At 37.2% G+C, this 72089-nt stretch overlaps 1 protein-coding gene across 1 annotated transcript; it reads left to right on the top strand.

The window, feature by feature from the left end:
• The first annotated feature begins 18858 nt into the window (after positions 1-18858).
• DIO2 (iodothyronine deiodinase 2) lies at positions 18859-43101 on the top strand. Its single transcript, XM_045823418.1, has 3 exons — positions 18859-18915; positions 23468-23742; positions 37485-43101. Exons 2-3 carry the CDS (start codon positions 23521-23523, stop codon positions 38058-38060), a joined length of 798 nt encoding a protein of 265 aa, XP_045679374.1. The 5' UTR covers positions 18859-18915; positions 23468-23520; the 3' UTR covers positions 38061-43101.
• The last annotated feature ends 28988 nt before the right edge of the window (positions 43102-72089 follow it).

The raw sequence follows: 72089 nt of genomic DNA, 5'->3' as shown, positions 1-72089 counted from the left end.
ATCCATTTTTATTTCTTATTCTCTACTTAAACATTTAAACATTTTTTCTCTTTTCAATCCTCACCTGTGGATATGTTTTTCTTTCATTGATTGTAAAGATAGAGGAAGGGGGAAGGAAACAGAGAGAGAGACAGACAGACAGACAGACATTGATGTGAGAGAGAAATGTCAGTCGGTTGCCTCCTATATGTGCCCTGATCAGGGATCAAACTCACAACATTTTGGTGGATGATGCTCCAACCAACTGAACCACCTGACCAGGGCCTTATTTAATACATTTTTATGAAATTGTAATAATGTGGATCCTTGTTTTGTAACTGATAGCAGAGAGAGAGAGCTTTCATATCTCTGTTGTGTAAGGTGTAGAATATAATTACTTTTAGATAACTAAAGAAGTTTACCCTGACTGGTGTGGCTCAGTAGATTGAGTGCCAGCTTATGACCAAAGGGTCGCTGGTTAGATTCCCAGTCAGGGCACATGCCTGGGTTGCAGGCCAGGTCCCCAGGAGGGGGTGTGTGAGAGGTAACCACACATTGATGTTTCTGCCTCTCTTTTTCCTTCCCTTCCCCTCTGTCTAAAAATAAATAAATAAAAAATCTTTAAAAAGTTTACATGAGCTTTTATGGTGAATGAGTGTTGAATTTTATTAAATATTTCCTCTACATATATTGAAATAGTCATATAATTTTGCTCCTTTACTCAACTAATATGGGAAATTAATACCGAAGTTTTGAAATGATAAACCTCCTATTACTGAAATAAGCCCAATTTTCATTGTGATGTATTGTTCTTTAGGTGTGTGTTTGTGAATAATTCATTTAGATTTTTTTTTTGGTTTTGCAATTCTGATGATAAGAGAAGTTGGGCTATAATTTTCCTTATAAATTTATATCAAGTATATGCTGTCTCAAAAAATGTGTTGGAATTTTTTCTTCATTTTCTATTCTCCTGAAGGGACTGTGTAAGATTGGCATTATTGATTTTTTTAATATCTGGGATAATTTATCTATGAAGTCATCTAGGCATAGAGTTTTCCAAATAAAAAAAAATTTAATTGGATTAGATTAGTTTATAATTATAGAAATTTCCACTTTCCTCTAAGATATATGCAAGGTAGTGACAAACCATTAGTCCTTCTGTAACAACTAGAAAAATCCTGGATGAATTTAAAATATATATAATTTATATCTATCTCTATATCTATAACAAATCATTGGGAAATTATGAATATGTGGAGATATAGAGGAATAATTTCCAGAGATTGAAGAGACATTCTAGAGGAGCAGAGTTTGGTAACCATTTTCTTCTCTAGCGAGTTTTACTAAATCTAATCAGAGGCTGACTTGCAGTACAGACAAGCAGATATTGCTGAGGCAAAGAGGGTCAGAGGGGCTTTTACCAGAGGGCTAGCACAGCCACTGGGAATGTGCATGAGTCCTAAATGCATAGCTAATTTTTCCCCACCATATTGTTCCATAGGACTCCTGTCTAGGGTTATGCAGGAGAGAGACTGAACTGAAATACTCAGTAAAACTACTTCTATGTCCCAACACTTAGACACAGAAGTTCTGCAAGATAAAATTTACAGTGAACACAGAACAGCGCACACCTTTGTGACTTCTAACTAAAGAAGCAACCCATCTCTCTCCCAGCTTATTTCCTCATTAGTTCAAGAGGGTCAGCCAGTCACCCTGCCTGGCTGACTAAGGAAAAATCATGCCTTCTCCGAGGGAAAATAACATTGACTCCAGTCTCTATTGTTCTTCCTGGCATACCTAAAACAATTATGTAACATATGAAGAAGGTACAAAATGTGATCCACAACCAAAGAGAAATACAGGGTGGGGCAAAAGTAGGTTCACAGTTGTGAGTATGTGAAACACAGAGTTTATTTGTCCTTTTAAATGACAATTGAAACTTGCTATGAAACATAGAAAAAAATTGATGAACTCAATAAAAAGATGGAGAAATTTTTAAATATACTTGATTGATTATGCTATTACAGTTGTCCCAATTTTTCCTCCTTTGTCCTCCTCCACCTAGTACCCCACTTCTCTCCAGCAATCTGTCTCCTTAGTTAATGTCCATGGGTCATACATGTAAGTTCTTTGGCTTCTCCATTTCCTATACTATTCTTGACACCCTCCTGTCCATTTTGTACCTACCAATTATGCTTCTTAACCTCTGCACTTTGTCCCCCATTCTCCACCTTCTCCCTCCCCAATGATAACCCTCCAGATGATCTCCATCTCTATGATTCTGTTCCAGTTCTGGTTGTTTGCTTAGTTTGTTTTCTTAGATTCAGTTGCTGATAGTTGTGAATTTGTTGCCCTTTTAATGTTCATAGTTTTGATCTTCTTTTTCTTAAATAAGTCCCTTTAACATTTCATGTAATAATGGATTGGTGATGATGAACTCCTTTAGTTTTACCTTATCAGTAAAGCACTTTATCTGCTCTTCCATTCTAAGTGATAACTTTGCTAGATAAAATAATCCAGATTGTAGGTCCTTGCTTTCCATCACTTTGAATCCTTCTTGCCAATCCCTTCTTGCCTGTGAAGTTTCTTTTGAGAAATCAGCTGACAGTTATGGGAACTCCCCTGTAGGTAACTGATGCAGATTCCAGCCAGCATTGTCTGCAGTGTTGTGGATGAGATGAACAAAATCACATGGGCTACAGAAGTCCTGTGGAGAAAAGGGACAGCATGGCTACTCTCTGAGAGCGCCCCGAGCCTTACCTGGACAGTCCTTTATTGCTTTCTGGGAGCATTATATCAATTAAGGTCCTCATTTATCATTGTCAGGCAGTAATGATCAAACAATAGATAACATTCAAAGAACTATGAGGGTTTATTCTGAGTCAGGATCAGATAGCTAAAGCACCATAAAACTTTGGGAAACAAACTCATTTCATGATTGGACCCTTATCAGAAAATTGAATTTGTCTTTAGCAAAGCAGGTTTCACAGGATTTTATGCATTCTTTCTGAGGCCTGATCACCCCTGGGAACTGCCTGTTCCTGCCCAAGAGTGCACCGCCCTCTGGTATTGTTTCAGGTTTAAGTCAGCTGGGGGAAATAAGGCAGCCAAGAGATTAGGAGACTTCTCACAGAATGAGGACTCAGGCTATGTCAAAGCCGAGGGGCGAGAGTCCATCATCCCCTTTTTCTATAGCCCCCCAAGTCCTTCCCTGAGGGCCCCTTTGAGACTGTGCCTGTCTTACGTCATCCCTCCCTTGAGCAATGTCTCCTTAGGAATGTGTCCTTTGTCTCCTTGGTGGCTTATGTTCCCAAGGTCTCTTTACTTAGCTTTAGCAGTGGGGAGTTACAGCTTCTGAAACCAGGCAAGGCGGTTCCCAACAGGTAATTAACTGATTTTCTCTTGCTGCTTTTAAGATTTTCTCTTTATCTTTAAGCTTTGGCATTTTAATTGTTATGTGTCTTGGTGTGGTCCTCTTTGGGTTCAACTTGTTTGGGACTCTCTGTCCTTTCTGGACTTGTATGTCTATTGTCTTCACCAAATTAAGGAAGTTTTCTTTCATTATTTTTTCAAGTAAGTTTTCAATTTCTTGTTCTTCCTCTTCTCTTTCTGGCACCCCTTGATTCAGATGCTGGTACATTTAAAGTTGTCCCAGCACTTCCTAAGCTTATTCTCATTTTTTAGTTCTTTTTTCTTCTTGCTGTTCTGATTGAATGCTTTTCCTTCCTTGTGTTGTTACAAGTCACTGATTTGATTCTCAGCTTCATCTTCTCCACTGTCAGTTCCCTGTAGATTTTTCTTTATTTCACTTAGAGTAACCTTCATTTCTTCCCTTATGTTTTTGCTGTACTTGGTGAGTTCTTTGAGCATACTGATCACCAGTGTTTTGAATGCTGCATCTGATAGGTTGGTTTTCTCCATTTTGTTTAGTTATTTTTCTGGAGTTTTGTTCTATTCTTTTATTTGCACCATATTTCTTTGTCTCCTTAATTTGGCAACCTCTGTGTGTTTGTTTCTGTGTATTAGGTAGAGCTGCTTTGACTCTAAAAATGACCTAAAAAGGACTTGTCTGGGTGAATGTGGCTTCTTTAAACTCTTTGTTGTTAGACTTCCATAGAGCTTGATTTTCTGTCAATTCTGGATGTTATTTGTTTTAAGAAATAGTTGTAATTCTCTCTTTGGTTGCATGACAAGGTGAAGCATGCCTACCTATACCTTGATCTTGACCAGAAGTTCCAAAAAAAATGGAGAATTTTGACAGATAAATATAATCTAATTTTTTTCCAAGTGGATATTATGAATCTGAAAAGATAGACAGTATCTGAAATTAAGAACTTACTGAGAATGGCTTTTCATTAGACTATATACACTAGATAAAATAGTGAATTCAAAGGCAAATCAATAGAAATCAAAGTAAATTAGTAAGAATAATTTAAGGTACTTGGCAGACACTGTGAAACATATATATGCATTATATATACAGATTCATACATATTATGACTTTGACTATGACTTTTTTTGACTGTCCAATGGTATGATAGAGGTATGTAGTCAATAGAAATTATACTTCAAAATTTGTTTCTTTTTCTAGGCTAGCAATATCTGGTACCATACTCAGTGGTGATGCTGGGTAGGAGCAGTGAGCTACAGCTACCAGTCAGCTACTAATCATGAGGGTAAACAACTAATAACTATAAGGTATTCATTGTGTTGAATGATTTTGCCCAATTCTAGGCTAACATAAGTGTTCACAGCACATATAAGGTAGGCTAGGCTAAGTTATGATTTTCAGTAGGTCGGGTGTATTAAATGAATTTTCAACTTACAATCTTTTCAGTGTACATTATGTTTATTGAGATGTAACTCCATTGTAAGCTGAGCAGCCTCTATACCTATTTTGGCAATATCACCACAGACAATTTTAAAATAAGCATTGTGTTAGTTAAGTTAGTTAAGTTTGGATGCTTATAACAACAAACTCAAACCACTGGCTTAACAAGAGAGAGGTATATACCTCTCACACAGTAGAGGAGTCTAGAAATAATTCACTTAGTGCTTATTTGACATTTCCATGGTCATTTGGGAACCAGGACATTTTAATATTTATGTTCTATCAGACTTTGCATGTGGTTTTCATCCTCAAGTTTGTCACTTTGTCTGAGATGGCTGCCAGAACTCTGGCCACCATGTCGTCATTAGAAACATGAGTGGAAGAATGGGGGAAACGTCTTAATGCTCATGTTATCTTCTTTTAACAATTGATATAGTCATTCTAGTATTTGAAATTTCCCTGATGGAAGCTATATAACTCACTTTGTGGCCAATCACTTTGGAGTATAAGGAGTATATAGGGAAAAATATGGGAGGAACAGGGATGTGTGGATCTTTGCAGTTTTCCTCAAAGCAGATATATGGTATGCTAATATATGTTCACGTGGTCATATAAATTTTCACAAAATTTACACAAATGAAGTGTTTTAACCACAATTGGTTAAAACAACTGTCTCCTTAAATCCTGATTTTTATTTTTCCATACTTCTTGTGTTTGGTGATTGGAAAGCAGCAGACATTCTTTTGTAGAAATGCACTTATTTCAGGTTTAACGGGATATATTTATGTTATTTGCAGTCATCTGTGCACAGTTAAGCTAGTGCTAGCTGTCCTGCTGTGAGATTGCTTCTAGGAATACTGCCCTCTGTGACAAATCAACTGATGTTGTGACAGCAAGGCTCAGGACCAGAGGACTAAGAAATGTGGTTGTGGAGGGAAAATAAAGTTGGAAAAGATAAAATCAGAAGTTCATTGCTGAAAAATCCAATCTTTAAACTCTCATATGAGGAAAAATTTGACATCCTTCTTAAAATTTTACATTGACTTAAATGGGTTGTAAAGCTGAAAGAAAGTCTTCTAAATAATCGATAGTCATAGGAATTTTATTCCTATTTGCAGATTTGTAGAAAAGACTATTATCTTTTTATTCTCTCCATAGAAAATTATATGACAGTATCATTGTGTTATGAAGGGGTGATAAAGAATATACCGTCACAAAATGTAAGAAATGTAGCAAGTAGTTAATTTAAAATTAATTTATTATGTAATCTTTTCAACATTCTTAATAGCTGTTCACTTTTGTACTTAGTAGTCTTGTATTTATAACTGTGTATTCTTATTTGTAAAGAGGTTTTAGAAAATTTGAGGTTTTTATGAAACCTGGATTTGCTCCTGTGTTCTTCCTGTTGCTACATCACTCACTAAGGAGAGCCAGTAGGGGACTGTCCCAATTTGCAAGCCCAAGTCCTTGGATCTGCAAAGTCAACAAACTCAAGTCACATGAGACTTCTAGTTTTAGGAACAGTTGTCTTCCTCTCTCTTTGGGGGCTGAGTAGGATTAGGGGGAGGGAGACCAGAATTTGGACAGGTGAAACTGCTTACCTGATCCTGACAATGACAGAGATTGCCAGCCTCTCAGACTTGGACAGTCTCATCAATCAACCAGTGCTTGAACTACTAGCTCTGTTGGCTTCCTCAGAAGAGATGACAATTCAAGGGTAGTTTTCCTCACCCACTGAGACTCCCTCAGTTGGAAGAGCAAAACACTTAATCAGTAGGAGGGGCAGGAATGCATATCTCTGGTAAGAACTGGCCCCAATCCCTTTCCATCTACAGAGCTTCTTGTACTCATTTCTGCATGACTGTGAAAGAGATCCTCAGCAGAAGCCCTTGGCTTGCTGGTACAAGAGTTGGGGCAGGGCTTACAACCTTTGCCTTAAAAGGGAGTGGTTGTGATACCAGGAACAGGAAAGTAAAAACAACTTTGCCCATATACTCTCACAAGTCATGTCTGATTAAAAAGAATAACAATAAACACATGCCAATATTTGTTTGTACATGCATTACCTTTGTGGGATGGGCAGAAGTGAATCACTGGCTGAGGTTATTAGTAATGAGAGCCAGCCATTAAGATTTGCTCTCACTTGGTAACAGGGACAAGACTGTAGTGACCTCTCTTTCTGGGTTGTGAGGATTGTTTAAATCTGAAAACAGTTGAAATTTTTGGGCCTGAAAGCAAATGGGCTAGATGTCTAAGAAGTATCATGTAACCCCTGGTGTTATTAAAAATACTAAGTATTTACATGATTTGAAGAGAAATCATAGTGCATGTATGGTAGAAGCTCCTAAGATACCAGCTAAACAGCTCAGATGGTGTCACTTATACAAACATTCATAAAATCTATTCTATTAAAGAAGTTTTTTTTTAAAGTATCCTTATGGCCGTGGCTGGTGTAGCTCAGTGGATTGAGCGCGGGTTGGGAACCAAAGTGTCCCAGGTTCGATTCCCAGCCAGGGTACATGCTTGGGTTGCAGGCCATAACCCCCAGCAACCGCACATTGATGTTTCTCTCTCTCTCTCTCTCTCTCTCTCCCTCCCTTCCCTCTCTAAAAATAAATAAATAAAATCTTAAAAAAAAGTATCCTTATATATTAATTCTATTATTTTGAAAATAAATGGCTAAAAATTGTTTCACAAGTTTCTAGCTCTCTTAAAAATCATGTCATCACTATTGGGAGCCTCATGATCAATATTACTTAGTTTTATATTTATCTGCTGTTTAGACTGAAACAAGGGAAAGCATCTCAGCTGGCCTTTTCCTAAGTCCTTTGTTCCTTACCTCCACTGCTAAATCTCCCAGGGAATTAAAATTATGCCTGCTGGCCACTTAAATTAATGAAACTGCTAATGTCTAAAGCAGGAACATCACCTCCATGTGCTCTAGATACATATGTGAGTAGAACTGCTGTGAATGCACACCTGCCCTGAGTATCAGTGTAACCCATGCATATGAAGCATTGACTTTAAACTCCTCATCCCCAGAAACCTGAGGTAAGAACTGCTGAAGAGCTGTGGAACATGAACAAGCTGTCCTTTGGCCTGATTAAAAAGGAACTCTCCATATCTCTTTGAAAAAAAGCTTATTTTGAGTGTTAAGAGGAGGGGTCTTCGTTGGACTGCCTTATAGCTTTATAATTTCCTTTAAAGCAAGATCATTGTAAACAAAACAAAACAAAACAAAACATTAGTTCTGCTCTTTGTTTCAAACTTAGCCCAATTCAGCCAATTGGTTATATTAATTAGAATGTATGCTTGCTCTAAAACAGTGGTTTTCATTTGGGGGTGATTTTGTTCCCCAAGGGACATTTGATAACATCTGGAGACATTTTGTTTGGGGAATCAGGTGAGGTGGTACAATTAGCACACAGTGAAAAAAGATCAGGCAACTGCTAAACAAAGAATTATCTGGTCCAAAGTGTCAACAGTGCTGAGTTTGAGAAACCCTGCTCTAAAACAGTGCATGTAAAGTTGAAAGAGTGAAGTTGTTTCAATGAAAATGTATTGAAAAAGTTTTACGGGCAATTGAAAATGCACCCTAGCTCCCAAGTCTCTTATGTCATTGTTAGTTATGGCTACATCAGCGGGCCCGAGTAAAGCAGGTGCTATGGCTGACCCCTATTTTTATTTTCACTGAGAAAGAGAAATGGGTTGGGGTGGACAGTTTCACCTATGTTAGCTATCATTTGATGGAGTAATCTAGTTGCTGTTTCAGAGTAATCAGTCAGGTTGGTATAAAACCTTCCAGAGTTTATGGCAAGTAAGCGTATCTGTAATTTCTATAATTTTTATAAATAGACTAGAGATAATCACGTCCCTTATAATTGTTGTTATGTAAAAATCTTATCTACCATCACTAAGTAAATATTTGTTGTTTCAGTCTGTTATACTATAGAGATTGAATTTTAAGGATAGCCCTAACTGATGTGGCTCAGTTGGTCGGTCTTCGTCCCACAAAGCAAAAGGTTGCTGGTTTGATCTCTGGTCAGAGCACATGCCTGGGTTGAGGGTTGGAGCTCACAAAGGAAGCAACTGATGGATGTTTCTTTCTTAAATCCATGTTTCTCTCCCTCTCTTTCTCCCTTCCTTCCCCTCTCTCTAAAATAAATGAATAAAACCTCTTTTAAAAATCCTAAGTAAAAAGGTCAGAGATTATATTATTTAATTATTGATAGTCTGTTTGGATGACTAAAATCAACTTTGTGGAATTGATAAGAATGTCTATAGAATATATATTCACTGTTAGTGTAGGAGGGGTGGTGACTGAATTAATATGTGTTTTTAAGTTAAAGTTTCATTGTTAATTTTAAAAGTCACATAATTATACCCACCCCATTCCATATACCTCTCCATTGTACTTAGACTTTTAAAAAATCTAGTTTATTTGAACTCTGGAACCATTTCTGAGTTTTGCCACTGTAGTGGGATATCAAAGGAAAACTAGAAAATAATTGTAGCATTTGAAATTGGTCTTCTAATAAACATTGAATAAATGAGCATTGTTCATCCTATGGAATTTAATAGTGATGTGAATTCACTTAGAATAATGGAGAGAATGGGGGAATATGGGGACAACTGTAACTGAACAACAATAAAAATTTTTTTAAAGAACATGGAGAACTATTATAAAGAACAAAAATAAACTAACATCTGTTTCTGTAGAAAGTGGAGCAAAATGAAGTGAATAATTTATAAATTAGGAGGGATTATTTCTTAAAAGGAAGATGGTTGAATATAGTGTTTATGAAAGGAAATTTTAAGTCTCCTCTTTAGTTTTAAAAAACACTTAACTTACATTCAACGGTTTAAATATATTTTTTTAATTGTAGCCTGTATTAGTTTCTATGGCTGCTGTAATGGTTTACCACAAACTGGTTGGCTTTGGCCAGTGGAAATTTTTTTCTTTCCCAGTTCTGAGGTCAGAAGTCTGAAATTCATGTCACTGGGCCACTGTCAAGGTGTAGGTAGGGTCCTGCTCCCTCTGCAGACTCTATGGGGGAACCCTTTCCCTGCCTCTTCCAGCTGATACTTCTTGTCTTGTGGCTACATGACACCAATCTTCAAGGCCAGCATTTTCAAATCTCATTTTGCTCTGTCTTCTTGTGTGTGTGAAATGTTCCTTTACCTACCATTTGAATGTTTTTTTTTTAGCCTTACTCAAAGAGGTTGCTTTCAGACAGAATGAAGGAGAGGGAGAGGAAGAGAGAGAATCTGAGAGTGAGAGAGAGAGAGGGAGAGAGAAATATTGATGTGAAAGAGAAATATCAGTCAGTTGCCTTCTCATACACACCCTGACCAGATACCAAACCTGCAACCTGGGTGTGTGCTCTACCCAGGAATCAAATCTGTGACCTTCCATCTATGGGACAACACTAACCAACTGAGCTACACCAGCCACCTCTATCTCCCTTTTTGGATACATGAAATGGCATTTAGGGCTGACTCAAATAATCCAGGATAATTTTCCCATCTCGATATTATTAACATCATCATATCTGCAAAGACCCTTTTCCCAAATAAGGTAAGATTTACAGGCTCCAGGGATGAAGATCTATTATCTTTTTAGGGGAAGAGGGTTTTTTTTTTTTTAATCCCTCACACAAATTGAGGGATTAACTGAGTTCTTCAGTGGGTACTTCCAGTGTTGGGATTTTGTGATTCAAAAATCATGATCTTTGCAATTTGCTTCACCCTTCCCTAAACCTTTGGTTTCTTCACTTAAAAAATGAGTCTAATGATGGTATTTATGCCATAATGTTGTTATGGAGAAATTGATTTAATGCAATTAAAAATAGAAGAGTGGTTGGTACATATGAAATTCTTAATATGTATCATCTATCGGTACTTGGTGCTATTTGTGTAGATAATATCATTAATATAAAATAAAGATTATGTGAAAAGATAATTGGGTACTTGCTTGGTGGTCTATGATGTAATCCATATTTTTTTACTGTTGCTTTACTTTGTTTTGACAAATTTAATGAAGGGAGGTCACAAAAGTAGTTAAAGTAGTGACTTGACGTCCAAAGAATATATTTGATCTGCTTTGTGGAGTTTATTTAATTTTGTCTACACCAGGGACAGACTAAGCTAACCCCCAAATTGAGGAGGCACCTGAAAAACCCAGTTTGAACAAAAGTTCCCTTTAAGAATAACAGCCTCAGGAATAGCAGATATATACTATTTGCTTTTTTACTCTAAAAATGTCTGCATCCCCTTTTCAGCCTTTTATGAACATAAGTAAAATTGCAAACTTTATATTTAACAGAATCCTTTCCTGCTAAATTAAGTACCATCCTTATATAACATGACTTGTTTAATATGTCTCCTATCCAGATTGACCTTTCTACTTCTTAAACATTCAGTTGTCTTTTCCCCAAATCTTTACTGTAGTATAAACACATTTGTTAGTAACAAATCAACATACTGTGTATAAACCCTTTTCAATCAAATGTTTTACTGAGTTTTATAAATATTTACAGTCTGTGTTTTAACATACATTTCAGGTGTCATTATTTTGAAAAAACAGCTATTGAGGCTATTGTGCACATTAATTGGTAGGGTATGTAATTTCTTCAAGGGGCTACATTAGGCCAATGATAGAATTGTTAACAGATCAGACTAAAAAAATAATATTAATTTGTTTTTTATTATTAATATGATATGATTTCAAAACAATGACATTTCAAGTAATTATGTCATAGGTATCCTTGTGGAAATAGTACTTCCATTTTTCTCTTTACATTTCTCCAAACAATAACCAAATGTAGTTCAAATGCAATGACAATGGATTTGTAGACCTTTTACTATTTGAAATACTATTAGGTTAAACAATTTAAAATTGTTCTTGTAGGTTGGAAAAGGTTGAAAGGTTCATATAGCACAAGGTAAACAGACAGTACCCCTGAGAAAAAGGAGCTCAATTTTCCAGACTTATTAAATAAAGTAGCTAGATGAAACATTGATGTATATAAGGAAAAGTTTGCATTTTTCAAGTTACTTATATTTATGCCAATAAATATACATTGAGTCCTGTTTCATATCCCTTAATGTCAATGATCATGGGAACATAATCTTATTAAAAGAAGGGAAATGAGTGAAAGAAATTTGTAGTGAGAAAAGCTAGGTAAACAGAAAACAATAAAAAATGCAGATTGCTACAAACTTTGTAATCATTTCTGCTTGACAATGTTTATCTCTTTAAATGTTTATCTTCTTACCCATTTTTATGTGACTCATAAAGTTGGATATCACTCAATGTTTAGCTCTTTGGTGTCTGAACACGGAAAGCAGATTGCCCTGGCATTTTTATATACTGTAGAAAAGAAAGTCATTTTCATTTATTGAGATTTGTTATTTGAATATGTTTTCCAATATAGCAAAGCACACCTACAAAATTTAATGTACATGCATTTGCAAGTACACTATTCTGAAGTAGCATCAGGTAAAATTTGATACTTTCTTCTGGAGAAAATGCAGAAAACTAAATAGCTGCATATACTTTTCCCATCTTACTCTCCACCCTCTTTCCCTTAGTGATCAGTGATATTGGTAAAGCTATTATATTTTCCATAAAACTGTCCCAAACATCCATTCATCACTTCTTGGGCTAGGGGCTGTTCTGGAATGCTAAGTGGTTGAGAACATGCCAGATCTCCAGTGGAAGGATTATTACCTTGGGAGAAAAGTTTGATGACTTAAGAAAGGAGAATGACTGTAGGGAATAGGCATAGAGACCCTATTAGTATGGGTTTCACTAGGAAGTTAAGTTTTATATTCATATATTTGTTTTTATGGTACATTTCATGAGTTTCTTATATCCATGAAGTCTCCCTATGAGAAATTTTACATACAGAAACACATTAGCTTGTCATTGATCACCTCCATGAATTCTTATCAGGTTTTATTCTATCAGAACTGTCAGATTCTTATGACCTAGTTGCCTATTTCATGTCATATTTTGTAGAACATTGCATTTGGGGATGGATGGGAATGAGTAAACTGAGACCACCTCATAATTTAAAAAGCAATCTGATTCTAAGTCAGCGTGTGCACTATATACCAGTAAAAACAAATGAAAGTAAGGAAATGACTGTGGCTCAGTAATTTATGGAAAATGTTACAGTTTTATTATCTATCCATACATTTTTTTTTAAAACACCTTTGCCATAGCACGAGGTACTTAGATGAAAGATTGGATTCAAGCTCAGAAATGATGGGGAAAAATGTTAATTTTCTATTTCTTCCTATGTCACTTGACAAATAAATAAAAAAGTGAGTAAAAACAGAGATATATAAGAATAAATCAATTAGCTAACTAATTTATACTATAACTTCTGTAGATAAAAAAACATTGTAGATAGTTTGGAGAATCAAAAAACTTGACCAGAACTTCCTTCAAAATTACATGGGAAGCAGGCGAGGGTGGTAGAGATAAACCAAGACTGGACATGAGTTTATATTTGTTGAAGCTGACTGATGGGTACGTGGGCTTTTATATTCATCACTCTACTTTGGCATATGCTTGAATTTTTCCATAGTGAACAGTTTTTCTTAAACCCTATAATTTAACTATTTCCCAGCAAGAATTTATACTCTAAATATGGAGACAAGAATGTTCATTGTGCACTTTACAACAGGCTCTATATTTCATAAATATATCTCATTTCCACAAAATCTTGGTTTCCACCTTTTTCCTGAGCTAGCTCAGAAGATTCCCTAACAAGTAACATCCTCAACATCTCTAACCATGCTTCATTTTACTGTCAGGTGATTGTCATGAGAGGACCAAGGTAACAAAAGTCACAAATAAAGAAGCAGGAGTGATGTCCTAAAGTATAGACTGAAGAGAACTGGAAGAATGCAAATTTGGATAAAAGTCATGCTGAGTTAGTAGACCTGTGCTTTCTCCTGTAACAACATAAAGATTCCAGAGGCTACAGTATAGAGGGGGGCAAAAGTATGTTTACAGGTGTGTGTACGTGAAACAGAGTTGATTCTTGTAATATTATTTATTAATTATTATATTATTTTCTATGCGAACAACTCTAAACCTAATTTTGCCCCACCTTGTAATAGTGACTCAATGTGTAATCTCAATGTACTTTATAAGCTTACCCTGGTGAGGTGCCCGGAGAACCCCGAAATGGAATGCATGGCTCAAAATCATACAAGTGTGATCCTGAAGAACTAGAATTAATCTGATCCCTGCTATCCCTGCCATTGATGTATTCTTTAACTAGAAGTGAAGAGCATTTCCAAGAATTACTTCCTTGCTTCCGCTGTATATTTATAACATGAAAATGTTAAGGTGGAACTTGTACCTTTCTGTCAATTGAAAAGGAGACAAAGGAAGTATATATAGCCAGGTCTCTGTGCCTTGCTGTTACTGACAGCATCTGTCAAAACAAAGCTTTAAGCAATGTATTTTTCATTTTGCATAACTATTACAACTTTGTTTATTGAGAGAAGGTTATATGTTCCCAAATAATTTCTTTTCCAAGGTCAAAAAATACTATTTATCCACTAGTGGAGATGAATGATAAAATATTACAAACAGACATAAACAGATGTATACAAAACCATTGTTTTAAACTTATTCCACTGTTAAGTACCACATTTCTGAATTTGATTTTGCAGCACTATAATTAATGGGACCTGTGTATTTTCTCCATTAACTCTTTCTTGACTCTTATTACACATAGAATTGGCTAATGCTTCCTTTATACTATGCTGTACACTGCAATTCTATTACAGCAGCAATAACACTTTCTTTTGTTTACAGGTCTGTCTCCCTCTGTTGGATTCTACATTTTCTAGACCAGAGATCCTTTTCAATGCTCAGCACAATGACTGTCTCTTTGTAGGTTTCAATAAATGTTTGTAGTAAGCAGATGGCCAACTGATTAAATGTCTTACAGTGGCTAATCTTTTGAGTTATTTCTAGCTAATTTTATAATGTAAGCAAATGTCTTTGCCTTTTACCTTCCCCTTTTCTTACCTCTCCCATATCCTTTCACTGGGGCTACATATAGAGAACGAAAGTGTTTTACCTACTGACTTCCCATTTCATGTCCTTTCACTGAACTAATCTCTACATTCTTTACATTTCTTGATGCTCCCATTATTTAGCGTCTATCATGATCAAGGCAGTCAAGACAGGGCATTGATTGTGTACTGTCCCACCACAAATCCCTATCATATTCATTCTTCTAAACCTGGTCCTGTCTTCTACCTTTCTGCTTTTCTTTTTGCTTTTCTTTTTCTTTTCCCCCCATTGTCTGCTAGGTTCTTCTGTCATACAAGAAAATAAATAGCTTTGATAGCTCTTTTGAGACCCGTAGCTCTGAGATCCCATGGTAGTAGGAAAGTACTTCTGTGTAGGACAAATAAAACAATCTCTTAAACAAGAGGCAAAATAGTATCACAAATACTGGGAGGCATTGAATTTTTTTGAGGCTTAAATTTGTCAAGCACATTGTTCATTTAAATGTCAGTGTTTTTCTCCTTGGTTATTGAATGTTTTTCTACCCAACTATGGCCCAGAATAATCAGGAGAACAATTTGTTTTGCAGGATCAGGATACTTACGTAGCTTTTCTTTACATTCTCCCTGGAATCATGGAAGATGAAGAAGTGTTACATGGTGAATAATTTAGAATTAAGAAACATGCCTTTTGAGAGGGTTCTCAAACAGGTTCAGTTCCAGGTTGAGTTTGGGCAAAGATTCAGATTGATTATTTTAATCTTTAGGCACAATTTGGCCGTTCTTACTATCCCTAATTACTGGTAATCTTTCCTGTTCTCCACTAAGTAGCCAAAGTTTTCTTAAAGTTAGTTGAAACAGGTTGGTAATTCACGCTATATTATCAGATCTGGCCTGCCAGGAACATCTTTTTCCCAAAGATGTTTTAAAAGAGGAAATTTATTGACTTGGGCAGGTACAAATAAACTCATTAGCCAAGATTGCTTTTTACTTTGTGCAGTTTTTGATCAAGACCACATTTCTTCAAAATGTGAATACATTAGCCACCAACATGAGATAAATATGGGAAGACATTTTTAGCTCTATTTTATAGGTAGAAATATCAGGTCAGAGGGTTGCTTCTGGTTATATGGGCCTGAATGATCCCAGAAATAGATTCTGTGTCTCGTAACTGAAGTCTGTCAGAACAAGACAATTCTTGATAAGAGATAAATGCCAATTGCTGAGTGAGCTATATTATTTAATATTTATCAGGAAGCAATGGAGATTTTTTGCTCTGAGGAGCTTGAAGTCTTAGATTTGTATGTAATTTAGCTCATTACTGATACAAAAATCAGTATTTTGGAAAGGTAGATTTTAAGTTTTTAAATCATGATAGAAAAATTCCCGGCCCTGGCTGGCATAGCTCAGTGGATTGAGAGCGGGCTGTGAACCAAAGCATCGCAGGTTCGATTCCCAGTTAGGGCACATGCCTGGGTTGCAGGCCACAGCCCCCAGCAACCGCACATTGAGGTTTCCCTCTCTCTCTCTTTCTCCCTCCCTTCCCTCTCTAAAAATAAATAAATAAAAAGAAAAATTCCCCTGAGAAAACAAAATGAGACTATTCAGAAATTTATGTTTTTCTTTTCTTTTTTCTTTCTTTTCTCTTTCCTCCCTCCCTCCCTCCCTCCCTCCCTTCCTCCCTTCCTTCCTTCCTTCCTTCTTCTCCTGTTTTATTTTTAAATTTTATTAAATTTATTGTGATAACATTGGCTAATAAGTTTGCATATATCTTAAGTGTACAATTCTACAATGCATTATTATATATTGCATGGTGGGGACCAAAGTTAGGTCTTCTTCTGTTACTGTGTATTTCACCCCCTTTACCCTCTTTTACCGCCCCCCCCCAAGTCCCCTTTCCCCTCTGGTAACCAACATACTTTTTTCTGTATCTATGAGTGTTTGTTTGTGTGGTTTATTCATTTTTGCTTTCTGCTTTATATTCCACATATGAGTGATATTATATGGTTCTTTAGTTTTCCATCTTATTTTGCTTAACATGATATTCTCAAGATCCATCCATGTTGTTGCAAAAGACGGTATTTCATCTTTTCTTATGGCTGAGTAGTATTTCATTATATACACTACTGGTGGGAATATAAACTGATACAGCCACTATGGAAAGCAGTATAGAGCTTCCTTGAAAAATTAAGAATAGAGTTACCACATGACTCAGCAACACCTCTTATGGGTATCTACCTGAAAAAATTGAAAAAATTTATTCATAAAAATATATGTGCCCTTATGTTCATTGCAGCATTATTCATGGTGGCCAAGACATGGAAATAATTGATGTACCCTTCCATAGATGACTGGATACAAAATATGTTACACACACACACACACACACACACACACACCTACTTTAAAAATAATCATTTAGTTAAGTGGTTGTGTGTTGATAGAAGACTACCAGTATCCATCTAATGGATGAGGCTTGACTTTAAACATAGATATGAATTTCATGCATTATATTTTGTCCTTGGAAGACACGCTAATCCTTTTCTATCTACTGCCTGTTAAGAAAGCATAAGGATTTACTTAATCATACAAAAAAAATTCGTGTTTGGAATTGAAATGAAAACAGAGCAATAATTTGTGATTATGGTATTCTGCCATTAGCTCAGTTGGATGTTTTTATGTATGTGTTATATATTAACTTATTCTAAACTATTACTTTAATAGCACCACAGGCTTTAAAAGGTTTTGAGAGATTATCTTATTAGACTCCCTCCCTACCTTGAAAGCAGTTCCACTAATAACATTTTCATAACCTCCCTTGGTAACATATCTCTTTGCACAATCATCCTCCTTGCAGGCATTTTATCCCCATATCAAATGTGGATTTTTTTCCCTACAGTTAATTCTATTAGCTCCACCAACCATCTCCACTGAGGTTGGAAGAGAATATCTGGCTTACTTTCTCTGTGTGTTAGTATCTACCGATTCCTGAGAGAGGAGGTGTGGCATCCCTTGCTCTCAGTGGGAACAAATTACACCATTACCTCTGGATGGCAAGAATCAGCATGCGTCTTAATATATTTTGTCATGTCCTATGTTCATGTACTCAGTGTATGAGTGAGATGATATATAAGTGATTTTTTTAAAGTCCTGTAAAACAATTTATAAAGAATGACCTATTTTATTTTTAAGACATCATCATCTGGTGCTTCCCTTTGAGCTCCAGAATGAAATAGAGGAAAAGTTATTCCAAAGATGATGGCTGTTTTTGACTAGTTGTTTTGTTTGTTTGTTTCTTTTGGTCTATTTCATTGGGCCAAATATTTAGGGGGAAGGAAGACACTGAGTCAAATTTTAGGAAACAAAGAGGTTGAGTTCAATTTGTTTTTTCTGAGGAGGGGCGTCTTCATCCTGAAGGACTTGCCCACATATAACTTGATAGTGTTTTTCTCCTGTATTCGCCTTCCCTCCCCCGAAACCTTGGGTGTCTCTAGAGGCTAATAAACTATTCTCAAAACTGAATAACACTCAGAGAGTCTCATGGCACCTGAAGAGCTATGGGCAGATGGATGTGGGGACTGGCCATCAATTTAGATCTAGACCAGGTCAATAGCATATGAAGGCTGTTGTCTCCTAACAGCTGTTCAGTGGCCTCTGTGAAATGAGGTGATGGCTTCCATCCAGGTTCTGGACAGCTGTCTTCCTCACAAAAATCATTGCCACAATTGGCATTCATCGGCTCTCCTGCTGGCAGCCTCTGCAGGCAATTCAGTGAATTTCTTTTCTTCCTTCTTCTTCACCCTCCTCATTTTCCTTCTCTTCCTGTCTGCTTTCTTCCTCCTGTTTTCCCTTTTTCTTTCCTCCTCTGTCTTACCAGTAGGTGGCCCGAGGAAAGAAAGAGCAGCAGCAGCTCCTGAGAGAAGAATGTGTCAACACCTCAGACTGTGCTCTCTGCCAGGGCTTGCAAAGGGACCTCAGACCGAGGCTGTTGGGACAGAAGGCTCGTACCTCCCACAGCGTCTGCCTTCGCCTTCACTGCCCCAGCCCCAACTGCTTTGCTCAGGGTGTGTCAGAGTTTACTCTGGGGTTGTCTATTTTATCTATCAAGTTTCTCCTTTCATTGCATGGCAGGGAACATCGACTGTGTTTGTAGAATGGATGGGCCCAAGGGGAATTACGAGTGATTCAGTAGTTATGGTATAAGCCCTACATTATAATTCCTTCTCAGGCACAACCAGGAGTTACTAGGGACAGAAAGTTGTACTGTTTGAGATTCCCTTTTCTGATAATAGCTGCATATTCTGGGGGGATTATGTATGATGGTCATCTTCCAAAACCCCAAATCAACACATCTATCTCTTGACCAGACATTATTTTGGGTATAAAATCTATTTGACAGGTTTTTAATACAGTAAACATGAAACTCCCTTTTTAATAATATTGAACAGATCACTTGAATTAGAAGGAACAAAATTCTACAAAACTAACACTCTTGAAAATCTGTGGCATGGATTATCAACTTCAAATTTTTTTATTATTGTTCTATTACGGGTTGTCCCAATTTTCCCATTGCTCTCCCTTAACTTCGAATTTTTTTTAATGCTCTTTGGCTCCTTCAGACAGTGATAAGGAAATAGTAGTGGTAGCTTCCATCCTTGAAATGTCCAAGACTGCTCTCAGGTTATCCAGCTTCATTTTCTCAGTCTCAATTTAAGAGTCCAAAAGTGGACTAAAGGAAGACTTACCATTCATATCTGTGTTATTTTTCCAAACAGAAGGAAGCAATGGTAGGACATGATGCTCTTGCACTATGGAAAGCGGAAAAAAAAAATTAAACCATTTTGCACTGGTTCAGCCCTTATTTAGAAGCCCAAAGCATTTTGCCGTAGGCTGCCTCTCTTTGGAATTTAAAACCTGTGTGCAGTGTTGTTGGGGAAATTCAGGCAACATACCACTTGAACTCATTGAAATGCTGATCACTAAGAACACTTAACATGACCAACAAGATATCCAAGACTTTCAAATGATCATATGAAATCTAAATGAGGAGCTTGAATTGGGGCAATATTAAACAGATGTGAAATCCCAGATATCCTTTGCAATTTAGAAGGTAAAATTACTTAGCACAACCACTTTGGCAAAGGGTTTTGAGTCTCAGAGTAATGACCAGGACCCACAAAACACTCATGTAGGGAAAAAGTGAGGTTTAGTGTTGGAAAAAATATCCTAACACCAGCTCTAACTCTACAGTACTAATGATCCATTTTCTCTCATTTATATAATGGGACAAATCATTCTCTGTTACCTTATGGGTTATTTTTGTTGTTTAATAAGTATAAAGTTACTTGGAGATCAAAGTGCTAAATAGTATTAGTAATTAAAACAAGCAACTGTGAACTAAATGTAAAAAGAGAAACAGCTTTGGAGAAATGTAATTTCTAAAATCGACAGATTGTTTAACAGGTAAAAGAATGAAACAGTTTTGTGATTCACTTATTCATTAATTTAGAAAAGATGATAGAAAAAATCAGAAATGACACAATCAGGTTGGCTAAGTGACTATTTGTTCTTCTATTAAAAAAATCTTCAAAACACTTCTAACTTCAAAACAATGTAAAAAAGAAGTAAAAAAGAAAAAAAAATATGCCATTCTGATTTATAACCGTTTGCAGTCTGGATGTGCCTTGAACTTTGTATTTAAAAAGAAAGCATTTTTCTGATTTTCTACCAATCCCTTTTCTTAGCTTACAATTTCCAAAACTACCTCTGTCCTTGAAAATAACAAGTGAGGAAGAATTGGTTTATAGATGCCGAGCTCTCTACCTCAAGGAAGCACTGGTTTAATGCAAACAGGGCAAAATGAGTGTGTGAGAAAGGGTGAGATTTTAAGGCTTGGGCAGTAAGTGGAAGTATCATTTCCTGAGTCCACACCTTCTTTTGTCATTGTTGGCCGGGACTTTGTCTAGCACTGTAGCTTTCCCATCCACACTGGTTAAAATACCATGTTGTCACCTCCCTCTCTTCATCCTATGTTTTCTTACATAAGGACATCAGAAGATTAGAGGGGGAATTGTGTATACGTATATTATGTATATGAACAATATTCTTTTGCTAACATTGTATGCTTGTCATAGGAACAATATTTTTGTATGTGGTTTATATTCATTTTTCTAAGCTCAGGAAGTGTTCTTTAAACATTTACTCCATGGGCTACAAATCCAAAATGCATCATGGACTAAAGTGATAACAATATAAGAATCAAGCTTTTCAGACCATGGGGAATGGTGAGGGTTGTGTCACTGGGGAGGGCCACACCCAAGCACACGAGGGTACATACAATTCTGGGGCACCCCAGTCATATTGTATTGTATGCGAATGGTGCCCCCTAGTGTGGAGCAATGCATACCCTGCCCAATTGTCCATTCATTCCATCCTCCTTGAACTTGCTATGTGCCAGGCATGATTTTAACTGCTGGGAGAGCAATGGACAAAGCAGACAAGAATACCTGGTCTCGTGGGACCCAAGGGCATTCTCATTCAATTATTTTTTAAAAAGCAAAATGCACCATGTCATCCAAATAAAATGCATCTGCATGCAGAATTTGCCCCATGAGCCCACCAGTTAATGACCCTGTTCTAGTCTTTTAAATTATTTCTGTGATCTTGCAGGTTTTAGCCACAGGGACAAAACACAGAAGTGTCTTGACCAAAGGTTAGCACCCACTGTTCAGTGCATGCTTAATGACAGCTATGCATACATAGCCAAGTCAGCTAATTAATTTTCAATTAAAATTCTCTATCCCTACTCCAGTGTCTATACTTGTCACTCCTTCTTCCAAGAAAACATAATTCCTAGAGGTTATCTGTTAGGTAAGTGAGGAAGGAAAACTAGACAGAGATGGGGGCCATGGCATTCTGCCAAAGCATTGTCTGCTGTAAATACCTGTCGGTCCTGGAGACTGATGGGAGAGGAGGCCGCAGAACAGTGGTCAGTGTGGTTCCCTAGCCTATTCAAAATCTGCTCCTAACTGCCTACAAATTTAATAATTTTTTTTCCAAGCAAAAAGGAAGATTCCCTAATGTGTCAGGTCTCTTAGGAGTTGTGCTCACAGAAGCAGGAGAACTGCAGAATGCAAAGAGCTCTCTTATAAAGAATTTATTTTTCTGCCTTATGGCATCTTAATGCCATTTGATGGAAAGGTTTAATTTAATCTGCATATAGGCAAAGTGGAACTTAATGGGGGGTCTGGTCACCTAGCTTGCTTTCATGCCTGGAAGATTTTCTTTTTTCCTTCCTTTCTTTTTTTCCTCATTGGAAACTTAGGTCAAACTGAAAAGAATGCTTATAGTAATTTTCAGCAAGAAGCTTTAGAGAAATGTGGCAATGGTACTCAAAGAGGTGAAAAGTTTTCCACCTCACAACTCACTTTAAATTTTGTGAAACAAAATCTCGATTCAAAAATATTTAAGGAACCTAAGTCAGAAACCTGACGAGAGACAATCATAATATATAGGTTTAAAAATCAAATTTAAACATTCACATCTTCCAAGAAACAGAGCAAGGATGATCTATTCTTCCTTTACCTGTCTCCCAGGATCCCTGGTTTCTAACCCCTCTCATAAATGAAGAATAATAACAATAATAACAATCAGAAGAGAGAGTGTTAACTTATCAAGTCTACATCTTAGAGTAGTAAATTACTTTTCTCAAAGTTTGAAAGCATTTTCTGAAAACTGTCAGAGGTATTAATTTTTTTCCCTCTCTCTCTCTTTAAATCACAAAGCAAAATTCCACTGTCCCTCCCCGCCTCCCCCCACACACACTCCTAAAAAAAAAAAAAAGTTGTCGAGTTTTGCTTTTCTATTCACTGCAGTCCTGGCCAAAGTAAAGCCCTCTTTCTCAATGACGTCAAGATCTTTACCAAGATTAGGCTTTCATTTCTCTATTGCAGCAATTAGCCAGGGGATGTATAAAAGGCTTCAGGGAGACTCACTGGGCTGCAGAGAGAGCACTTTGCACCACAGATAGCACCGAAGCAAAGCCAGAGGGAGTGAGGAGAGGAGAGGAGTCAGTCGCTCCAGGGGAAGGGAGTGAGACAGGCTGGAGAGGAGGAGAACAGAAAGTGTGTGTGAAACGGAGTAAAGGAGAAGGAAAAAAAAAAACTGCCCTTAAGCACATTTTAAAAACTGGCAATTCAAGAAAGAAACAGGCTACGTATCTGAACATAGAGACAATGAAAAGCTAAAGAAAATTTTGCAGTCTCTGCCACAGTCTCATAGGTGCTTGGAAATGAAAGTGGAACTGCCTCTCTTTAACCGACTCTGAGAGGGGTTACTGGATTAGGGACGAGTACGCCAGGTTTTTTTTTTTTTTTTTTTTTTAACATCTTAAATCCTGAAAAAAAAAAAAAAGCAGCAGCTCCGAATTGAATGAATTGATGGGCACACTCCAACTGCTGGGCTGGACAGACTGGACTTGGTCTTGCCATTTCTGCTTCTTTGAAAGAGGAGAGAGCCTGGGCTTCCTTTTAATTTGTTTTTTTTTCCTTCTCCCCCACCCCCAACCTTCCCCTTTACCTCCCCCACCCCGTCTATTACCACCCCCTTTTAAATAAGAGGGTGAAGGGGAACCACAGTGCACACGGGAACTGACTCAGGAGGCAGAGAAGATGGGCATCCTCAGCGTAGACTTGCTGATCACACTGCAGATTCTGCCAGTTTTTTTCTCCAACTGCCTCTTCCTGGCGCTCTATGACTCGGTCATTCTCCTCAAGCACGTGGTGCTGCTCTTGAGCCGCTCCAAGTCCACTCGCGGGGAGTGGAGGCGCATGCTGACCTCAGAGGGAATGCGCTGCATCTGGAAGAGCTTCCTCCTCGATGCCTACAAACAGGTGAGCTCACCCAGAGGGGCCTCTTAGGTCAGCCTGGGCAGGGGCTGCAGTGTTGGGGACTGGAGGCCCCTGGGAGCACTAGGGTGAGATAGTGGAGCCCTATTTGGGGGCCCCGAGTTGTTCAAGTGAACTCCTGCCTTGACTTCTTACACCTGTCACACTAGTTAAATTTGGGGGGAACAGGTAGTAAGCCATACTGACTCTGTGTGACCTAATAAGGAGTCTTTCTAATAAGGGGCATTTAATGGCTTGCTGTGACTTCGATGTAGAGGATGTTTGTGTTGGCAGGGTGACTTCTGGAAAAGTCTGAAAATGTTGGGGGAGGGGAGACTGCTTAATTTCATCTGCTCTTGTTATCAACTGGGATGTTGACTTTTTTTTTGCTTGACGAGATGCTAAGTGAACTGTGTCAGGAAAGGCAGTTCAATGAGTGGACATTGAAAAGCAAGGGGAAGAAAAGAAAATGCTATTCAAACTCTTAGGGAGATGACAAGACTTCACAAAATGGTGACACTGTAGGTGTGATTTGGCATAATATCTGCTTCATTTCTGGTAGAGGCAAGAGTTAACTAACATAAGCAAGCCGGTGTGTGGTGCCATCCTCTCCACCGATTCCAACTGGAAGGAACCCTTTGGACAGGGTCATCAGGCCCTGCGTCCTGAGTTACTAGATATCAGTTTGCAAAAAGAAGATCTGAGCACTGGCTGTCAGAAATCCAGACTTTGTAAGGGAAACCATGTTTGCTTTGCTTCTCAAAAGTAAAATAAGTTGTCTTAGAAAGAGCAGATAGGTCTACGGTTCGTTAAATTTCAAAGTTGCTGTAGCACCCGCCTTACGCATGGAGCAGGGGCCTCACTTACTTGCAGAAGTTGTATCCCAGGGGCTGCTCTCTCAAAGCCGGGAGCTGGGGTCTTGGTTTCTAAGCAAAGAATGCTGGCATTTTTGCCTTTTCACTGCTTGGAGCATGCTCAACTCAGATCTTAAGGAGTGAAGTATAACATTGTGTCATTAGTCCTTAGTCAATTTGTCCCTATACTCCTGTAACTCCTGAAGGTCCCTGGGGAAGAAGAATCGACTCCTTTGGCAAAAGTTGCTGTCAAAGCAGACAATCTCGGTTTTCCCTGTCAGTATTGGGGGACCTTGTCCAAGATGCCAGGCAAAGCAGTTTTAGAGGAATATAAAAACCAATGAAGTGGTACCCTACAGGCAGGCAGCACTGCAGAAACAGATGAAACTCAGAATAAGAGAGGGAGAAGGAAATGAGTTCTCTATAACTAAACACTAGAAAACTAAATCTATGCACCAGAAAAGGAAAGTAAGTCACTTCTAGTCACAAAGAATCCAAAGTAGGTTTGTTCCATTAAAAATCAAACAACTGTTCAGAAGAAAAATATCCGCTGTGAATTAGGGAAGTTTTACTATAATCCATGTATTTTGTATTGAGAGGAACCTACAGAAGTTTTGCATTTTTTTCTAACCACTAGAGAATAGTTAGAGCTCTTGTCTGTAAGTGAAAATTCTTTTACAATAATATAAAATGATGCTCAAAGTTCTCACAGTAAAACTCATTTATATCAGTTACGGGAGGCCAGTGAGAGATGTGTGGTAGGAAGATTGAGGTGATCATTTCGTTTCCACAAGTGTATACACTGAATGGGACATTTTTATGTTTTTGTTGTATTTGTAGGTCTTAGGAGATGACATGGCAATATCACTGGCTTGGTCTCAGAATATTAAACTCTTACTTTTATGAAAGAGAATTGACTTTTGCCTATAAAAGAAAAGTCACTGCTAGGGAGAATTTTACTTATACGCATGCATACTTAAATAAATATCTCTCACATAAAATGTAGGGGTTACCCACATATATTAAGTGATGTTATTTCTCCTATTAAGCAGCTCATTGAAGTTAAAAGGGAAAAACAAACACTGTCTCTTTAATAGAATTTATTATTTATTTTTTTCACTAATGTATAATGTTCCATTGTGTTGCAATATTTTGTTGTTCCTAGTCCAGGAAACTAAGGAGAATGAGTGATTTGTTTTCTTTTTCTTATATGGTTTGTGTACCTCCCCTGTATTGTTTCTGTCTACTGATTTGATTAGTGACCAAGTTCATGCCTGGTGTTATTAAGTTTGTTTGTAATGATTTATGTAATAGCTTCCACCGTGCGAAGAAGCAACCCAAGAACCCACATGTCCAGCGACAAGACTGGACGGGGTGCATCACGAATGGAAACATGGCAAACACAACTTGCATTGAATTTAGCTCTCCTTCTATCTCCAAGTAGGACAAGGGAGGTGGTGGCCGTGGTGGCCTGTGAGGGTCACTCAGAATCTATAAAACAGGTTGAATCCCTTTCCTGATTGTTGTTGTTGTCTATGCCACACAGTCTCTGGGCGTAGCCATGTCTAGAGACACACTGGGGGAGGTTCTCTTTGAGGTGGCATCACGGTATTTCACAATCCTGACTTGCATTACTGTGAGGCTGCCATCCCAGAAGCAGAGTTTTCCAGCATGAGTGTACGTATATGTGATATGATTAGGCATGTCATTTCTAATTCTCCTTGTTGTTGAATGTCAAACACTTGGGAAGATTTTAAGAGAAAGTGCAGTAAAGTGTTATCCCTGGGATGGGCTGCTATAAGAAGCAACACAGAAATGAAAACAGAACAGAGGAAACCAACGAAAAAAAAACCCTTCTTCATTAACATATTGAATGGGATTTAAAATTAACTTTGTAGGGAAGCTTTTAAAGATAATTTGGGTTTGGTTAGAGGGAGTTCCAAGCACTATTTTGATTAAAAAATAAGTCTACAGAGACTTGCAAGAGATTGAGGTAATAGGTATTTGTTATTTAAGTGTCCCTAGTTAGTGTCATTGCATCAAGCACTGCATCCTTCTGCTGGTGCTCAAAGACTAAAAATACAGCCAGTGAGCAAACTGCCCTATCTGGGAGCCTACCTCCCACCTAAGTGAAGTGTAAGAGTAAACACACATTATGGACGCTGACAAGCAGTTTAGCTTCCTCACGGTTCAGATGGCAGCAGCATAGAAAACATATTCATTTGAACATATAATTTTGGTTTTGAAAGGGTCTCTTTAACATTCTCCTCCTCCTCTTCATTCACCTCAAGCCTTTTGACACTAGTTTGTACAATGGAAAATGGCTTTTTAAGAAGAGAAACATTCTCAAAAGAACACCAAGAGGGCCACAGCCAGAGCTTGTCTATCACTTGGATAAAACAGTGGGAAATGAGAGAGCTCAGAGCTATGTTTTCAAGGTAGGAATCAAAAAGAGAATGGCTAGAAGGGAATTGAATTCAGAGGAAAGAGTAGGTAGCTCATTCTTCAACTCTGATTTATTTGGCCAATTTGAATGTTAATAGTTAAACCACTGCTTAAAAATTGTTTGGCTACATTTGTAAGGACATTGAGGTAGCCTGGTCATTATGTCAAAGAATTTGAAATTTCCTGATAGCGAATAAAGCCATTCCAGGGCTTTGAATAGCAAGAAGGATGTGTAAAAACTATTCTGCCATATATCTACCTCTGATTTTTGTCACTTGCTATATTTTGTACCATGAGATTAGGTGATACTTGGTCCAGAAGCCTGTCTCAGGCTATAGAAAAGGAGGGGGGGGGCGGAGAAAAGGTTAGTAGTATATGCTGTATTTCCAGCTTCTACTTGATGAATGGTCTTTTCTTTGTTCCTCTCGCCCTGCATTTCACAGTCCACATGCTAAAGTAGCATTACCCTTTTCCCAATGCACTTAATACTGTCAGTAAAAGGAATCTGATTATCAAAGGAATCAAATGTATAAATATGCCATGTATTTACCCTCGTGTTCATATTTATAAATATGGTTCTCACAACATTTGAGCTTGGCCTAGAGATGCTCCCTGTTGTAAAAATGCAAACCCTTTATTTACCTCTCCTGTTGGTGTTCTGTTGGTGTTGATTACAAAAACATAAGAAAGGACAATTGTAATAGTTTAGATGAGAAAGACAAAAGTCAGTGATGACGATATTGCATTTTACGTATGTCCTTTCTGATCGCTGCAAAATAAAGGGACCCTTTGGGAACATCGGAACTTCAAGACCAATTAGTGGAAATGATGCTCCTTGTGTTTGGGCATTAAATATTGGGCAGCGTTCTCTTTAGAGCAGCTAATGCTGGCAGGGAAAGAGGTACCGACCTAATTACTCTTCCGCAAGAGTAAAAAATGCCTTTTGAATGCCTCTTTGGCAAATATGTCTCATTAAGGACAAAAACCAAACACAAACCCTCTAAGAAGGAGAAATTAAGATGATACGTAACTTGTGGCCAGGAGACTTTCTGTGCCACTGTGGGAAATTAAAACAAAGTTCGGGAGTATCAGGGGATAACTTGTTTTTGTTGAGCTTCTTTCCTGCAGCCTAAATGTTATTATTATGGGACCAACTTTATTTGCTTCATCATTTTGGCTCTTTGTCAAGGAATGGTTTGCTCCTGGGGAAAGCAAAGAATCTTCCATCGTTGAGGACAATGGTGGTTCTCCCATTCCATCTCAGCAGGGTACATAACCAAGCAAACCAAGAAATTCTTCATTTGCAACTCAAGTTGTAATAGGAATTTAATTTTCATGGTGACCAAATAGGAAAATGAGAAATGAGCACAAGTGTCCTTTTAAGAGGTTTTCTTTGTAGTTTAAGGCAAACTTTATTTTTTTAAATTTCTAAACTTTTTTCTTTATTATTGCTATATTATGCTCTACTAGCAGGTTTTTAGAAAGATGGACTAATTTTATGATTGGTACATGATGCTTATAAAAGGAGATTACTGGTCTACTCACATTGGAACTCACAAAGCACGCATGTTCCCCCCTCCCCGCATAGTATAATTAATAGCATGCATTTCTCTTAGTTGGTCATTCTCATGAACAGGGTATCTGTTTATGACATTCTAATCTGTAGTAGGGTCCCATAGAGGCTCAACTAAATAAAGAGAATGCTCAACAAAATCAAGAACAGATCAACAGCATTAGGTGTTGTTGATTATAGCAATACTCTACAGTAGGGCTCTAGGAATTACATGTCTAAATTATCTGTCTCAGAGAGCTCATTAATTGCCCAAATATGACTATGTTCATTGCAGGTCAAGGTTATTATTAAGTGTAAAAATTTTCACTGATTTTTACCTAGGATTGTAACAACTATCATTCATTCAATAAATAATTCAATATATGTCTCCCAGCTTAACAAAATGCCAATTTCCCACACACAAAGAATATTATGTATTTGGTAACTTTCTTAATTCTTTCTTTTAAGATTTTATTTATTTAATTTTAGAGAGAGGGAAGGGAAGGAGAAAGAGAGGGAGAGAAACATCAGTGTGTGGTTGCCTCTCACACGCCCCAAACTGAAAACCTGGCCCACTGCTCAGGCATGTGCCCTGACTGGGAATTGAACCGGCTGCCCTTTGATTCCCAGGCCCCACTCAATCCACTGAGCTACATCAGCCAGGGCTAACTTTCTTAATTCTTAATGTTAGAGTGAAGGTGTTGTACTTGTATTAAGGTAAACTAGTATGTCTATATTTTGGAAAGAATTATGTGACTAAATTTTACTTTGTCAATAAGAAGAAAGGGAAAGCACTTTAACTTTCCAAGAAAATTAACTACAGGTAATAAGAGTCACCTGTGACTGAAGCATCAGATTAGATTACTCAATAGAATAATCAGGAATAATGCAAGGATCAACAGTTCTGCTTGGGTGACAGCCAAGGGTGTCAGGGTTCCTTAACAAGACCACGCAATTGTTGGTTGGTCTTAAAGATTACTCCAAAGAGCAGATGGATGTTTTCACCTACCAAGAACCTACAGGTCTATAGTCCAGAGATAATTTTTTTCCTGTGTATGGATTACTTACTTAACATGAAGTAGAACAGCTGTAGACACAGACTAATCTGAATGCATTCAGATCTTTATTGCATAGCATGTTAAGGAACACAGCACAAAAATATGGTTAAAAACAGCCGTACTAGAATGGTTACTGGGATTTTAAGTGGAAAAGATCTAATGGTCAGATGATGGTAATGCTACCCATCACATAAATCTACAAAGAAGTACAAAAAGAACCCATGTATTGTAGGTTATACTATATTTAAAATGTATATCTTTACATGTTAAGTATATTTTAATATCTCAGAGACAAGCATGGCTTATATAAAATAACAAGACTGTCAGAGAAAGACAGGTACCATACAGTTTCACTCATATGTGGAATCTAATGAATAAAATAAACTAACAAGGAAAATGGAGACAGACTCACAGGGAACAGACTGATAGCTGTCATAGGGGAGGGAGCATGGCAGGGCTGAGTGGAAATGGTGAAGGGATTAAGCAAAAACAAATAAAGAAACAAAAACCTCCTGGACACAGACAAGAGCATGGTGATTACCAGAGGGAATGGAGTGGGGGGAGGAGGAAAGTAGAAGAGCATATAGGGAAGATTAATAATGATAGAACGAGACTTGACTTGGGGTGGTGAACACACAATACAATATAGAGATAAGTTATAGTATTGTATACCTGAATCCTATATAATTTTATTAACCAATGTCACCCCCCCAAAAAATTCAATAAAAATGAAAAAAAAAGAAAAGGAAAGAATCCATCTAAAGGGATTATGTTTCTTTATCTAGTGTCCCTTATAGATTAACCAAGAAAATTAATACAAATAAAATAACCCCCTCCCTGATAGCGACTGAAAACAAGTGTACCTATTTAAATCCCACCAACAGCTTACTTTTCTAAGAAATGTTATTCTAAGATTTCTTTTAAAAAAACCAATAGTACTTGTTTTAAACTTTCCCTGCTAAGATTTTTCAGAAGGGAGAAACAGGACTTCTTTATTTTTTTTCTCTACAGTTAAAATGAGTTTATGCATTAACATTAGATAGAAGCTTCTGTAAAAGCCCTTGAGTGTTTTATATCAGCTTAGATTGTTCAATCTTTAGCAATTCACTTCTAAGTGACTTCAATTAACAGCAGTGTTATATGTGGTTGTATTTATATGAGGAAAATAAGCTGATCCAGTTGGAAGTGTTTTGTAATATTAAGGACATTGCATAAAAATCAATTGTACTTCCATAAGTTGTCCCTGATGTTATTGGCTTTGATTAAACCACTCTAGGGGAAGATCCAGTTGTGTTCATTCACACTGAAGTAATTGGCTCTTTTATGTTGCCTGTTTTTTATTATCAATTTACAGATCCAAAGGCAAGCAAACTTCAGTCTGTGTTCAACTATTTAAACCATGTGAAAAGGGGACTCATGGAACAATTTTCTTTTCTGTTTTGATTTAATCTTTATTATATTTTTTTCCATTACCATTTAGTCCCCTTACACTCCCCTCCCCCCAGCAATTACCACACTGTTGTCTGTATCCATGAGTCCTTTTTCCTTTTTGCTTAATCCTTCCACCCCTTAACCACCCCCACACTAGCTGTCATCTGTTCTTCATCTATGAGTCTGTCTCTGTTTTGCTTGTTAGTTCAGTTTGCTCATTAGATTCCACATATGAGTGAAATCATATGGTATTTGTCTTTCTCTGACTGGCTTATTTCACTTAGCATAATGTTCTCCATGTCCATTCATACTGTTGCAAAGGGTAAAATTTTCTCCTTTTAATGGCTGAGTAGAGTTCCATTGTGCAATATCCCATTGTTGTTTTATCCACTCGCCTATGGATGGACACTTCAGCTGATTCCATATTTGAAGGTTGTAAATAATGCTACAATGAACAGAGGGGTGCTTATGTTCTTTAAAATTAGTGTTTTGGGTTCCTTTGGATATATTCCCAGAAGTGGGATCGCTGCGTCAAAAAGCATACCCATTTTTAATTTTTTGAGATGTCTCCATACTGCTTTCCACAGTGGCTGTACCAGTCTATATTCACATCAGCAATGAAATAGGGTTCCCTTTTCTCTACATCCTCACCAAAATTTGTTGTTTGTTGATTTATTGATGATAGTCATTCTGGCAGGTGTGAGATGACATTTCATCGTGGTTTTAATTTGCACTTCTCTGATGATTAGTGATATTGAGCATCTTTCCACATGTCTATTGGCCACCTGTGTGTCCTCTTTGGAGAAGTGTCTATTAAGGTCCTTTACCCATTTTTTAATTGGGTTGTTTGTTTTTTGGTTTTGAGTTTTGTAAGTTCTTTATACATTTTGGACATTAACATCTTATCGGATGTATTAGTGAATATGTTCCCCTATTCTGTGGATTGTCTTTTTATTTTGTTGATGATTTCCTTTGCTGTGCAAAACCTTTTTAGTTTGATGTAGTTCCATTTGTTTTTTTTTTCTTTTTTCTTCTGTTTCCCTTGCCTGGGGAGACATCTGATAAAAAAATTTCTGTGAGTAATGTCCAAGTTTTGCTGCCTATGTTTTTTTTTCTAGGATTTTTATGGTTTTGGGTCTAAGATTTAAGTGTTTGATCCACTTTGAATTTGTTCCTGTAGTTCTGTGAATAATGTCATTGGAATCTTGACAGGAATTGTGTTAAATCTATAGATTGGTTTGGGTAGCATGGACATTTTAATGATGTTCTTTCTATCCATGAACACGGTATATGTTTCCACTTATTTGTGTCTTCCTCAATTTCTTTCTTCAGTGTCATGCTTTTCTGAGTACAGGTCTTTTACATTCTTGGTTAGGTTTATTCCTAGGTATATTATTCTTGGAGCAATTGTGAATGAGGTTGTTTTCTTAATTTCCCTTTCTGTTAGTTCATTATTGACATATAAAAATTCAGGTGATTTCTGAATATTTATTTTGTATCTTGTTACTCTGCTGAGTGCATTTCTCAGTTCTAGTAATTTCTTGGTGGAATGTTTGGGGTTCTCTATGTACAGTGTCATGTCATCTGTAAATAAAAACAGTTTTACTTCTTCCTTCCCAACTTGGATACCTTTTATTTATTCTTTTTGTCTGATTGCTAGGACTTCCAGTACTATGTTGAATAAGAGAAGTGAAACCAGACATCCCTGTCTTGTTCCTGATCTTAAGGGGAATGCCTGTTAAGTATGATGCTGGCATTGGGTTTGTCATATATGGCCTTTATTATGTTTAGGTATGTTCCCTCTACTCCCACTTTGCTGAGAGTTTTGATCATAAATGAGTGCTGGATTTTATCGAAAGGTGTTCCTGCATCTCTTGATATGATCATGTGGTTTTTATCCTTTGTTGATTTGCAAATGTTGTACCAACCTTGCATTTCTGGAATAAATCCCACTTGATCAAAGTGTATGATCTTTTTGAGGCATTGCTGTATTCAGTTTTCTAAAATTTTGTTGAGGATTTTAGCATCTGTCTCATCAAGGATATTGGCCTATAAATTTCTTTCTTTGTAGTGTCTTTATTGGGTTTTGGAATTAGGATAATGCTGACCTTGTAAAATGAATTTGGGAGTCTTCCCTCCTCCTGAATTTTATGAAATAGTTTGAGAAGAAGAGGTGTTAGTTCTTCTCAGAATGTTTGGCAAAATTCACCTGTGAAGCCATTTGGTCCAGGGCATTTGTTTGTTGGAAGTTTTTTGATTACTGCTTCAATTTCACTAGGTATAATCTGTCTATTCAGATTCTCTTATTCTTCCTGATTTAATTTTGGAAGATTGTATGTTTCTAGGAATTTATCCATGTCATCCAGATTGTCCAGTTGGTTGCCATATAGTTGTTCATCATATTTTTTTACAATCCTTTGTATTTCCTTGGTGGCAGTTGTTATTTCTTCTCTTTCATTTCTGATTTTATTTATATCTGTCTTTTCTCTTTTTTTCTTGATGAGTATAGATAAAGGTTTGTCAATCTTGTTTATCATTTCAAAGAACTAACTCATTGATTTTTGTATCCTTTTTTAGACTCTATTTCATTTATTCTATTCTATTTCTGCTCTGATTTTTATTATTTCCTTCCTTCTACTCACTTTGGACTTTGGTTGTTGTTCTTTTTCAAGTTGCTTTAAGTGTGAAATTAGATTGTTTATTTAAGATTTTTCTTCCTTTCTTTTTTTTTTCTTAAAATAAGCCTGTAACGCTATGAATTTCCCTCTTAGGATTGCTATCCCAGTATCCCACAGATTTTGGATTGTTGTGTCCTCATGTTCATTTGTTTCAAGGTATCTTTTGATTTCTTCCTTGATCTTGTTGTTGACCCAGTCGTTGTTTAATAACATGTGATTTAGCTTCCATGTCTTTGTGTGTTTTTTGGTGTTCTTCTTCTGATTGATTTCTAGTTTCATAACATTGTGGTCTGAGATGATGCTTGATAGGATTTCAACCTTAAATTTATTGAGACTTGTTTTGTTTCCCAACATGTGGTTTGTCCTAGAAAACATTCCATGTGCACTTGAAAAGTATGTATATTCTGCAGCTTTGGGGTGAAATGTTCTGAAGATATCAATTAAATCCATTTGATATAGTGTATTGTTTAGGGTCACTGTCTCCTTGTTGATTTTCTGCCTGTAAGATCTACACACTGAAGTCTATGGGGTGTTAAAATCCCCAACTATGACGGTATTTCTGTCAATGTCTCCTTTTATGTCCATTAAAATTTGCTTTACATATTTAGGTGCTCCTATGTTGGATGCTTAAATGTTTACTGGGGTCATATCCTCTTGTTGGATAGTTCCCTTTATCATTATGTAGTATCCTTCTTTGTCTCTTACTATATAGCCTTGGTTTTAAGGTCTGTTTGGTTGGATATAAGTACTGCTACCCCAGCTTTTGTTTTTCTTTCATTTTCATGAGGTATCATTTTCCTACCCTTTACTTTTAGACTGGGTGTATCTTTAAATCTGAGATGGGTCTCTTGGAGGCAGCATATATATGGATCTTTATTTCTTATCCATTCAGCTACCCTCTGTCTTTTGGATAGAGCATTTAAGTCATTTACATTTAAGGTGGTTATCGATAGATACATATGTAATGTCATTTTATTGTTAAACTGTTTTCCTCTTTTTTTTTTCTTCTTCTTCTTAAAGCAAGCCCTTTAATGTTTGTTGCAGTACTGGTTTGGTGTTAAACTCCTTTAGCTTTTTCTGGTCTGGGTAGCTCCTTATTTCTCCTTCATTTTTAAATGATAGCCTTGCTGGGTAAAGTAGCCTTGGTTGTAGGTCCTTGCTTTTCATCACTTTGAATATTTCTTGCCACTCCCTTCTGGCCTGAAATGTTTCTGTTGAGTAATCATATGCCAGTCTAATTGGTGCTCCCTTATAGGTAACTACCTGCTTTTCTCTTGCAGCTTTTAGGATTCTTTCCTTGTCTTTAAACCTTGTCACTTTAATTATGATGTGTCTTAGTGCAGGCCTCTTTGGATCCAACTTGTTTTGCATTCTCTGAGCTTTCTGGACTTGTGTAACTTTTTCCTTCACCAGATTAGGGAAGTTTTTGGTCATTATTTCTTCAAATAGGTTTTCAATCCCTTGCTGACTCTCTTCTTCTTCTGATATTACCATGATGTGGATGGTATTCTACTTCATGTTGTCCAAAATGTTTCTTAAGCTCTCTTCATTTTTAATTTTTTTTTTCTTTTTGGTGCTTTGCCTGGGTGTTTTTTTTTTCTACCTTGTCTTTCAAAACACTAATTTGATCCTCTGCTTCATCTAGCCTTCTGTTTATTCCTTCCAGTGTATTATTTATCTCAGAAATGACATTCTTTATTTTTGACTGATCCTTTTTATGGTTTCTATGTCTTTTTTCATGCTGTTGAGTATCCTTATAATCATTACTCTAAACTCTCTATCTGATAAATTGCTCGCCTCCATTTTATCTAGCTCTTTTGGAGAATTCTCTTGTTCTTTCATTTGGGTTCTGTTTCTTTATCTTTCCATTTTGGCCACTTCTTTGTATTTTCTTTCTTGGATGCTAAACTAATTGGCTGCTAAGCCTCAGTCTTTATAATCTAATCAGATTGTGATCAGCAATCTGCCTTAAGTACCACAGGAAGGGGCAGAGTAATTCCTGTGGGCAGGGCTATTGCTTCCCCTCAAGCTGATGCTACTCAGAGGGGAGCAGTCTTCCTGAGAGAGATGGTTCCTGCATTATGGGGAATGACTGAGCATAAGGATCTTGGTTGCTATTCCTTCAGTTCTCTCCCCAAAGCCATCAGCCCCAGCCTCTCCTCAAGCATCCCTAATCTACCCTCCCTGTCCTCCCTCTGCCAGAGCCCAGTGTAAGTGGCTGCAAACAAAATTTTGTGCATTGACCCTTTAAGAGGCTCTCCAGCCATCTCTCCCTGGAACACAGAACTCCTGCTGCTTTTCACAGCAGGATGTTATCTGGGTTCTTTTCTGGCTCTAGTGCTATAGACTGGGGAGCCTAGCTTAGAGTTTAGACCCCACACTTCTCAGGGGGAACCCTCCAGCTGCTGAAATATCTCTCTGAAACTTCAGCTGCTGCCCATGGTAGCACAGCCAGCCCTCTGGTGCCTCCTCTGCCAGTCACATTGTACTGGAGTGATTTCTTCTGTCTGGTTATGAGGCTTCTCTCCAGCTAGTGTTCAGTTGGTTATTTTGAATGATTTCTCTACAATTCACTTGTAATTCCAGATTGGCCCCTAGGAGGAGGTTAGTGTAGCTTCCACTTACTCCTCTGCCATCTTGGATTTCTTCCAGAATTTTCTTTTGCATGTTATGCCTGAGTATTTTATAATTCAGAGAAGCTTTTTAATAAAATGGATGATAGGAAAGTAAATGTTTTGTGGCTTCCCAAATAAAAAGATGAAATAAACAGACAAAAAATATGAAAACTAAAAGTATAAATCTGAAATAGTTTTATGTTTTTAGTTGTTCACTTGTTTGTGTAATGGAATGATGAGGTTCTAGTCATAAAAACCCAAAGCAGGCAGTAGCTATAGGAGCATCCAGGGATGGTGTCCTACTGACAAGAGCTCAAATCACTTCTAAGGATAATTAAAAAAAATATATATATATATAGAATTGCCCAGGAAAGGTGGCATTTTGTTTTACATGTTTGGGAGGCATCTGATAATAGCAACCTATATCTACACAGTGAGTTTTCATATACAAGAAGCTATTTCCCTCATGATATCCTTCTATAACCGTATGAGGAAGACAAGTGTTATTACCGTCATTTCCAGATGGGAAAGTTGAAGTTATGAAGAGGTTAGGTGGGATGCACTCTTTTTTTAAATGGTGGACCCCAAGTTTTCTAGCTCTGGCCAGGAATAGAACCCATTGGCATCACTGTTCACTGAGTGAAATTAAATGACTTTGCATCATGCAAGAAAGTAAAGGTCTTCCCTGAATACTTTATAATTTAGGAGTGGGAATTCAGAAAGAGGTACTTTGTTCAATGACTCTGATAATTTGTCTTAAAGTAGACCATTTAACTTTTTAAATGAAGTCAATTAATCATTTGTTATATAATGTGTGCTAAGCATTGACAGCAAAGTAAGGATAGTGAAGAATACCAGCCTCAACTTAATTATGAAGAGAGTTGACTGCAGTACCGTCAATGATAAAAATAATTACCTTCAGTGACTACACAAAATGAAAAAGGCTCTTATTTTCTTTAGGGCCATTCTTTACATTACCTGCCATGATGTGTCTTTGCTCAAATCAGCATATGTTTACCACATTTTATTAGAGTAATTGTTTTTATACAGAGTGAATTGAAGTGACTATGTGTTTAATGTGATATTCTCTCCCTCTTCCTTTTATTCACAATCAGGTGAAATTGGGTGAAAATGCTCCCAATTCCAGTGTGGTGCAACTCTCCAGTCCTGAAGGAGGTGACAACAGTGAAAATGGTGCCCAGGAGAAGACAATTGTTGGAGCCGAGTGCCACCTTCTTGACTTTGCCAGCCCTGAGCGTCCACTTGTGGTCAACTTCGGCTCAGCCACTTGACCTCCTTTTACTAACCAGCTGCCAGCCTTCAGCAAACTGGTAGAGGAGTTCTCATCTGTAGCTGACTTCCTGTTGGTCTACATTGATGAGGCTCATCCTTCAGATGGTTGGGCGGTGCCCGGGGAATCTTCTTTGTCCTTTGAGGTGAAGAAGCATCGGAACCAGGAAGACCGATGTGCCGCAGCCCACCAGCTTCTGGAGCGTTTCTCCTTGCCGCCCCAGTGCCGAGTTGTGGCTGACCGCATGGACAATAATGCCAATGTAGCTTATGGGGTAGCCTTCGAACGTGTGTGTATTGTGCAGAGACAGAAAATTGCTTACCTGGGAGGAAAGGGTCCCTTCTACTACAACCTTCAAGAAGTCCGGTGTTGGCTGGAAAAGAATTTCAACAAGAGATGAATTCTAGATTAACTGGTTAAAGATATGATTGTAATAGAGCTTTTTGAAAAAAGAAATATATATATGTAAAGGAAAAGAAACTAAGAACTGAATCCACTATTTCAACTGAATCTCATTGCCTCGCTGAAAGACAGGAAGTTACATGTGAGAAGAATGTAAACCTCTAATATCTTAATACTTCTTTCACCACTCAAATGGCATTTGGCTAAATAGTAGTCCCATCAATTTTCTTTTAAAAAAAGAAACTTACAAAAATTTCTGATTGAAAATATCCCAAGATGGAGAGGAAAAAATCCTGTTTGCTGCAGCTGATGCTTTGGGACCTGAAGGAAAGACTTACCTGACTAACTACCATGTCAGGCAAACTACTGTTCTTATCAGTATAAGGGGTATTGCCTAGGCTTTATTCAGCATGGATAGAGCTCAACAAAAAAATTCTTAAATGTTTACTTATAAGGAGGCCTTGAACCCAGGCCATGTGGTTAGGACCTTGACGTTTAACATGTTAGTTTCTGATGTTCTAGTTTCTAGCTGTGTTGTGCTCAATGTCAGTCTGATCATCCCAGAACTCACAGGTGTATTTGTAAATATTAAGAATGATTCCTAGCTGGAGGGTAAGCATGATCATCTGAAATCTGAGGGTTACTTTTGAGACAGGTGAGGAAAGCGCTAAAAGAAAATCAAGTTAACTAGCTAGAAAAAAAGGAGGCAGAAAGATTAGAAGGCTTCACAGAGTTTCACCTTGAAAATGGCACCAATTTCCTACCCACAGAAATATACACAAGACCAGAAAAAGAAGAAGTTCTTCTAAAAGTAGCAGAGAGAATATACATAGGAAATCAATGTATTTATCATATACTCCCAGATTTAGGGAGAAAGGGGGATGAAAAGAAAAAACACACTCTAATATTTGTATTTCTGAGGGTTTTTTTGGGGAAGTAATTACTTTTTGAAATCTGTTTGTGGTGTGTATATTACTAGCGAGTGAATTGTACCCCATAATACTGACTAAAAGTAAAACCAGTGGGTCCAGTAGTGCTGATCTGTCCCTTTCCATCTCTACAATTTTGATGTGGCCCTACTCATTCTTGATCTGAGTCTCTATAGAAGTGTTTTCTGAATGCTGAGCTCTTCAGTTCAAGATATGTATCCATTTCACTCTCAGATATTGTGGGAGGTGCATGCCCTAAACTTTCAGCTGCAGCACTGTTTGCCTTTCGAAGTAGGTGAACTAGAATGAATGATTGGTATAGGCAAACATGGTTTCTTCAGTTGCAAAGTAAAAGGAAGAGAAAGTTAGTTTGAGATAATTCCCATCAGTAATTGTGGAGAATCTGATACAAGACAATCTTCACAAGCATGGAATTTTGTAAAATGAAATTCCCATTGACATTTGAATTTTGACTTGGCTCTTCCTTTGTTTCTATTAGCTGAGGTCTATAATCTAAGGCCTCTATAGTACATTAATATAAAGTTATTTTAATATATAGATACCATATTTCTCTTTAAAATGAAGACACGATAGCTTTACCTATAAGTAATATAGTAATATCTAAATATCATAACTTCGAAAAGATTTTGTATCATGTTATGATACAAAATATGATAAATTTTGTATCATAAAATTTTTATTATAAATTTAAGGATGTTGTCAAATAACAGTATATGATTATATTTATATGTACAGTCAAAGGTTCTTTTGACCATTTCATCAATAATTGAACCATAAAGTAGAAAAAAAATGAAAAAGATATCTTAAATTGAAGATATCTTTCTAAACTAGTTGCCTGGAATGAAAAAAATGTGGGAACTGAGTGTGCAAAAACCGGAAGTCTATTTTTTTTTCAATTTAGAGCAACATAGTAATCATATTATTGATTAGTCACATTATTGTTTAGATATTAAAGGACCATTTTAACTGACTTTTTTATTTCAGCAACACTTAAACCTCTCAATATTTTAAATTCAACAAACACACCCACAAAGAAGCAAAGCAGATTTTGAAAATGTGATGCTATCCAACAAATTCCTGGAAAATCACTTTGAGAACAGATTAGGTCGGAGTTAAACACTTAAGCTCTATAAAACAAGGCTTATCAGTGGGCCCCACTGATTTTTGTCTTTGAAATGGTGTCGAGATTTACGTGGTACATAAAAGAACAGGTGGTTGCAGCACACCTGCACTGTTGTCCGTAAACTTCCCCTTTGTTCTACATGTACAGCAATGGAACAGGATGTTGGAGAAGCTGGTGGGGGGATGCAGTTTGGCGAAGGTAGGCAGTGCTAGTTGTCTGGGGAAAAGGATGATGAAAGGTCACCCAGTTGTGATAAATTTTTAAAGAAAGAGAAAGTTGTGTGTGTGCAATTCCTCTCCCTGAGGATAATCCAATGGAGAAATGAAGCAGTGGAAGTAGACATACAAAGGCACAGGCTGAATATCAGGGAAAAAGATATGTTCCATAGAACATAGAAGAGTCACTGGAAGAAAGACTGCTAGGGGCCAATGAAGAAAGTAAATTGACAAAGCTCAGGAATTCTATAATATATAGAATGGCTCAGTGTTATCAAAATTATGATAAGCCTGTAATTATGTAACCTATTTATCTCAACATGAAATTTTATGATTTCCTGTGATGTATCTTTTATGAAGTTAACAAAAACTCATTATTTGAGATAGAAGGGAATCGATGCTTAGTTGATATGCTCAGAGAAATTATTAGACTGTCAATACCCACCCCCTTGTCCTTTTATAAAGTATGTTCCTTTGAAGAATTGTAGTTCTATTCTCACAAGGTAAAAATTTTATATATGCATATTTATAATTTTATATATAAAACTTTGAGATGTCTTTCTCAGTACCTAAGCATCTTTACCCTCTCTGTTTACATGGAGCTATCAGTTTAGCTTTTTAAACTGAATTAGCTCACCTGTTATTTAAATAGTTTCCAAGCAATTTTAGATATCATCAGAGCATCTAGATTCTCTCAAACATGTAGTCTTTGAAAGACTTCTGTCTTGGAACTATTAAAAACTTACCTTATTTTATTTTATTTGAAAATAGTAGTGGAATCAACAATGACTCTCTTAAATGGGCATGAATGAAATGCCTACAGAGTAATGTAGATGTATTTGATACAGACATTAAAATATAACTGACCTCTTTAGAAGCAGATTGGAACCTCTTTGTTCTTGCTTTGTATAGCTAAAGTGACAGTCATTTAACTTATCTGACTTTTTATATTTATATTTTGGATCTCCAGTCCTGTGTCTTCACCTTGTTTACAGAATGTACCCCTGATTATTGGTAATATCAACTTCTAAATGGCATATTGATTTAGTTAAATTCTGCCATTAACCAGAAAATGCCTATTCTATGATCAAGGAGAAAAGACTGCTGCCTTTCATTTTGCCCGAATGTATTTAACTAGTTGGGCTCTTGAATGAAAATTAGGAAATATAGTGAGGTCATGTGTGGGTACTGCCTGGCCGCCTAAACACTAGAGGGGCAGGTGAAAGACAATATCTAGGCCTTTGGGATAATTCCCAGCTGGATACAGGGTAGCTTCAGCATGTCCTATGGGCTATGTCCATAACAAGAGGAATGCACTGATGTACAGGACTTCCCATTCTGTAAATGCTAAAAGATAAGCCTGGACATTTATTCCACTTGACCTCTGACTGATGGTTTGAAAAATAAGCTCAGTTAGAATCATGTGGCCATTGCAAAGGGAAAAATGTAGACACCTGCTTCTGAAGGATTCATGAAAACCTTTACCTACATTCAAAACTTTTCAGAACATGCCCAGTATCATATCTCTCAGTGGAGATTAACAATGAGCCTTTTAATTCTAGGAGCTTTTTTTTAAAAAAAACGATATTGCCAAAAATCAGAGCTAAAGTGTTTTTCGTCATATTCAAATCTCCTCCCTACTTCCTCCTAAAAAGAGAAGCTAAACCCAGTCTTCATACTGAATCTCAGAATGGGGCATAAGTACCAACCTCTGCTTGGTGACCAGTACTCTCTTGGTGGTGTCCTGAAGTCCTTGAGGAAAGAAGGAGGCAGGGCATAGGAGAGTCAGGAAGTTGCTGACTGGGAAGACCTGGGCTCTTCTTGCTTGGTCTACAAATTTGGGAAGATTCTAAAAGAAACTTCACACCCCTGGAGGAGGGCTGAGTGTCACTGAGTGACTTTAGGATGAGTCAAATATTAAGCCACTTCCTAATGCCTTACTTACATTCTGGATAACACCAGAAGCAAAGCATAAGACTTAAGAGACCCAGCTCTGTTCCACAGTGAGTCTGAACCAACAGAAAGCAAACATGTACAGATACCCAAACAAGACTGGTCATGCAAGTTGGGGCTTGCTGCCTGTCTTGGGTAGCAGCACCAGAGCTCCAGGGAGGTTATTTAATATTTACTGAGGAGACTTTGAAGACCCAGGAGATGTTTAATGAAGTCATTATTTTGGCTCAAAATTCCCCTCCCCCCACCACCCCAAAACGAACAGGTAAACACACAAATGAAAGAAGCCCACAGAAAGGGTTGGGAATAAATAAAATTCTCTCAAAACTTCTCCATATCACATGTTTGGTGGGTGTGGTTTCTACCTGTGTTAGAATTGAAGGACGTGGAAACACAAGTGTCTAGTATTTTATAACCAAAGCAATGGGAAGATATTGGGAAGGGAATGTTGGCCAGTTTTGTTTAGTTTTGCATCACATTATCACCAGACTCCATCACTAGCCCAAGCAATCGGGCCCCCGAAGAGGGAGACTGAGATGTGTGGAGGCCACCAGTGTGCGAATGATAACTACTGACGAAAGAGTCATCGACTCAGTTAGTGGTTGGATGTAGTCACATTAGTTTGCCTCTGCCCATCTTTGCCTTCCTAGCAAGGAGAATATTCGGGGCATGATGCTATGAGTACTGGGCAAATGTGGTGAGGATGCATGTGTGTATCTCTGCTTCTTGGTTGCAGAAACAGAAATGCTTTGGAGACTATCAGTAGAAAGAGTGCTATTATATTGGTGCTGAGTGGTATGTGTGCTTTTACAATTTGTTCTTGTATTTTAATAAATTTTGAGTAAAAGAATAAAGTTACTCTTTGCTTCTATTTGTTTATTTTTGAATTACTCTCTAGACCTTGCCCTTGGCTGGAACACATTCATGGTTGACAAGGGAAAGAGAATCCATCATTCTAATATTTATTCCTTGGTATTTGTGGGCAAAGTTGCCAGCAAGGCCAGGTTATTTTAATCTCATGCTGTGTGCCAGTCTTCAAGGAAATCAAGACAAGTTAAAAGAAAATCTTCAGATACTTTCCATATTCATGAACAAGTTGCACACAGAATTCATGGAAAGGGGTCTGTTAAAGAAACTGTGGAGCAAACTTCTACTTGGTTATATTTACACCCAGTTTTCTAAGTGCAATAAGTAAACTTTCCAGGAAGGTAGTTAAAGCAACACACACACCTGTATGTATTTGTGTGTGTTAAGTATATATAAAATACACACACACATATATATAGTTATATACATATAAATATAATTTGTTGTACAATTGCCAGTACATTAACATGGGAAGAAAAATTATCAATATCTGAACACATTTATATTAAGCACTTTCCACTCTAAGAAGGTATAAAGCATATGATGAATGGTTTACAGGGGCAATGGCCTGTTAATGACAAGGATATATTTGCAACATGATTAAATATGTGCATTTTGTTCCTGAAAAATGGGTGACTCAAGCAAACACTATCTCTTGAGACTCTTGCTCATGATTGCCTACACAGAATAATTTCATTAGTGTTTGCAGTGTCTTATATAATATTCCTGAATGTTAATGGAAATTTAAAAAATCATTACTCTGACAACTGTTGATTGAATTCCTATTCTTTGCAGGGTTCACCCTGTGCTAGGTGCAATGGGATGAGCAAAAGCAGTAAAACTAAACTCATAAAGACATGACTTCCTCAAGGAACCTGTCATTGATCCATGGAGACTCTGCAAGTGACAAACTCAAATTAGTCTACAACAAAACAAAACAAAACAAAACAAAAGACCTGAATATACTGGTTGATATAAATAACTGAACCCTGGAAATGATTGGGATGAAACTTGCCTCAGGGACCACTGGATCCTGGGACTTAGAAGCCTTCAGTGTTTAATAGGTCTTTTGTCTTGTCTCTTTTTTGGGGTGTCAGCTTTTTTGTTCAGACCGTTTTTTCCATATGTTGGATGGCCTGGCTGGGGAATGCTCCTCACTTGCATTCTTACTATAAGATGGCTCAGACAGAGTTTGACTCAAGTCCTGCAGGGATGGACTGGAACTGGACCAACTTGTGTCCCATGCCTACTCTGTTTCCCTGGGAGTGGGTCTGTTACCAGAAAAAGATCAAGACGTGTTGGGAATACACAAAATATGAGAAGCTGACTTAGTGGCCATAATGGTTTTTTTGTTTGTTTTACTGAAATAGCATTGGTTGATAACATTATATAAATTTTAGGTATACAACATTATAATGCAGTATTTATTACATGCTCACCACGAAAAGTCTAGTTTCCTTTTGTTAGCACGCATTTGACCCCCTTCACCCATTTTCCCTCCCCATCCTCCCTTCCCCTGTGCTAACTATAATTTTGTTTTCTGTAGCTATAAGTTTGTTTTTGTTTTAGGTCATTTGTTACTTTTTAAAAATATTCTTCATATAAGTGAACTCATGTTTTTTATCCTTTTCCATTTGACTTATTTCACTTAGCATAATACCCCCAAGATCCATTCACATAGCACAGTGGTTAGACATTTATAAAACTTACAAAGTTTTGCAATTCCCCTGATAAGTCTAATACCTACTTGATGCCATACTTAGTTATTACATTATTTACTGTATTCTCTAATTATTCTTTTTATTGCTGAGTACTATTTTCCTCTCTCTTTCTCTTTCTCTCTCTATCCCTGTACCACATTTTATTTTCTGTTGATGGGCACTTAGGTCATTTCCATGTCTTGGCTGTTGTTAATAATGCTGCAATAAACATAAGGGTACATATGTCTTTTTGAATTAGTGTCTTCATAGTCTTTGAATAAATAACTGGAAGAGGAATTGCTAGATCATATGGTAGCTTTATTCTTATTTTTTAAATGAACTTTTATACTCTTTCCCGTAGTGGCTGTACCAATTTATAATTCAACCACTAGTGTATGAGGGTTCACCTTTTTCCACATCCTCTCCAACACTTGTTATTTTTCATCTTTTTGATAATAGCCATCCTGACAGATATGAGATGATATTTTATTGTGGTTTTGATTTGCATTTTCCTCATAATTAGTGGTATTTAACATCTTTTAATATGCCTGTTGGCCATTTGTATGTCTTCCTTAGAAATATGTCTATTCAGATCCTCTGAATGGCCAGTTTTTTTAACTTCCTTGATAATAAAGTTTAAATTAAAATGCAAGGGCACCTCAATAAGTTGTGTGACAATAAATAATAACAATTTCAGAGAAAGGAAGGTCCCTATGGATAGAGCTATCAGAAGAGACCTCATAGAGTTTTAAAAAACATAAATTGAAGTAGGAAGAAGGGCAAGATTTAGACAGGGAAGAAGATGGTCTGTTTTTCACTTAGTAAGTTAATATGTTTATTAAGTGACTATGAGTTGTAAATAAAGAGGCTAAATCAGTCAAAAAATAAGACACTAAATATGTCCATCATCCTTAAAAAGGAGAATTCAATTCAATTCAGTAAAAGTTGAGAGAACTGAGGATAGAAGCTATGTTTTATATTTCTTTGTAATTCTTCCTCTCTTGGGTGAGCAGAGATTTAAGTAACTAAAATTCAATCATCAATGAATGTTTTGAGCATCTATTAAGTCATAAATAAAGCACTAGCCACCCAAACACTACATTTAGTGGATATTCATACAATGATATAAAACATGGTTTCCCATAATGTAAGTGTTTACAGGCTAGTTGGTAAGTGAAAAATCTAGGCAGAATAATATCTAACCTACCACATATCATCTCCAATTATACTGAGCCTTCAAACCTTGATGGTGTGCTATTTAACTCCATCTAGAAGGACCTTTAGAAGATACTGAAGGGAAAAAAGCATAGAAAAGTATATTTTAAAAGAAAGGGTGTCTTCCAGCAAGCACTGAACCCTTAAAGATATTCTGGGAAATTCTTATTTTATTTTATTTTTATTTTTTAAAAATTTTATTTATGTTCTCTCCTCCAGAGGGAGGTGGAGGGAGTTCTCTCCACCTGCCTCCCATTTCCACCTCCCCGCCTAGTTTTTGTCCATGTGTCCCTTATACTTGTTCCTGTAAACCCTTCCCTTTTCCCCTGAAATTCCCTCCCCTCTCTCCTCTGGTCACTGTCAGCCTGTTCTCTATTTCAGTGTCTTTGGTTATATTTTGCTTGTTTGTTTGTTTTGTTGTTTAGGTTCCTGTTAAAGGTGAATCATATGGTATTTGTCTTTCACCACCTGGCTTATTTCAGTTAGCAAAATGCTTGCCAGTTCCATCCATGCTGTCACAAAAGGTAGGAGCTCCTTCTTTCTTTCTGCTGCATAGAATTCCATTATGTAAATGTACCATAGCTATTTGATCCATTCATTTACTGATGGGCACCTAGGTTGCTTCCCACACTTGGCTATTGTAAATTGTGCTGCTATGAATATTGGGGTGCGTAGGTTCTTTTGGATTGGTGTTTCAGGGTTCTTAGGATATAATCCTAGTAGTGAAATTGCTGGGTCAAAAGGCAGATCCATTTTTAGTTTTCTGAGAAAATTCCATACTGCTTTCCATAGTGGTTGTACCAGTCTGCAATCCCACCAACAGTGCACTAGGGTCCCCTTTTCCCCACAACCTCTCTAACACTTGTTGTTTGTTGCTTTGTTTATGATGGCCATTCTGACTGGTGTGAAGTGGTATCTCATTGTGGTTTTAATTTGCATCTCTCTGATAGCTAGCAGTACTGAGCATCTTTTCATGTGTCTCTGGATCCTCTGTATGGCCTCCTTGGAGAAGTGTCTGTTCACGTCCTTTGCCCATTTTTTAATTGGGTTGCTTGTCTTCTTAGAGTGGAGTCATATAAGTTCTTTATATATTTTAGAGATTAAACCCTTGCCTGAGGTATCATTGGCAAATATGTTTTCCCATACAGTTGAAATTTCTAACTATAATGCATTGTACCAGGATATTTTGCAAAAGCACTAAGAATACTTTTCCAATTTTCACATGGGTTAAAATTCACAGTGGCTTAGTCATCTTAGGCAACTGTCATGTCCTAGATTAGTGCAATGGATGAAAGGAAAATATGCTAGCATAAAAGTCATAGAATAAATCCCCAATATACACTATGGCAAAAACTTGGAAACTTTTAATTAAAGAAGCAAGGTCTATTGCTGTGAAGGTAATGAGTTGTCCTGGGTGAGCTTGCACATCTAACCATCAGGAACAGAAGGAATCTATTTTCAGGAATGAAGGCTGGCTAAAGCTTCACTACAGTTTGGCTCAATTGTACCTTGTAGCTTAAACATTCAAGGGGAGTGATTCTGGATCTTGCAGCTGCCTAGGTCTTCTAGAGTAGTGACAGAGATCCCAGGCACCTCTTGATAAATTGTGATCATTTTTACTGGCCCAAACCAAGGAGATTGGACTCAGAGAATGCTAGGGGTGCAGAAGCCCACTCATTCCCATTCCTGCCTCAGAAGAGGGACTTCAACTTCTCTTTCCTCTTCTGCCTTTACTCTCCCCTTCATATTTTTCCATGTCTCTTCAAAAAAGGTAAGAACTTTAACCTGAATGCAGTAGGCACGGAGAGAAGATGGGGTAGAGTAAGTCATATAGTTAATAAAGTCTATGTAATTCTGGCAAAATCTGGATTTATGTATTTTAGACAACACATGTGAGGCAATTTACGTAATTTATGAAAATGGACATACCGCAGTCCCAGGTCTCCTCACAGTCCACTCCCATAGAGGGCGGCATCTGTATTTAGTGCTGCAGGATGTTTATTTCTCTGCTGTAGTCCCTGAGTTTTCATTGATTTTTCTGTTTCTGCTCATCCTGCTTCGTAGGTTACCTTTGTGATTTTAACCATTTCAAGTTTAGGTGCTCTACCAATTCAAATGGGAAAAGGAGTGCACTGTAAATGTTTGACATAGCGAAGTTTCTTTAAAGTGAAGGAAATCTTAAGGGAAATTCTAGAATTCCCACTCTCTGACCGTACTAGGAGAATCTAATCCCGCATTTCCAACTGTCATCATCATATGGAGACACACCTTCCTGCTTTTGTAATACCTGCACTTTCCCTTCATCAAACCCAGTGCTCGTTATTTGTTTTTGCCAATTCCACTACTGACTGTATCCATTTATGTGTGCTCTTATGGAAAAATTTCTTTTGGCGTGTTTTCAGTTTGTGCGCATTTCTTACAAGTACCTCCCTTGGGTACATATCAAGGAATGCCTCCGCATATTTCAGAAAGTTCAAAATTCTGGCTTGTATCCACTTCTCCCCTTATTCTGGTGCTCAGGCTTCCAAATCAATTGGTGATTGATATCAGGTTCACATTTTAGTTACACCTTTAGAAGATTTGTCATTTTGTATTTTTGGTGAACATTTACATACACATCTATGACTATATTACTAATGGTAATATATCTAGTTCATTCTATGGCATAAAATATTACCTTCTAAACCCTAGAGAAAAAAGTGAATCCCGTTTGTATGGTTAAGGAGAGAGATAGGTTGAACCCCATTTGAATGGACAGTCAACATCCTAGTGACCAGGTTAAGAGGAAACCAAGCATGTTCCTGCTGGGTGTGCCATGGTTATGGAAAAGACATCAAGAAATCATTCAGAGTAGGGGCTCCTTCTGTTTCTTAATGATTCAGGTGCATCTAGTTACACCTGTAGCCCAGAAACACCAAACGTGTTATATGCTGGTTTTTGTGTGCAGGTGGCAGGCCTCCAAATAACATGCAAGTGGCAATAATCCCTTGAGTGCTGTGTTGCTGCATTGGTTTCTTAGTCTTTGGAAACCATCCTTTAAAGTCACCAGTGACCTTCTAATGTAGACAAGTCCAGGGGTCTTTTTTTTTCTGTGCTCATTCTGTGGTTCACACCGTCTGGCACTTCTAACTGCCACAGCTTCTCCTCTCTCTTCCACTGTTCCTTCGTGTCATTTAGTCTATTAAAAGGGCGTTTCTTTAGGATTACTCTTATGCAGTCTGTTTTCTCTCTTGTAGTCTTTCTGAAATAAAGAGAGGAAATGTCATTACAAATTGCACTAGAATTAGCATTAGGTTTGCCTGGGAGGAGCAAAGACCTGAACTGATAATAACTTAAACCAAAATAAACAAGTGCTTATTTTTCTCTCTCATGTGAAAGACCTGAGGTCAGTGATTTGTAGCAGGCGTTGAAGCCTAGCTCCATGCAGTTCTCAGAGATATAGGTTCCTTCTGGCTTTCTGCTCCACCGTCATGAAGCCTCACTGCGCTGACATACCCAGATCCCAGCCAGAAGGGTAGAAAAAGGGAAAGAAGAAAAAAACACGGGCAAAATGTGTCTACCAGCCATCTTTTAAGGAGATCCTTAGAAACGGAGGACATTTCTATTTCTATTCCATTGGCCAGGAGGACTTTTGTCACAAGATGAACCTACCTGCAAAGAAGGTTAGAAAATGGAGTCTCTATACTGCATAACAATGTGCCCATCTGAAAATTCTATTACAGTACAAGGGGAAAACATATTTTTAAAGATATTCACCTATATTTTCTTCTAGAAGTTTAATATTTCCTTTTCATAATTATGTGTTTTATCTACCTAGAGCTATTTTGTTCACGACATTAGGTAAGAAATCTAAATTGATTTTACTTTTCTATCAGATAATTAATTATTATAGCATCCTTTATTTCTTTTCTCCCAATGATCTATAATGCCAATTCTGATAAGTTTTCATAGTATTTAGAAGACAATACTGCATGACTTGATGAGTAATTGGAAGATTTTTGTCCATTATAAATATTAGTACAGCATAGATATGACTTAAAATTCAACTGGATAAAAGAGAATCAAGTTATTGGTTAGAAATATGACTTATTAAAGTTAATATTTTTACCTAGCTCCAGAGAATTTATTTTCATCATTTGATCCATTAAATTACTGCCTTTATTTGAGTGTCTAATTCTAATTTGTCACTAATGATAATGAAGTTTAAAAATCACGGATTATGTGTTATATTTGTTCTACTTTCTCTATAAACTACTATAAAAATTCCGCTTTAGAAAAAAAGAAATTCTTCTTTAAGATCTAGAGAAACACATATTTAGATTATTAGCTGTGAAGATTCTGTTGCAGATGGTATTGCTAATTTATAACTGTGAAGGCAGAGATCTTTTCTGCCTTGTTTATTGTTTTTATCCCCAGTGAGTGCTCAATACAGTTCCTTGAACATGGTAGATGCTCAATAAATACTTGTTAAATAAATGAAAAAAATAATGTATATTTATAGTAAGGGTAATGTAAGACTAACAGTTTTGTTTACACAAACTGGATCTTCTACAGTATCTTATTTTCAGAACTATGTTGATATATTATCACTCAGATAAACTGGCATCCCTTTCTCAAGGACTTATTTTTTCATTCAATAAGGCAGTGTGCTAATGCAAATAAAGAAAAGGGAAGGGGTCATGGGAACATGGGAGCAACAGATAGGTGTTTTGAAATACACTTCAATTTTTAGGTACCAAATAATGTAATTTTGCCAGGGGTCCTTATTGCATCATGAAGTTTGTCAATAAATAGTCTGGTAGCCTGAGTGGTCGGAATATCTGGCTTCTTGTTGTATGTAACCAGTTATGTGACCTTGAGTAATAATCACTGTCTTGGTCCAGTTTCCTTATTTGGAATTAAGAGGCTGGCTTTTTTTTTTCCTTTGCTGAGGTCCTTTCCAGCTCTAAATTCCTGTGTTTTTTAATATTTACTACACGTGTGTTGTGTTGTCCAAAATCGCTGGTCCACAGATGGAGCCACTGGTTATCGCTGCTGCTATTCATCCTGAGTAGATGGTTTCCATGCCGAATACAAGTCTGATGCAGTGAGACCTTCATATTTTTTAAAAAGAAAGCATAATTTGAATTTTTATGTAAAATTTCAAGCTCTTAAATGTTGGCCACAAAGTCCAACAGCTTTAAAACACTGTTTAGTCCAAACTAAATGCAACAGCTGATTGGGTTTGTCCTATGAGCTGCCAGTTTATGCTTTAAAGGACTTTTTCTGTCCTTACCGTTTTCAATAACTACTTTTTTTCTCAGTGCACAACAGCTATTGCATATTGTTTTCCTGCTGCATCCACAAGGGATTAGACCTAGTCCAGTAGAGTTGGATGATAATATGTGTAGGTTTAGTGTTCTAGGATGACATAGTAGTTATGGCATCGAGAAAAACTATATCTTGGTCAAATTTTACTTAATTTCAATGTGTGATATGGCTAGTTATTTAATACAGGTCCTAATCAGAGAATTGTCACATTATTTGGGAGAAGAAAAGAGAAGTCTACAAGGGCTTCAGAAGTACTACACCCATCAATTTAGTAGAAACCTTGGAGTCTATTTCCCATTTTTGAGCAAAGAAAGAGGACATAAAGTAGGCTCCCTCAGTGAGAGAGGGATGCTATTTCATATCAGACCCATTATATTCCTTCTATGAGTTTTACGCCTGGTGAGGTAATCTACACTTAATTAGAATCTAATTGTATCAGAATGGTGTTTCTGAAAATCACATGGGCATTGGAGTTGGACTTGGGTGTCAAACTGATTTCAGTCACTAATTGTATGATTTTAAAGTTGTTAATCTTATCAATGCCCTAGATATTTCTACAAGAAGGAAAAATAATACCCCTGATGCTTGTTGTGGGGAATAGAAATAAAACATATCCTTACATGGAGTATAATAAATAATAGCCAAACAAACTGAATTTAACATACTTCTTTTTGGAACCCCACCTATATAAAAGTTTCTGTTTGTGCCCTATCTAGAAAATAAATATGAACAAAGCATTAGTTCTGCCCTCAAAGACTGAATGCTCTAATTGGGAAAATACAGTATAACTATATATGGCTTTCATTCAGGATAGATTCTAATGTTTATTAACAGAAAGCATGAGAGCACATGTAACAACTCCTTTATGAACAATTTTATTATTCCCTTCATTGAAAATTCCTCAAGTCTTAATTATTTCAGTAGAGAGGTGGATTGAGAAGAAATGCTAGGAAATACCTTCCAGGAGAAGAAAATAACATGAGAAAAACATATTTTCCAGAAAGCATGGGACATATAGTGAACACATTGATGGAGAGTATCATGGGAACAGAAAATAGACAATATTGAAAACAGAGGTTTTAGGCAGACAGGACCATTAGCAGAGGTATTCAACTCCCCCATCACCAGATTCCAACAGAAATGGCAATGCCATGCAAAAAATGTGGGAGAACAAGAAATCATGAAATTGACCTAAAAATTTCAGGAAATGTCAGCTAAATAAAGTTTTTTAAAAGGCAGCTTAAATAAAGCATAAAAGAGTGACCTATAACTTTTCCACCTGTAACAGCAAGTGCTCTCAGCTAGGAAAAGTTGAGATGAGAGGAGGAGGCTCTGGTAACTGTATAAATGGAACTCAAATTCAGAGAAAAGGCAGACCTGGGGTAAGAAGTCATCAGAAACAAAAACTAAAGCACCAAAATTTTTATCATAGAGAAATAGAGGAAATTCACTGGATGGTTCTTGTTCTAGCAAAGACCAAGCACACCTTAATTTTTTCTTCATCTGTGAGGACATATAGATAAGGAAGGTTACCAAACACATAAAAATGATGCTGTATTCAAGATGATGAAACCACCTTTTCATGGGTGGAAGAAGAAATGAGAAATGTTTTTATCCTTGTTATTAATATGATTAAAGAAATTGTCACAGCTATGAAAATTGAGCAAGCAGTGGTGAAAAGGATATATTCTGAAATCATGAAAGATTTATGGGAATTTTTAAAAATGCTTAATTAACAGAAAGCAGTAAAAAGTTAAATACACTGAAAACTGCTGCTTGAAACTTTGAAAATATCCCAAGAACCTGTGGGATAAAAGAAATAGAATTCTTAAGAGGAAAAAAATTGAACACAGATTTAGGGGAAAAAAACACTACATATAGTAGAATAGCCATCAGTAAGAAACAGAACAGAGGAACAGAAAGAGTGAATGAAGAAGCCAAACAAGAAATTGTTCTGAGCTGAAGAAAAGATTCAGGTCTGATTGAGAGGCCTCACCAATTATCAGCTGAGGTTAATGGAAATATACAAACACCTAAAAATAGCTGGTTGAATTTTTAAAAATCAAGATAAACTTAAAAGCATAGAAGCTAATTGAAACGGTTTGGGGGGAGAAAGAAACCTAAGGTGGGTCTGGCATTGTGTTTCTCCAAAATACTAAAGACAATAAAAATAGAGGATAAGCAGAAAGGTGCTGGATTCTTAAAGATTGCCATGCAAGAATTCTGTACTCAGCACAATTGTCATTAATGTGTTTGGGCAAGGGAAACATATTTCAGATTTTGTCATCACTGTATCCTCCTGAAAAAAATATTTACTTGAACCCACATCCTAGGAGACAATTTGCAGTGAAAACAAAATGATACTGAACTCAAGAATAATAAACTCAAGCCATAGTTAAAAAAAAACAACTTGGTTTTGAGCAATAAAACTATTTGAATATCATTAATTATATCTTGCATAATACAACATTTTGAATGTCAAAAAATCTTTGAAACAAAGTATTCATTATAAGAAAAGTAATAATTTGGTCTAAATATCCAGTTTACATACAAAAAACAATGAAACTGATGAAGAAATAAGTTATAAAATAAAATCATATGTCACCTGTGAAAATAAGTGGATACTTTCATTGTTAATATTAGTAACTAGAGAAAGTAGGTTATAATATTTTAAAAATAGAAGTTAATCTTTTTATCATTGTTAGGAAGAAAACATGATGTAAACCTAAATCCCTAGAGATAAGAATCTCAGATAAATGTCATGATACAATAATTAAATAAAATAAGTAATAAGTATATATACTAAAATGTCAACAATTGTTAGTTCTATATTATCTAAGCATGAAATAAGTTTACTTGTTTACTTATTTATGCTTGTCTATATTTTACACATATTTTATAATAAACACAAATTAATTAATAACAACAGATAGTTTATATTGTTGAATCATTACAACAAATGGTATTAAAGTAATTAAAAATTATTTTCAAGTATGGGAAAACAGGTAAACTTTTCCACTTTTGTAAATAAGGACACATGTAGATAGACCAAAATATCTCTGAATAATGAAATTAAGATAAAATTATATCTTTTTAAAATTTTTTTTGCACAGGCTGTCTATAATTACCTGGGGTTATTTTTATAACAAAACAAACTAATCAATGCTACTGAGGGCTTGGCTGGGGCTGTGCTGTGAAGGATTTGTGTCAGATTAAGGGGTTTAGATGGACTCATGGTCAATGAGGGGCCACTGAAGCTTTTTAAGAAGGGAAGTGAGATGAACAGATTTGTACTTTGAGAGATTAAGGCAAGATATTGTTATTGTTTAAATTGGATTCAAGTGAAAAACTGGCTGGAATTTATTTTTAATGGTCTAGACAGGAAGTAAGAGGGTCAGAACTACATTTCTGTGACACAAATAGATGAGAGGAGAGACAACTGAAATGGAGAGGAACAGTCAAGGGGACTTGGTGGTAGCATTTAATGTTAGAGTTTGGGAAAGAGAGAAATCAAAGAAATACAGAGAATGTTATTGGGAGAACAATGATGCTCTTGGCAGGGATAGGATAGTGAAGGGAAGCAGGAAGAGGAGGAGGCATAGAATAAAGGATGGTGAATTTGATTTCAAACACGTCAAATTTCTGTTGCTGATGACACATCATGTCTTTGGGATTTTATGGGTTAATGGCTGCACTCCATGTAGAAATACTTTTTTGGAGCTTTAATGATCTCATTGAATGATCCTTTCCTCCCTTGGGCAAAAAGTGCAGAGGCCCCTAGCACCCTATGGCCAATGACCCACCCAAGTGCCAGCTTTTTTCCTGCCTTAAGTTTGAAATCATAGCTCTATCTCCATTTTCAAAGACCCCAGCTAGGCCAAAGAGTTTCTGGTTGATTCCTTATATTCCCAGCCAGATCTGCTCTTAGACCCTGGCAACTAACGTTGCCACATTGGACTGGGCACTTTATCAGTCAGCCTCTCCACTAGGGTGTGAAGAGTCTGTGGAGCCCCTCCCCACTCTGATCAAGCTCTGGGAACCTGAGATGTCGTTCCAGGTTTTGCTCACTTCTCCTGGCTAATCTGTGAGTGAGCTACGTTGAGGAGGAATATGGACTGTTTTGGAGGAGGAATACTCCATGTAGTGAAGGCTTTTTGTGGTGAAAAAGATGGAGTCAGATGTGCTCAAGAAAGAGGGCGGGCCCCAGTGTGGGGCCTTCATTTGTGTTTTGCTTTGAATCACTCACTGTACCTGGTGGAGGACAAGCAGAGACAATGAGCAGGGCAGTTTTTAAAGGGCACTTAACATTTAGGAGTATATTAACATTTTGGTTACTGGTGCTAATCTTCTGAGTATAATGGCTGGTAAGGGGAAAATTAGACACAGATTTTTTTATAAGGCGTTTCTTCTAACCCACAATTAGAGGCCCACTTGAAGAGTTTCCTTTCCCTTTATGAGTCACAGAAAACTGAAATCACCATTTCCTGTCAGGAGAAAACACGAGAAAAGAGAAGAGATGACCACACTTCGGTCTACCCTGGTTTTCTGTGTTATTGGCCTGGTTCCTGAGTAAAGAAGACCATTTCCCTCAGGCTTCTTCTCAATCTACTCCTCCTTCAATATCCTTAGCATCATTCATAAGCCCCAAACTGCTCTCAAAGAGTAGAGTTAGCCACTTAAATGACTTGTACATCTGATCCCATCCCCTTTTTAAAAACTCTGCCTCTACGTGGAGACCTACTTCTATTATGCGGCCCTGAACACAATAACCACAGCTGATTGGATCAAAGGGGAAGCACCTGGGCCAGTGTTGTTAGGTACTAAAAAGTCGTAATGGTAGATTGCCTAAGATGCCATGTCAGACCATATGCAACCACAGGAGGCCAATCAAGATAAAAAGGAGACAGAGACAGGCCAAGATGCAAACACCTATGCTGCCCAAGAGAAACAGAAAAGTTGCCCCACCCTTGGACTTCTCAGTTCCAGTTCTTGTCCTTACACGGCTTTGCTTTCATTTTCTTTTTCCTCTGAGCTGCCTATAAAACTTCCTATGCTTTCTTATAGTGCAAATATTTTCTATAAGAAGGCTAGGTGTCTATTCCTCATCACAAAGAATCATAAACTACATTTGGAAGTATTTAGTTCATGACCCTTAAGATTCCATGGTTGACTGCTGGATTTGGTCATGGTGACCTTTCATCTCTCACATAAGAATGTTGGGGCACAAGACATTAAATAGCTTGTCAAGGTCACTCAGATAATTGCTAGCAGATTTGGGTGTGAAATCTTGGCTTGGTTTTCATTCTTTGGTGTCCTCATACTAAGTTCCATTCTACAACTCAGTTCTACTTCATAAATAGTGATAATTGAAATAGGATAAGCACTTTACATAAAATATCCACATGCCCCTTGGTATAATGGGCAAATTCAATCTGTCCTGATTAACTAATTTTTACTCTCCTTTGCCCTACAATCTGTCCTTTGTCTTAGCTTATCCTAAATGTTATGTTAAATTAAAAGGCCAGTGAGCGAATTTTCTGTATGTATCTCCTTCACCCTTCTGATTGCTGGTAACTGCTCTTTGGGAAGCAAGATAATATACTTTGTATGCAACCTAATCATTTGCCAAAGTTATTAAAACACTGGGCATTTGAACAGAACAATAGAGCTCTCCCTCTAATTTCACGTTTCAACATTCAGTTGATCCTCGCTGTGGACAGAGCCGCAGGTGATGAGAAGCACGAGACCGTTTTCTTTATCCCATGTCTGCTCCATTTCTGATTCCTAGGAACCTGTGATCTGGGCTGCCTAAATTGCCCACTGCATATCAGCCATGGAGTATATGCAGGCCACTGTGGAATTGCTTTTAGCAGAGAATATGGTTGGCAGGCTCCCTCCAACCTGCTTTCCAGACAATTTTGGCTCACGTGCTGAGATGTTACATTATATTAACATTTCGACCCTCATAGCAAACTATGTAGAAAAAGGGGGAAAGGATGTTATGGTTTTGGATCTTATAAGGCATTTCAGTTTATAAAATGCTTTCACACACATAAGCTTACTTGCTCTCAGGAAGCTATGAAGTAGATACTATTCTCTCTCTCTCTCTCTCTCTCTCTCTCTCTCTCTCTCTCTCTCTCTCTCTCTCTCTCTCAAAAAACAAATGAGCAAAGAAGCCTCAGAAAAGTTAATGACTTTGGTAAATGGCAGAGCTAGTACCTGACCTCAAAGTCAGGTTATTTTTTTTTTGCCTATATTCTGCTATCATTCATTTCTTCAATCAACAGACATTTCTTTAGTATCTATGTGGCTTGGGCACTGTGCTGAGAACTGGACACATGGTAGTGAACTTCACTCTTCATCTTGGAAGATCAGAGCAGGGCTAATATCTAAGCTGAGAAGGGAAGGAAGAAGCGGTAAATGTTATTCAGGCGAAGTAGGAGGGCTGGGAGCATTCCAGGAAGACCTAATTTTTATCTCTAAAGTATCCCAAAGGACCTGAAGTGGGGAAATTAGTCAAGGAAGCTAAGAACTAAATTTCCACAACTGTATAATCTCCTATTTAAGCGTAAAGATATGCATCAATTAGATTTTCTTTTTTCTTTAAGAATCATATTAAGTATCTTGTCACTACCTTTTCAAGAGCTAAAAAAATTTAACACTTTTCAAATGGCCTTTAGGGTTTTTTTTTTTTCACTAACTTGGTGATTATTTGGCAATTTAGTTTGTTTTTATTATCTCAATGATAATTGAAGATAGAGTTTTGACTGTGTCCCTTTCACACGAACTCCCAGGCTGCTTCCTCTTTCCAGGCCACTATTTTACAAAGGCTGGAACCTTCTCTTGCCAAAGACAAGTGATATTGGTTGCTCACAGAGCAAGCTTCAGAAAAGAGGGCTTCTGGCTATGGGAGCAAGGCCTGTACTTGGGCAGTCCATGGGGTGTTTATGAGAAAGGAAACACCTCCAACCAGTTAAGCAAAGTTCTGACTCCTTTTACCACACACGAGACAACCCAGCTTCATGACAGGAAAAACAAAATCACAGGTGGGACCAAATCAACAGCCGAGGTTGGCTGTGTTAAAAGGCTGACTTTGTCAGCTCTCAAATTGGTAGCTGTCAGAAAAGAAGAAAAGATCATTAAGTCTAGTTTCATCATCTTCCTAATGAGTCCCATACTCCATTGGCTTTGAGAAGAGTTAACACCCAAACAATGTAACAAACATCGCATTTGGAAGCAGGAGAGCATTCACAGGGGTGAGGTGAGGAGAGAGCTCACAACCCAACCTTCAGAAGAGCAAGAGCAGAGGACAAAGCTGGCCTAGGTTGGATAATGTGTAACATGTATTGTACAAGGAGATAAACCCAGGACACTTACACAGGCAGTCAAAGGACATGGTTAAACTCTATGTTCAGTTGTCATTAAGAAGGTTATTTCTAGCTCAATTCATTGGAAGTAGCTGGGTTGGCAGTTCATGATGGGAAAACTCACTACTTTATAGCATATTTCAATTCAGGCTGACTACATTTCAAATGCTTAATAGATGCATGTGGCTACTGGCTACTGTACTGGACAAGTTAGAAAGCTGACCTGTTCATTTTCAGAGTGGACTATTCCCCAGGAGGGCAAACCTGAAAAGGGTCACAGGGGTGGCAAGGAGAATAAGGGATAGGGTGCTTAGCAAGAGCTCGGATGATGAACTTTTCTTGTTTCCTGATTTTACCCAAGGCTGGCCAGCAAGGTCAATGCCGGTGTCTGCTTCTCCACCCACAGAAAGTATGCTCAAGTCAAGTTTTCCTGGGAAAATTCTCATTTTGCCTTTCCTTTTTAATTTTATTTAAAAAGCCCACTGGCTATTCTTCTCAGTGCTTAATAATGTTTTTTCCAGCTCTCTTAGGAAACAGGGCCCTGAAATTTCCCTCATATATTAGCCCCAGCGGACCCTGTCTCTGTTTCATAGAAACCTTGCCCAGAAATGAGCTCATGGACCGTCTCATCCTGACCAGAGGCAAGTAGTGCTGTCTGGGGCACCAGGAGCAGAGGTCAGAGGTGAACTCAATGTCCTGGAATAATGTGCTGCTATTTCCCCGCATAGAGACCAGTCATAGACGGTGCCCAGAACTGACTCAGCTCTGTCCAAGGCATTCGAGGTCCTGGCAGCTCCTCGAACCCATTGTTTAGAATGGCCAAGCGTGCCAGTCTTTGTGGATTTTCCCTCTTATGACCCAGTCTTCTGCTCCTGACTGATGCCCTGGCTTGCACCCAGACTTCTGTGCCTCATATACTATCAATACCTAAAATAAAACAGCACCTCAGATGCCACTACACTTGACCTGGTGTTTTTCTCTAAGGAAGGTTCCCAGCTTGCTCCTACAAGTTCAGGGAAGCTATCTAGCATATGGGTATAGCTGCCAGATCTGTACTGGGGACAATAGAACCAAGAGACAATCAGTAGAAGAGATGCCATTTGCCTGAGTCCTGTGCTTTGCTTACTGCTTATGAGAGTTGCCTGCTTTGTGCATGGATGACAGTGGGCTATCTGAAGGATATAAACCATTTCTTTTCATCCTTTTTAGCAGTAGCTAACTGAGGATCTCTGCAAAACTTGCTGAGGTGATTACAAGGCTTGTACTCGAGGAAGATGCAACATATTCTTGATGGAAATCCAAGGCAAGTCAGAATGAACACTAAATATTTTTTTGTTTGGATTGTATCACCATCACCATCATCATCATCATCTATTATTATTACTATTATTGTTGCTGTTGTTTTCTACAGTTTTTTTCCTTTGTTGAATTGTGTATATTTTGAATATTTAAGTGTACTTATATTTTTTCTACTGAAGGCCTTTTGGCAGCCTAGTCCACCGGAAGACAGTGTGTGTGCATATATGTGCATGTATGTGCATATATGCAACTGCTGCCTTTATTTGAGTACAGGTAAATAGATAAGATAAGTCATTACTAAAATCATTATAGTCTGGGTCATTACCCACAATACCATATGCTGGTATTTTATCAAGCCTCTTTCTGTTAAAAAGCCATTAAATTACTTCTTGTAGGAAGCTTATAAATTAGCCCATATGACAGATAAATATGACATGTTTTAATTGTCCCTGCTACCATGTAGCATCACTCAGTCTATTTACTTACTGACAGCACTTTAATTAAAGATACCTTAAATGTGATTGTGTCTGTGGATTGTGGGGAATATTAGGATTGCAATAGTGGAATGAGAGGCTGAATTCCATATGGTTCTATTTATACAGGGAGATCGATTCTGCCTTGTGATGGAAAATGATTTGTTTGTTAATAATTTGGAGAAGTAAAGAGTGGAGAGGATTTTGTATTTATAATTCCTTATGATACATTACTCATAGAATCTCACTCAAAAACCATTTAACTACATTGTTATCTCAGGGTAAGGAACCTGTATTGTCTTTGGTATGTATCAATGTATAACATGTACAGAGTCAGGCAGAAGTAATGCCTACTTTGAGTGTAGTTGGTATGGTAATGATATGAGTGTAATAATTTATAGTTTTAATTTGAACATTTCACCTAAAATGTCATATGGTATGTTTGTGTGTGATATTGTTATGTTGTAGAATTACATGCTTGTAATTTTGTAATAGAAGATTTTGTAATAAAAAGGGGTATTATTTGTGCCAGACCCTGTATATGAAGCTCAATTCTCTTTGCTTTCCAAGACCTCTCCTGTGTCCTACCATTTGATATCAGTCCTATTCTAGTCCTTACTGCCTGTGGGAGTTGCCTGTGCTGTGTGTTTATGCTTTGGGGATAGCTGAGGCTGGCCTAGCCAAAGGACCAGCCTAATGGTTGAGTTATGCATTGCTGGAGCTAGACAAAAGTTCTCATCCAAGACAACAAAAATGCTGAGACCACAGGAGTTGGCTCAGTCAAAAACAGCAAGGATACAGCCAAAGACCAAATTTTAGTTGAGAATGAAAATGAACACTGAATCTGGAGGGGCCAAAGTTAGAGACCAAAGTGGAGAGTATAGAGTCAAGAATGGGTAGATTTACCACATAACCAGTAAATTCAGGATTTGGACAACAAATCCTTATTTACCATGATTCCCCCTTCCTTTCTGTTAACAGAATCCTGCTTATCCTTTATGACCCAGCCCAACTTCTGCTTTCTTCATGAAGCCTTTTTGGCTGTTCTAACCAAATGACTCTCATTTTGGAATTTCCATAGCACTTTGAGCTCAGAGTACACAGTTTAACATTTAGTTGTGCTGCCTTTTACTTTTTCCTTCATTGTTTCTGCTCTAGCCGCATTGGGTCTGCATATTATCACCTTTACTCTGCCTGGTGTTTTCCCAGCTATGACTTTATTCTGCTTCCACCTGTCTGAACTGGCCTCTGCTGACTTCTTCTTATCAGATTCTACCTACTTACCAGGGTCCAGGTCAAATAACTTTGCCCCATGAAGCTTGCATAGCCCATGCCAGCCAGAGACATAGCTAAATCCAAAGTGGCTATCATCTGTTTTATGGAAATTATTCTTATAGATATTTTTGGGTATGTTCTGTGTGATCCTATAACCCAATATTATAATGATTTAACTTGGGGAACTATGGGAAAGATATAGTTTTTAGTAAGATAAAATTCACTTCTGCTCCTACGCTCTATGACATTGGTTCTCCAAGTTGGCTGTGCATTAGAATAACCTGTGGCATTAAATAAATACAGGCCCTAACCTAGATTGATGATTGATGATTTCTGGGGTTTGGCCTGGATATCCATGTTATTCTGATGTATGACCAAATCTAAGAACCATTGGTTTATGAGGAGACTCATGAAGAATAACTAGGAAGAGTTTATAAAAACCACTGAATGCCTCAGACCTTGCTAGAAAGTTATAATTTAGTCACTCCATAAGATAAAGCATGCCAATGGTTAAAGAAAAAGTTTAACTTAAAAAATGATAGTTCCTTAATATTTTGCTACATTTGTGACCTTTTTCAAAGTATGTTTACCATCTCTTACTTTGTGTTATGAGCCGGTGTTCTTATTTTTTTATAGCAAAAATGAACAATGGAATTTATACTGCCATTACCTAAATGCTCATCTTGGGGATTTAGGAGTCATTCTTGTCCAAACTTATATTTCCTGTATCTAAAATCTGTATTAGTTTGTACCCTGGGTTGCAAGTGACAACACATCATATCAAATGAGTTTAGGCAAAAATAGGAATCTACTAGACAGAAGTTCACTGGCTGCTATAGAGACAGGTTGGCTGTTAATGAGCCATCGCTTCACTCCTGTGGGCACTCAGCTGCATTCATTTCCCATTCTTCCTGCATCTGGGCATGCCCATGTGACTGGGTTCTGCCAATTAAATGGCCTGACTCATGAATCCCTTTCCTGTGCAATACTCCTTTCTCTCTCTTTCCCATTTAATTCCTGAGTGGAGAAAGCTCCAAAGACAAAGAGGAGTGGTAAATGAGATGAAAGGTACTGAAGTCCCAGAGTCACTGCTCAAAGAAAAGCTACCTAATGGAGAGACACAACCAGTACAGAATGTGTGAGTAAAATAAAAATATATTTATAACGTTTCAAGCAACCAAAGTTTTGGGATGGTATTAATCATTGAATATGCTGCAGTAGCTCACATAGAAGAAAGAAAAAAGGAACAACCAAGTCATGAGAAGGGCTATTAAGCAATCGGGTTCCTTCAGCAACAACTAAAACTGGCATTAAAATGTCTTTATAAATGTCTAGAGATCTATTGAACCACCTTCTCCAATAGGTGGGGAGAGTGAGGCAGATCAGGTGCCATAAATTTCACTCAGAGGAGAAAGATTTACTGGGACTTAGAAGCAAGTAACAAAGAATGCAGAGAAACGGTGTTCTAGAGGAACTGAAAAAGAACTGAGGGGGTCATACTGAAGCTTGGAGCTTTATCTATAGGGCCAGGTTTTCTACCTCCTTTGAAGGGAAAGGGAGATAACTCTATTAATACTTTGATAGAGCTCAGAATCTACAATGTTGCAGTGCCTTTTGGATATTCAGACCAAAGGGATATATGTATTTTACTCTTATTAATTATTAATGGTTTATGTATTTGTGCCTGGGCTGCAATATACAATAGTCAGTACCTTGTAGACTTTCTATAACACTGTTTTTTACTCCCAAGTCTAATTTTAATAAGTGCCTAATATGTTTTGTTATCAATGATGTATTGACTTGTCACTTCTTCTTCACCCCTCCCAAATTTTATTTGAGTGCATGAATTCAGGTTAGAAATTCCATTAAATAATAGAAAGAAGGCACACCATTGTTTTTTAGACCAAGCCTAAATTAGGAATGCCTCTCTTTTCTGGAATACAATATGGCTCATTGTATTGAGATGGGAATTTTAAAATATTGATAATTATATATTGATCAAAGAAGTTTACTATCCTTTGTTTCCTATTAAATCCTTTGTAATATCAAGGAATATCTGCTTTGCTTTTACCTTTTTGTTGAAGATGGGAAATTTCAGTAGTTAAAACATTGCCCTTCCCTAGGACCCAAGATGGAATACAAACAATAAAAAATGAACCTTGCTGTCTTACAAATGAACCACACAACCATAGTAAAGAAGGTGGGGAAGGAAAGAACTAAATAATTTTGGGAAACAGTATTATAGCTGAATACTGTAAGGCTAAAGACAGAAAGAACTATACACAGATCTTATACTCTAGTTAGTAAATTTGTTGTTCAGAAATATATGGAATAGCAATTCTGCAACTTTTTTGTTTGTATTCTAGGACTGAATAAATAAGTAAATATAATGGTATGATAATGAAAGCCAGGTTTCTTCTTGTTAGAAAAAAACTTGCAAATAAGTAAAAGGGGGAGGCTAGCAAGAATGCTGTATTTTTGGATTGGAATTAGAGGTATCAGTATGAACTTCTGGTTTTAATATACAAGAAATAGATAAAGGTATAGATGTATGTATGGGTTAGAATGCATCCATATATGTCTAGCCCTGCCACTGAGAGAACCTAGAAGTAATGACAACTGAGTACAAAAAGAACACCCAGGCCCCAGATATTCGTTTCTTTTTCTTTCCTTAAATTTTATTTATTGACTCTAGAGATGGGAGGAAAGGAGAGTGAGAAAGGGAGAGACATTGATTTGTTGTTCCACTTATTTCTGCATTCATTTGTTGCTTCTTGTTTGTGCCCTGAGCAGGGACCACACCTGTAACCCTTGGTGTATTGGGATGATGCTTTAATCAACTGAGCTACCCAGCCAGGGGGAGATATTGGATTCTTTTTTTTCAAAAAAGATATTATTTATTTACTTTTAGATAGAGGGTAAGGGAGGGAGAAAGAAAGCAAGAGAAACATCAATGTGTGGTTGCCTCTCACATACCCCTAGCCAGGGACCTGGCCCACAACCCAAGTATGTGCCCTGACTGGGAATAGAACTGGTAACCCTGTGGTTCACAGGTTGGCACTCAATCCACTGATCCACACCAGCCAGGGCTGGGTTTTTAATACTATTAGCTAGTTAAAAGATCCACACTCCTCAGAGAGATGTCTAATTCAAGAACTGGGGTCAGAGAAAATGCACAGTGAGCCTACAACATTTTAAGCAAATGTTCAAAAGCTGATGGGAGCAAGTCAAGGAGTCAGCCTAAAGGAACACCTACTGATACATCTGAGACAACCCGTGTAGTCAAACATGTAGTAATAATAATGGCTTAAGATACGTAGCATAAAGTATATATCCATGAATCCATACAGACATAAATAATTAACTAAGTAGTAAAAAAGTGGCAGCTCTTTAAGTTGAATTCCAGTGAAGAAGTGAAGAAGGCCAGGTGGATAAAAATGTCTGAGAAACTGTCAAACCAAGAGGAGCCTGAAGAGACATGACCACTAAATGTAATGTGGCACCTTAGGTGGGACTCTGGGCAGAACAGGACAGTAGGTAGAACTAAGGAAATCTGAATACACTATGGACTTTAGTTAATAATAGATCAATGTTGGCTGATTAATTATAGGGGAAACTAGGTGTGGAACGTATGTATATTTTTAAAATTCTTCAAAAGTAATCTATTAAAATTTTTAAAAATCACCATCTGGTAAATACTACAGTAGCAATTGTTGCAGTTGAGTATCATTAATAGGTATAAAAACTAGTGGGCAAAAATATGAAGAGGAATAGAACACTTAATGTAGTTTAAAAAGTATCCCAGAATAAAGTGCTTTTCATGACAAAGAGAAAATAACTAATTTTGTAGTAAAGAAACCCGGCAGACACCATCTTGTCTAAATGATTAAAGGTAACATCACCAGTAATATAACTTACTGACAGACTGTGCCTCATAATACTATCCAGTGTCCCTATAGGCAGTGCTTCTGAAGTTTTAACATTGACACGCATCCTGTAGGGATCTTGTACACATGAAGATTCTGACTGAGGGATGGGGTCTGATGCTGCTATCAAGTGGACTACACTTTGCATATTAAGGTGTGAAGGAGAAACCTTTTCAGCAAAAGGGGGCCGGGGGGAGTTGGGTGACAGGAGAGGATTCTCATCCCTTTTGTGACCTACCTTTCTCTAGATTTTCCTGTACCTTACTTGAAATGCAAAAAGATAGCTTTCTTGCCCCAATGCATTTTTTTAGCCTCATATATATTGAAAGCTTAAATATGATTTCTAAGCAAAAAGGTTTAAGTGGGGGATTTGCATGTAACAAGAACTCTTCTTTCTTAGAGCAGATATATAGCCCATCTGTTTTGGAAGAGGCAAGAGATTCAAGCATACATTACTTAATAGCAATATTTGATAGTCTCTGTCTATTAATATCTGGTGTCTTGAGTTGCAAACTTTGTTACGATGCACATAGGAAGGGCACACTAAGGCACCATTTAGAGAACACTCCTGAAGGTCTCCAACAACTGCCGTGAAAGACCAGGCAGTGCATCAGCACCAAAGCTGAAAAGAAATGTTCCAGCAGCATAGGACAGTACATAATGGAGTCACTGTATACTCATTTGCTGGTGTTGATTCAGATGGAATTTTGTGTCCTCATAGAATTCTGCATTTGGTGGCTGTTCAGGCTTCTCAGTAGCCAGCTAGTTGCTGCTGGCCTGGCCAACATCCCTAACCTTCCCATTTCAGAGATAGCAGCTGTCTAACGATGTAGAACTAAAGGGCCCTCTTCAGCAGGATGATTTGAAAGAGCACTTGAGCTGTTTTGTCCTTGGCCTTAGTTGTTGGACAGAAAAGATCCTCAATTGTAAGCAGACATGAATGGCTTTGCTCCCTAGTGTGACTGCATTTGATGTTTCAGGGTCATATAGGAATTCATGAGAGCTGAGCAATCCTCATCTTAAAAAAAATAAAATTGGGGTGGGAGAGTGTCCAGGTGTCAAGATTTGGGTCAGCCGCTGGAGAGGCTCCTTCTCAGCCAGGGGCTGGCACCAGGTTGAAAATGGTTGGAGATAGTGCAGTTTTTTATTTTTATTTTTTGTCCCAGGACATTTTTTTTTTCTGGCTCCACATCACAGCCTCTACTTTCATTCTTTTTGCTCTCAGCAGGCTTTTCTACTGTGTTCTGTCATCATTGAATCAATGATTGCCTGGAAAATCTACCTGGCTTTCCAGTCAACCCTGTTTTCCCCTTTCCCCACTCCACGGTTGCCTCACCAATTACCTTCCCTGACCTTGTGTCTTGCATCCCACAGACAAGTGATATTTTACCTCTGACATAATCCTAGAGACCCTTTACCTGCTCTTCATCAGAATCTCTTCAGGCAGGTGATGCCTTCCAAATTCTGTTGTAGTCATCTGTCGCCTAGAATTCTATTCTAAGTCAAACTTCTGATCACTTTTTCAAAAAATAAAAAAAAGTCAATACTATTTCAGGTAAAAGATTTTTTGAACAACTGCTGAAGATATGATGCACTAAAATAAGAAATCAAAATTCAAGAACCTGGAATCCAGGAAACATGGAACCAACACAGGAGAAGACTAAAAACAATCAACATGGTGATGAAGCAAGACTCCCTAGATGGCAGCTGTAAAACGGACCTCACGATTGACAGTCCAGAATGAACAAGAGAGTAGAGGACCCATGAGGAATCCAATCGAACTATATTGGGAGTTTGGAAGGAGGCAAAATATGTGTGGGTTAGAGAAGGCATGTGAAAAAATCATTGTTCATATTTAGTAATACAGGATGTGTTAAGAAAAGCACTGTACATGTGCTGTGAAACATGAAGAAGGAAAAAGTGAGAAGGAACAGCTAAAGGCGTTGCAAATGTTTGCCTCTGAGGGTGAGACTGGGAAAGGAACACTAAAGAGATGATTTTTTAAAATTTTATTTCCAAGGCTGAAAGCCTTGGAAAACTCTTGACATTTTCATGTGTGTAATACATGTATTGTTTACTATTTTCAAATAAGTGAATGGAGTGATTTACTTCAAGGGATAGATAACACTGATAATGGTCTTAAGAGTCAGGTAGGAGACTGGCATTACTAAAGTAATTCAATTCCAAAACCAGTTATTAAGCATGTGCTGTGTGCCAGATGCTATGGAGACAAAGATAAATAACATAACATTTCTTCCCTCTCACAATCTAGGCCACATAAGACTTGCGCACAAATATTGTGATGCAAAATACGATAAGGAATAATGCAAGTAATGCCCCGGGGAGTATGGAGGAAGGAGCAATGACGTCAGAGTGGCTGGACCTGGGAAGGAGGCAAGGGGAGCTGCACGTGACGGGCATTGCCTAATATCTGGGGTGAACTGGTTTCTTTTCCAGTTCTTGTTTCTCTGTTTTCATTTGAATAGAATGTAAATGATAGGGAACCTCTTAATTAACTCTAAAACATCCTTTGGGTTAGGAGAGATTTGGGCCTGTAGAGATAGGAAAGGGGAAGAGCATTATCACAGATGAAGAAGGAACTATATAGGAGAGAACTGCAGAGATTGGGTGACAAAGAGTGTCCAGTGAGAACGGCAAGTGTTCTGTGAGAGTATAGAGTGTATGAAAGAGATTTAGTCTGTGGTCAGTGAATGTTCAGAGAAAATCACTCTGTGCGGCCAAAATAAATGAATGAGATCCTGAAAGTAAACTGGTTCATAGTGGGTCCTGGCAAGAGTTGTGGTTGGCCTTGCCTTCCCAGTGTCTAGCTAGTGTCTGGCATGAGGAAGGCAGGTCAATTTAATAGAATGAAATGAGCCATCTGTCCTTTGAGTTAAATGCAAAGGGGCCATTTGCTGAAGGATCATTACTAATGATACTGCAACTAGTACCATTAATGCTGATGCTCGCGTTGACTGAGTGTTTAACATGTGCTCCATTCAAGTGAGCACTTCATTGAATCATCCTGGTTTTTTTCTCTAGGTGGCAGGTTTTACTAGTAAGTTCATTATATATAGGTAAGGAAAACTGAGACTTAGAGAAGTGAAGTGACCTGGGGATTTTGAAACAGATAACTTTTTCTCTTTAAGTTACGTAGGAGCTTAGATTTACCCATTTATAAAATTGTGTAACATTGAAGAATTATGACATTGTGATACTGCTTTATTTTATTCTACAAGGTGCTCAAGTTGCTCTATTTCATTTAGAGTTGTCCACAGAATTATATAAATATGATCCCAAATGTGGTATAAAATAGTACATATATCTGGGAGAAAATATACAATACTGTATTTCATTACATCTAAGATGGTATCAGTAGTATGATGAACTACAATTTCATATACCACTAAGAAATAAAATATTCTTCTAACTAAATTATGACATGCAATCAATTATAAGGCATTACCCCATTTTAGAGATGTTAAAATGTTAGAAAATGTCCATCTTTAAATGAATGAAATACACTGGGTGTATAGTAGTGAAATTATACATGATTTAAATTCTCCTTCTTATATATAATATGTAATATGTAAGATGTAATATATAATATATAAATGTTTTATAATAAAAATTGACATATATTACTTTTATTCTTAGAAAAGGTTAACTTTTTAAGTGTTGGAAATATTTAGAACATGCCCACAACCAGAAATGTAGACATATAATATAGATAGAAGACATTAGTAATTCATACTATTCTTACATTTTGAATTAAATTCAGTAACAGTCTTGTGATTGACATGTGTGAGAACAAATTTCCTAAAACAAACTGATGTTTGTTTAAAAGGGAAAGGGGATTTCCTCAAAAACATGATAAAGGCATCTTTTTAATTTTAATTCCTACCTCTACCTTCATGCCAGAAACCTAATAAACACAAAACTTTCATTTGGAAATGTAAACTCTTATATGCATTGAAAGTTGGAAATGATTAACATCCCCAAACATAGTTCATGAATTGTAACCACCCATCAAATATAGAGGAACTTAGATCAAATGGATGCAAGACATTGAAAACCAATGGACACCTCTCTGAGCCTTAGGCAGAGTATAGATTCCTCTCTAAGACTGGTAAGTAAGGGTACCGCTGGGTTTTTCTAATGATATATATTTTTTTAACTTTGAAAAGGTAGGAGTGAGGGTGTGGATAGCATGAGAAAAGTGAAAAGCATGATTGTTGGGCCTGTGCTGCAGACGGAAGATAAACACTAAATCTCCAAATAAAGACCTTTTGATAAGATGCTTCCTTGCAAGCCACAGGGACCTGCTGGGTGAAATGCTGTAGAAAGATCTCTCCAGGACAGAAGACAGAGCAGATTCGCTAAGAAAAAGTTCATAGATGACAAGGCAGTTAACACAGGTCAAACACCTGTCCGTTCAACTGTGCTTTAGGAAAAAGTAGGCCAGGTTAGAATTGCTAATGTGCAAAAGATGAATGATAAGCAGAAGGGATCCAAAACAGGATCTCGGCACAGGTGCTGCAGAAACAAAAGGATGAAAGAACATAAGCTATATTAAAGGGCAGATGAAAGTACATTTTAGAAAAATGTAAACTTCCTAGGAAATAGAAGAATATTTTAGCCAAATATTTCTTTATACCCTCAGAGAATTAGAGAGACAAAGAGAAATTTTGGGAAAAAAATGTAATGATTCAAAGACATCATTTAATCACTTTTACCTCATTACATTTTTTCAAATGAAAAAATATTGGAAAACAACATTAGGAGATAGAAAAAACATTGGCAAAGCTCAGGAAAGAGGTTAAGAAAAAAATAGCAATGTTGCATAAATAGAAGCTATTCAATACATTAAAAAGCAACAGCAAAAAATAGAATGGATGTTACTCAAAACATTATAAACCTCAGAGTATCATGCCAGTGACATCATATTCAGGCTTGAGGATATCACAAAGGAGAATATAATTAGACAGCTGGTAGATCTAAAAGGTAAAGGAGATAACTGAGGTGTAAAACTTACAGAAATAGAAATATATTCAAAGATAAAATAGAACAAACATTAAAAAATCATTAATTTCTGGGATGTGGAGATGGTATATGAGCCCTGTAGAAAAAAAGGAGTAAACGTCTAAGGGTGGTCTGATCTTAGAGCTTCCTAATTACACACACACGCACACGCACACGCACACACACACACACAATTCTGTAGCTAGCTAAGATGTTGGTTGTGTATAAATGCCACAAAATGCCATTTCAAACAAGCGAGGACTCATAAAATATGCCACTTATAAATTCCTCTGGAATAATAGGAAGAAATCCAAAAACATATGAAGAAACTTCCTTAATGAATAAATTCAAACCTCCCAAGGGATATATCAAAAAATGAATATAGAAAGAGAGGCTTTTCTTTGAAAGAATTGTGAAGGAACATAGAATCAATTTAAATATGAGCCATAGTTGGGACAACAATGGGATTATGATGACAAACTGAATGTAAATGTTAAAAACCTTGGCAACATAAAATTAAAATATGGTGCATAAGTACCTGACAGTAGGAAAATAGCCTTGGAGGAGAATGTAGGTGGAGAAATCTTGTCATATTTCATAGCTGGAAATATTGCATAGCATAAGTACTGCCTGAAGTTGCAAAAAATCAAGAAATAGAGCTTGTGTTATAAATAGAATCACTAGGAAAACTCATAAGGAAGAATAAAAACAAAGTAGATAAAGCACCATAAAACAATAGATGGGAAACAAATTTTGAGATATATATAACATAAATGATTTTAAGATCTAACTTACCTCTTATAACAAATAGCTATAATAAATAAAATTATCTTTTAAAAGAAAAAAGGACTTTCACCTTGGTTTTAAAACAAACTACAACAAAAAAAATAATCCATATTGTTAGAATATAAAGACCCTAGAAAGCACCTATATTTCAATTAGTATGAGGATAAATATATTTCAGTCCATCCATACTACAGAATATTCTAGAGATTAAAAAGAAAACATATCTATCTGCCTATCTATCTATCTAATCTATCACCCAGTCTATCCATCCATCCATTCACCTACTCATGCATCTAACATAGATATAGACATATAGGTATATGTACTAATATGTAGATATGGCTAGAATATTTTATTATTTTAAAAGAATAAACAGCAGACAATTTTTAATAACATGAAATTGATTTTAAAAGCTTATAAATAAATAGAAAGTTCTGAAAGGATAACAAGCTATTTATATTAGTTATATTTTGAGTAATGCAATCCATATTATATCTTTCTGACTGAATTTTTTAATCATGAGCATATTTTACTTTCAAAATTAAT

Source organism: Phyllostomus hastatus, unplaced genomic scaffold (genome assembly GCF_019186645.2).
Source record: "Phyllostomus hastatus isolate PE091 unplaced genomic scaffold, TTU_PhHast_1.1 phas_scaffold_501, whole genome shotgun sequence".
NCBI lineage: Eukaryota > Metazoa > Chordata > Mammalia > Chiroptera > Phyllostomidae > Phyllostomus > Phyllostomus hastatus.
Note: the sequence above shows the minus strand (reverse complement) of the source record. Positions and strands in the feature narration are given on the sequence as shown.